The sequence below is a fragment of the Lepus europaeus genome, chromosome 10 (genome assembly GCF_033115175.1).
Source record: "Lepus europaeus isolate LE1 chromosome 10, mLepTim1.pri, whole genome shotgun sequence".
Taxonomy (NCBI): Eukaryota; Metazoa; Chordata; class Mammalia; order Lagomorpha; family Leporidae; genus Lepus; species Lepus europaeus.
This window is the reverse complement of record NC_084836.1, coordinates 111,734,100-111,800,104: the sequence shown is the minus strand read 5'-3', so window position 1 is coordinate 111,800,104 and position 66,005 is coordinate 111,734,100. Positions and strand designations below refer to the sequence as shown.

The window sequence follows — 66,005 nt, the reverse complement described above, 5'->3', positions numbered from 1 at the left end:
CCGTGTGACCTCGGCATTCCAGATGAGCACCAGTTCGTGTCCCAGCTACTCTACTTCTGATCCAGCTCCCTAATGGTGGCCTGGGAAAGCAGTGGAAGATAGCTCCTGGCTCCTGGCTCCCGGCTCCTGGCTCCTGGCTCATGGCTCATGGCCCTGGCTGTTGTAGCTATCCGGGGAGTGAACCAGAGGATAGAAGCTCTCATTCTCTCCGTCTTTCCCTCTCTCTGACTTTTGAATAAATAAACAAATCTTTAAAAAAAATATACCTGGCAGCTATTGGTTACCAATCAGGGAGCTTCTTGGGAGCGAGGGCAGTGTCTCCTTCACTAGGGTTTATCACATACAAGATGTTCGCCAGCTGTTTGTTGGATAATTGGCCACACGAGTGCATTACTGTGCCTGAGCGTCTAAGAAAACACATCCAATGGCAGTCTTCCACTCATCCACACAACAAATATGTATCGAACACCAACCTGTGCCCAACCTCGGGCATGGTGCTAGGGATATATTCATGAACAAGAAAGTGTCTCCACCTTCATGAAACTTCACTTCTGGTGAGACTAGAAGATGATAAGCAAATAAAAAAAAAATGAATGCACGATGTCAGGTAAGGAAAATGTTAGAAGAAAAAATAAAGCAAAGCAAACAAAGAATCAATGGAGGGGCTATTTTTAGAAGTCTTCAAAATCCCTCCATGGAGGTTTGCTTGGTGCATGGCTCTCTGTCGCCTGTCTGACAATGGAGGTACTGTGGGACTGAATGGTCTAGAAGGATCCTTCTGGCCCTGCTGTTCTCCGTTTCTGTAGTTATGCAAGGCAGTGGCTGGACATTCCACAGCCTCTGGAAACTCCAGGCTGTCATTATCTGTACATGGAGAGAGATTTGCATGGAGTCAGGGAGACCAAAGAGGACTGGCACTTTTCCAGCAGAGAGAACCCCCTGTCCCCAGCCCTCTGTGTTCTGACAGTGGTGATATGACTACGGGTTATTTATTGTGTGCAGGGAGCTGCTAGGGAGAGAGTGACTCCACACCCAGACCTCTCCTAACTACAAAAGCTGATAACATTTATGTGCTAGAGATTGTGCTAAGCTTCTTCCTCGCCACATTCTTAGGCTGTTAAGAACTATAATGACCTTCAAGTTACAAACGAGGAAACTGAGGCACAGAGCGGGCACATGTCTTGCTCCAGACCACACAAGCCAGAATTGCAGCCTGTGCTCTCAACCTCTATCAAGAGGAGGATGCCTCCCTAGAGATGGGGACACAGAGCACTGCAAGTTCCAGGGGAGGTACCTGTAGCACCTTGCGCTTGGTGTCTACACATTCCAGGGTGCACATAGCCTGGGTTAACTTTGGCTTAGGAGGTCTGAGACAAGGCGACACCTTCACCCTGGTCTTAGGCTGGGTCTCAGCTCCTTTTTGAGCTTCCTGGGGTGTGTGTGTGGGGTGTGCCTGTTTATGACCTGAATCACTTTGATTGGCCTGAAAGGAAACCAGAGGAGGCTGTATCATGTTTGACTTATGAGGTTCCCCAAACTGACCCCATGTCAGGGGGTGAATAAGGACGGGGGCCCCAACATGGGGGGCTTTGCCATGTGCCTGCCTGCCGCGCCGCCTTACTCCACTCTCCTAATGCCCACGAGGGAAGTGTTCCCATTTCACAGAGGAGTAGAGTGATCTTCAAACTTTCCGCCAAGTGGTTAAGACCTAGAACTGGACTTTGACCCTAAACATTGTGTGCATTTTGTTTGGTTGGCTTTTATTATTATTATCATCGTATTTCAGCCCCATGCAGGAAACTGGGGACTTCAGTTCTACTACAAATCTGTGACTACTGCATTCTGTTTTCTAGAAGCCAAGGAAGAATCCAACAGAACTTCTCAAAGAACCTCACCTCTTGGTCAAATTGTTTTTAACTCTTTGGGGTCTGTGGATCTGAAATTTCTTGCTCCAGAATAATGCACATGGAGACACACACCCTACAGTACTGACCATTCATGTCAGTCCGGCCTCCAAGGAGTCCAGTTAACCCCATAACTCCACCCATAAGTACACTCAAACATGCCACAAGCACTCAGAGTCTCAGAACTTGGAGAAAGGAAAATGAATTCCTTAATTCCAGGGCATTGGACAGTTTTATAGAACAATTCCCACTGTCTAAATGAGCCACACCCCACCTTTCTCCTGGTGTACTTTCTCAATGATTATTTAAACACTATGTATTCCCTGGCACAGTTTCTTTAGTTGACAGCTAACATTTTTCATCAAAAGTTTCAATAGTTGCAAAGGTTCTAGTTTCCTGCACATTGTACACTTATGCACTTTAAACATAAAATGGTTCCATCATTCTTTTCAATGTGTCCAACCGAATCCAATGCCCAAGCAATGAGATACTTGTAACCATCCATTGAAACATACGCGAATGGGGGCAGTGTGGTGGAGCAGTGGGTAAGCTGCCAACACTGACATCCCATATGGGCACCCAGTTGAGCTTCAGCTGCTCCACCTCCAATCCAGCTCCCTGCTAATGCACCTGGGAAAGCAGTGGAAGATGGCTTAAGTCACTGCACCCACATGGGAGATGCAGATGGAATTCCAGACTCCTGGCTTCAACTTGGCCCAGCTCCAGCTGTTGTGGCCATTTGGGGAGTGTACCAGTAGGTAGAAGATTTCTCTGTCTCTGCCTCTTTTCTCTCTGTAACTCTGCCTTTCAAATAAATAAAATCTTAAAAAAAGTTGTCAAGCCAGTCTGTAGTGGTTCAGGAGGATCAATTTTTGGGAATTTTCCATGTTGATTGTTAAGGATAATTATTACTTAGGATGAAATTACATACATTTATAGTTAAATATATTATTTAATTTTTAAATTTCTTTTCATTTCATTTGAAAGGTAGAAATCTTCCATCTGTTGGCTCACTACCAAAATACCTGCAATAGTCAGCGCTAGGCCAGCCAAAGCCAGGAGTCAGGAACTCCAACTGGGTCTCCCATGCGGGTGGCAGAGCCATCACAGCTGCCTCCCAGGGCGCACATGACTGGGCAGCTGGAATGGAAGCAGAGGTGGGGCTCCTACCTGGGCACTCTGATACAGGAACATCCCCAGTGGTAGCTTAAGCCTTCATGCCAAAAGTCCGCTCTGATTCAATTATTTTGAAAACAATGGAAATCCATACTTAGAGCTCACCCCTTTATAATAATCTCACTACACTTTACTGCTAGCTATGCCCACATTCCTACCTGCATGACCTGTGACATCTCATTAGAAACCTGAAATCAGCCACGGGGGAAGTATTTACACTACAGACATTGGCAAATGTTACAAAGTTGTCCTCGCTGCTGTCCCCAGCTCATTGTCACTTAACGGCAGAACACTGGCTGCTGAGTAGCCAGAAACTTTCTGCACTCAAGAAGCTGGAGGGAACAGCAGGGGTTTTGTTCCAGCAATGTGATGACAGGCAGCTAAAATCCCATAGCGATCTACCACCAAAAATCATTTTTACTTTTTAACAGATTTTTTTAATTTATGTGAAAGGCAGAGTTACAAAACTATCTTCCACCCGCTGGTTCACTCTGCACATGAGGCCAAAGCCAGGAGCCTTGAACTTCATCCGGTCTCCTACGTGGGTGGCAGGGGCCCAAACACCTGGGCAGGGAGCTGTTTTCGGAAGTGGAACAGCCAGGACAACAACTGGCGCCCATACGGGGTGCCAGCATTGCAGGCGGTGGCTTTACTTGCTATGCCACAATGCCAGCCCCCCAAAATGATTTATTTGTTGACAACTAATTAGGCTCTCCTTCAAGCAAAATTGTCAACCATTTGACTTGCTCCACTTCTGATCCAGCTCTCTGCTATGGCTTGGGAAAATAGCAGAAGATGGCCCGAATCCTTGAGCCCCTGCACCTACATGGGAGACCTGGAAGAAGCTCCTGGCTCCTGGCTTCAGATAGGCACAGCTCCAGCCATTGTGGCCCTCTGGGGAGTGAACCAGCAGATGGAAGACCTTTCTCTCTCTGCCTCTCCTTCTCTCTGTGTGTAACTCTGACTTTGAAATAAATAAATAAATCTTTAAAAAAATACTTTAAAAAAAATAAAACCACATTCCAGCATAAGAAATGCAGTGGTCCTTTTCTATGGAGCACTGCTAGCCTCCAGGACCCTGCGGAAGACAAAACCCCCTCTGCTCACGCACTCGTATTTGCATATAAATTACGCACACCAACCAGCATACTTAAGTACCCCTAGATTGCTTAAAATACCCAGTGAAATGTAAATGTTATGTAAATAATCCTTACCTAGTATTGTTTAAGGATTCCGGACAAGAAAAAGATAAAACGACAAAAAAAAAAAAAAAAAAAAAAAAAAGAAAGAAAGAAAGAAAAAAGCCTACACAGCAGGTTAATCCTCTGCCTGCAGCCAGCGTCCCACAGGGGTTCCAGTCCTGGCCACTCCTCTTCTGATCCAGCTCTCTGTTATGGCCTGGGAAAGCAGTGGAAGATGGTCCAAGTGCCTGGGCCCTTGCACCAGTGTTGGGGATCTGGAGGAAGCTCCTGGCTCCGAATCTGCTCAGCTCCAGCCGTTGCGGCCACTTGGGGGGAGTGAACCAGCGGATGGAAGACCTCTCTGTCTGTCTCTCCCTCTCACTGTTTGTAACTCTACCTCTGAAATAAATAAAATCTTAAAAAAAAAAAAAAAGCCTACACATGTCAGTTCAAACAAAATCCCTCCCCCCAAATACAGGTGTTTTCCATCAAGTGTTGCATCCTTGGATGAAGAACCGCGATGAGGCGGGTGGGCGGGACGGGGCTATGCATCCTGGTACCCTGATTGATCATAAGATGCGCCCCCCAGCTCCAACAGCACCTGTGCTAGCACTCCCAAGATGCTTGGAGCAGCTCCAATCCTGGCTCTTCCCCGCGCACTGTGAGGAGATGAGGGCTTGCAGACCAGATCTCAGAGCCGGCAAACCTTCCGGAAAGTTCGAAATCTGGAAGACGAAGAAGCCCTTCAAACAGGTCAGGCACCCTGCGGCCCATCCGGGACTTCAGTACAGCCCCCAACTTGGAATGCTTTCTCCGTTTTTACACGGTTGGGGGGAAAAGTCAAAAGAACCATTTTTCACACCGTGCGAAGGCGATAGGAAATTCAGAGTTCAGGGTCCACAGAGAAGGTCTTATTAGAAGACCGCCAGGCTCACTCCTCCGAGCGCTGGCGCGGCGCGTGAGCCGGGACGCCGCGGTTTTCGGGTCCGCAGCAGACGGTCAGACCCGCGAGCCCTGGAAAAGGCCGCCCTAGGCAGGAGCCGGCGGAGCCCCGCTCGCGCCACCGGGGTCACACTCGGCACGGGAGGTCGTCCCCCACCCGGCGGCGCGCTGAAGGCTGGTCTACACGGACGAAGCGGGGCCAGTCCTCAGCCCCCGGGCCTCAGTGTCCCCAGCCGTGAAGTGGGGTGTGCCGCACGCATGTCCAGGGGCCCCGGGAGGGGAGGACTGGGGTTGACTGGGAGCTTGGCCGGCGCGCACGGGCGGGTCCCTCGGGGTTTCCAGCCCCACCGGGAGGCGCAGCGCCCCGCAGGCTCGGAGTTCGCGGGGGAATTCCGGGCGGGGTGCGGGGGGCGGGGGCGGGGGTGGGCCGGGCCGGGCCTGGCCGGGGCGGGGCCGGCCGCTATAAGTTGGGCCGCGCGCCCGCCCCGGGCCACTCGCCGCAGCCTGCGCGCCCGCCCTGTGCCGCGGTACCATGGCCCCCACTCGCCTGCTCGCGCTGCTGCTGCTGTTCCTCGTCGGCGCCGCCGCAGAGTCGGTAGGTGCTTGGGGACCCCCGGGCGGGGGGAGACGAGCCGGTGTCTCCTTTGTTCCTGCGAGCCTGGGGCGGGAGGCGGGGGGCCATGCGGGGGGCTGCGCCGCCGCCCCCTGGACGCCGAGGCCGGGCAAACTTGGCTGGAAACTTTGCTCCGGGACTGGCTCCTCCGCGCGCCGTGCGCTCGAAGCTCGTGGCTCTCGCCGCCTGCCCCGGCCGACGTGACTAAGCCGGTGTCAGCGCTCTGCCCCCGCCCCCTCGGGCCTGTCCCGGGACCCCCGGGCAGGCTCGGAGTCCGCGTGCCGGGAGAGGGCAGCTGTAGAATCCGGGTGGCCTGGGGATCGGGGAGGGGGTTTGCTGCGTGTGCTCCGAAGGGGGGAGGGGTTCCACATGCTGGGGAGCGGGGAGCTGAGCCCGCGCCTCGCTTCTGGACGCAGCCCCGCCGTCTCACTTTCGCCATCTGCACACAGGCTGGGCGCGAATGGGGGAGCCGCTCTGCTTCTTTAGGGTTCCATAGAAAGGTGGGAGTCTGACCTTCCAAGGGCACCCGGGGAGGGGCCGCTTGGTTAGAAGCTGAATCTCTGCAACGAGACGGTTCGTTTCTGCCCAGCTGGCGCCCCCCCCCCCGAGGTTGAAGCGCCCCCCTTGGCTGGGGTGAGGGCGGTGGGGGCAGAAGGCCCTAGAGAGCTCGGAGAAGCCTTTCCTTCTCACTTGGCTGGTCTCCCCCGTGCTTTCCTCCCTCACCCAGGGTTGCAGCCCAGCAGCCAGGAGGAGAGAGGCAGCCGGGGCTGGGGGCTGGGGGCTAGGGCGCGGAGGCCAGAGATGATCCGAGGGAGCCTTGCAGTTTAATCATTAAAGTTAATTGCTTTGAGAGACCTCGGACTACTTAGGGGCAAAGCTGGCTCTGCCTGGCAGGCTGAGGCCACAGCCAGCAGCCCAAATCCCGGGCCCTCGGGGACTTAATCCAGCGTTCAGCCCTCTTGGGGTGCCAGGCACTGTTCTAGTAGCTTTCTAATAGCTCCTTCCTCCAGCAGAATTCCAACAACACCCCACTGTTTACTGTTCTTCCTCTGGTCCTGAAGCTAGAAAGGTTAGTAACTAGCCGAAGGTCACACAGCTAATTAGGGGCCGAGTCAGAGTAAATGCAGGTGGCCGGGCTTCCACGTTCCTGCATTTATCTTAACTTCTAGGCTTCTGCTACTGGGTGTCTGCCGGTGGACCCTGGGCAGCTCAGCGCTGGTTTAGAACCTGTTAGGGTTTTAGGCTGGAAGGCCTCTGGGAATTCTGGGGTGTGACGCCTTCCCAGTCTGAGGGCAATTTTGCCCAAAGGTCAGTGGCTTAGCCAGGACTAGAACCCACGTCCTCGGCCTCCCTGGAGCCACGCACTACACTGGCCCCCAGGGGAAGTGGCTGGTGCCAAGCAGGTGGGAAGGCCTTAAAGGGGACTCTGCCTGGGTGGGGGGGCCCTGGAGGGCTGCTGAAGTTGTCAGAGGGACCCTCACACTCCCGTTTCTCCCCAGAGCTGCTGAGCCGGCAGGTGCTTGGGGTGAGGAGCAGACAGCTGTGTCCTGGGGGCAGTCGGAGGATGTGGTTTGGGGGAGGGTGCTGTGGCAGCCCTGCAAAGGGCCACCCATTGGTGGGGGAGAACTCAGCCAGGACAGCTGCTTCCTGAGACAGGTGTCAGTCTCTTATCCTGACCTTAGCACTCCCCTTCCTGGCTACCGTCATGACCTGCTGCTGCCTCTCGCTGGGCTTCCCGGTTTGTCCCCCACCCCCTCAGGCTGTGGCTGCAAAGGGCTTGGGAGAGGCGATCTCCTGTGCCTATTTTTTTTTCTTGTTGCAGGTAGAGAAAAGTGAAGCCAGGAAGAAGGGTTTCCCTAATAGCCATTAGGGTTGACTGAGTACTTTGCAAATGCCGGGTCTGGTGCATTTTATCCTAGCATGGTGGGGATTGTATTATGTCCACTGTCCAGATGAGGGAAAGTGGGACCAACATGGAGAAGCAGAGAGCACCTAGGCCATCTGAATCTCTGACCAGCAGTCCCCCTCCCCAAATGCTGTCTGGGCCCCTTCCCAGCGTTAGGATGAATGTCTTTTCCTTGGGTGGCCCCCTTCTCCCATACTGCCACAGGTTCTGGGGAGCAGAACCCAGACTGGGTACCCAGCACCCTCTCCTGTCCTGTTTGGCGGGGCTTACCATCGCTAAACCTGTTCTTCCTGTCCAGCCGGGAGCCTCCCCCCTGCTCTGCTTTCCTGCCACTCCCTCTCTGGCCAATTAAAGGCAGCCTTGTTTTGGGAGTCAGCCCCCCACCCCCCATCCCTCAGCAGCCAGAGAGGTGTTAGTGCTCAGGGACATGGCCCTCTGACTTGGCCACGAGGCCCGGAGGCCCGGGCAGTTCTGAGGAGGTGTCCCCTACCCACCAGATGTACTTGAACTTCAAGACATTTCTGGTCTGCCTGAGAGTCCGCTGCTTGATTGCCCCCAAGTGGAGCTGGGGGCGGAAGTCTTGAGTGGTCCCTGAGAGCCACTGGGACTTCAACTCCTGGGCCTCGAAAGTTATCAACCCCCCCAGGCAAATATTTGGAGGGCCCCGTGAGGCTGAGGAAGTGGGCTGGTGTTCCCTGTCTATAAAATGGGTGTTTGAGCTGGACGCCTTCCACAGCCCTCGCCAGCTCTGATATTTGATTAATAATTAAGTGCCAATTGCTCAAAAGGGACTGTGGAACCCATAAGAGCATCTAAGGCATTCCCCTACCTTGGAGAAACTTGTACTTCCCCGGGGAATGGATGCACACCACCTCATTCTGGCAGAGGGGGGGAAGTGCCCCCCCCACACACACACACCGAGGGCAGGAACTGTGCTCTGTTTGAGTGAAATACCCGTCCTGTAGCTGGTACTTAGGAAATGCTTGCATGAAGAACAATTCATGACCGTAACTTCACGTTTCTCCACGGCGCACTGAGCGTGTGCGTTCCTGGTAGGAATGCCTCCCGGGGATACGGAGGTGGGTGTGATGCCTCTCTTTCTGCGGGAAACTGATGCTCTGAGAAACGTGGTGGCTTGGCGAGGTCAGAACCAGGTCTGACGGTGCAAGGCGTCTGCCTGAATGTCCTCCGAGAACTCTCCAAACGAGAACGTTGCTGGGTTTGAAGGCAGAGCCACATTTCTGTCCTGCTGGGTGACCTTGGGCATACGGCCCCCGTGTCCCCAACTCTTAAATGAGGAGGCTGGATACTGCCTTCGAAGGGTTCTTGCTGCCCATGGAGGAGGGGAGAGGCGCTTTCTTGGCCTCCCTGATGAGGCGCTTAAACAAGTCCCAGTCTCTGAAGAGAAGTGGGGTGAACATTCAGCTCCTGCCTTTCTCCAGCTCCTAGGAACCGAGGGCTTTTCCAAGGACTTGGAGTGCTGAGCGTGTCTGAATGAGGAACTGGGGTAGCCAGGCTGAGCTGCCAGCCCCGGCTCCCTGTGGGGAGGAATTGGCCCCTCGTTGTCCTTCAGCTTCCTTCAGCCTCCCGGACTGGGGGTGTGTGTGGTTTCGAAATAAATATTTAAAATCAGGGGCAGGGGCTGGACAGGGCTTTGTGAGTCACTGCAGACTGGCACAGCCTCCCTGAGTCACCCACTTCCTTTCATCCTCTTGGCTAATAGGATGGCTGCGTGCTGGCCGTGCAGGACCTGGCTGCAGGACCTGGCTGCGAGTCTCACCTCCTCCTCTGGATTCCCCGCCCCACCCCCGGCCTTGAGGGAGGGGTCATATAGGAATTGCTCCAATGAGGCCCTCAGCCTTCACAGCCCCTTGCCTGTGGGTGGACCTTGACATTGCACGGAGTTCAGCCAGTCCTCAAAATCCATCTTTAGCCCTCTTGCAGAGCAGGTGGCATTGTCCACCCACCTCCCCCCAGAGCCGACCTGAGGCTGCACCAGGTCTGGGTTCCCAGAGCAAAGCAGGCACAGCTGGGGTTCTATCTGACTCCAGGAGCCTCTGTCGCCCCCTCCTTGCTTCCTGGGGCTGGCAGGAGGGCACTGAAACAGTGGTTTGGAGTCGGGCAGATCTAACTCCAGCTCTTACTTACTGGCTCCGTGGCTTTGGACTTGCTGCTCAAGCTCTCTGAGCCCCCTAGCCTCAGGCCTGAGAGGGGGGAGGTGTCCCTTGGTGACAAGACCCTTCCTTGCCCAGGCCTCCTGGACGCCAGGTGCTCTTTTGAGGATTCCACCTGCCCCAGCTCCTGGAAAGCCTTCTCAACTCCCCCATAACCATATCCAGCTCCATAACCGCAAGGTGGGAAGGGAGGGGTCCAGGGTGGTGCTTCAGAGCCCAAATCTCCTATTTGTTTATCTTAGAAGTGGGCTGTTTGCTAATTATCAGATGAGTTTATATTTAAACAAGAACCAGTTCCCAGCAACCCCACCTCTCCCACCAGGATCTGCAGGGGCCCCATGCTAAGCTGCTTGCAGCATGGAGGGGCGGGGGGGGGGGGCGCGGGGTGCAGGGGAGAAGGGGCAAGGGCTTCGCCAAGGGTACCTGGGACCCCTCCTCCCGATGCTGCTGCCTGGGGCTCGGAGTCTCCCTCCTGTGTTGAAGGGGCACGGAGGGAGGCGCCTGAGTGCTTTGGGGGGCAGGGAGCTGGGGACGGAGAAGGTGCAGTGCTGGGAGGGGGCAGCTTTCCCTGCCTGTGCCCTGGAGAGGGAGGAGTGCCCGGGAGGGTTTAACCCCAGAGACCAGAAGCCTGACTTCTTGGCTGGTTTGCCTTTAACTCCCGGTGACCTTTGGACACATTCTTGCAGCTCCAGGGCCTTTCTGGTCTGGGCTGCAGGAAGCCCCGGGGGGCTTAGAAAGCGGGCACATTTCACAGCCACCAGACCCGAGTCCCCTACCCAGCTCTGTGGCGTGCCCAGGGATACACAGCTGGTTAATCAGTCACTGTTGATTCGAGAGTCCCAGTGTCCTGTAAAACACCTGTGTCACTCGAGAGTCATAACTGGTGTTTGGCAAACTTGTAAAAGCTGGCCTAAGTTTAGTTTATTATTAGTGGCTAGACAAGGGTTCTCAGCCGGGCCAGAGGTCGGCTTCCGGGAGGCGGTGTCTACACACTTGAATGTGTGTAAACAGATGGTCCTCGGGGTTCAGGCCTTCTCCGAGGACTCTTGGACTCCCCCAGAGATCACCCTGATCTTATCCAGCTCTGGCTTTGACCTTCCACTCTCCCCTCCCCATTTCCCACCTCCTCCTCGCCCCCACCTTCGGGCCGGACTCCCCCCTTCCTTGCCCCCTCTTGTACCCTTCATGCCCAGGGAGCTGGGCTGCCCCAGTTTTCTCTGGCACAGTAGAAGAGGCTGCCAGTCAGGTGACACCTGGGGTGATGGAAAGGGGAGGCCGGGAGAGGCTGGTATGTGTGGAAACAGTGACTGGGCCCGCAGGGGCGAATGGCTGGGCTGGGCTGGTCACGCGGAGTGGGGACGTTCCTGGCCTCAGGGAAGCCAGGAGACGTCTGTGGGACACGCTGACCGGCTCTGGAGCCGTGGCTTCCCCGGTGGCAGGGGAGGCTGGGAAGGGGCAGGAAGCCAGCGCCCAGGGTCGATGCGATCAGCTGCCCAGAAGGCCCTGGACTCTGTTCTGAGAACAGGAGGTTTATTTACGTCCTGGGAGCCTGCCGCCTGCTCGCCGATCCAGCAGGGACTTGGGATCCAGCGCCTTGGTTTCAAGCTTCAGCTTCAATGCTCCTCTGTCTCCAAGGCCCAGGGGGAGCCAGCCCCTCCCTCCCTCCTGTCTCCACGGGTAATCGGAGCAGGATCCAGTTAGTTGGGTTACCAGGCTCACCACAGAGGGAGGCTTGTCTCTCTGACCCTGGCCTTTTACAGGTGGGGAAACCGAGGCCCAGAGGGAGTTGCCCAAGATAAGCCAGTGGGGTAGTGACAAGGGATGACCAGCTGCTGGCAGAGGGATTCCCAGAGGCTCCAGATCCCTGCCCCCGCCCCCTCCCCCGCCCCCCGGTTCCCAGCTGGCACCCCGGGATCCTGGAGTCCTTGCTGTGGGAATGGGCTGTCCTGGGGCTTGGTGAAAAGCTGGCTGCTGGCAATGCCAGGCCTGGCTCTCTCCAGACCGATTGTGTTCAGAGTAACCTGACCTTGCAGTGGGAGAGCAGACATTTGAACCCCTCTCCAGCCAGCCCCCACCCCCAGATCTGGCTTAACCCTTCAGGTGCCAGGGACCAGACAATGGATTGGTATGATGTGGTATTTTTGGCCTTCTAGGCTTTTTTTTTTTAAAGAGATTTATTTATTTACTTATTTGAAAGTCAGAATTACAGAGAAAGGGGGAGAGAGAGAGATCTTTCATCTGCTGGTTCACTCCTCAAGTGGCTGCGATGTCCCAAGTCTGAAGCCAAGAGCCAGGAGCTTCTTCCAAGTCTCCCATGTGGGTGCAGGGGTCCAAGGACTAAGGCCGTCCTCTACTGCTTTCCCAGCGCATTAGCAGGGAGCTGGATGGGAAGTGGAGCAGCCACGACTCCATAGGGCACCCATATGGGATGCTAGTGCCGCAGACAGCTTTAACCTCTCGCACCACAACACTGTTCCCTGGACTTTTTTTTTTTTTCTTTTTTGTCCCCAAGCCAAGCCCTTTGCTCCTTCGAGGAAGATGGAAATGGTCTTTCCGTTGTCTCTCTCTGCTTCCGGCAGGTGCTTGACGCTGTGTGACCTTGGGCAGGCCTCTGCCCACCTCAGGCTCCTTTTCTCTGGGACACTTTGGAGGGATCTTATTGGTTGTTGAAAAGTCTCTGCTCTCAGATGCAGAACAAGGCATGGCGGGTACGTGCTCGGCGGGGCACACCCGCGTCTCTCTCCAGCTTCTCTCCAGCACAGAACTGCTTCTACAGCAGTAATCCCCTTAGTCAGGCACGTGAGGGTTAATAATAGCCACTACTCCTTGAGCACCTGCTGTGCACCAGGCTGGATCCCTCCTGCATTTCACTTAATCCTCATCCTCCTGAGGTGTTACAAAAGGGGAAATTGAGGATTTAAGAACTGAAGGAAATTCCCAGGCTCCTAAGGTTAGGAGACTGCAACTTGCTTGTGGAGCTGCCTTATTTGCACCTGTCGGTGATGGAGACTCTATTGTTGTTCCTCAGGTTGTGCCCATCTGGGGAGAGGGTCAGGGAGGTGACTGTCATGGAGCCTGCTGGGGGTCTCCTACCAGAATCGCTCCGAGTCCAGCAGTTGGAGCCCAGGGTACTCGGCATTCCTCCTCCTGCATGAGTTTGGTTTGCCCGGTAGCTACCTCCTGAAGGTTGGAGTGCAAGTCCCTGACCCTTCGACCCTTGGGGGCTGAGGGAGGTGGCAGGCTGGAGGCTGGGGGAGGCGGCAGGCTGAGAGAGCCTCTCGTTAGTTTACAGTTAACCAAGCCCTGACGGTGAACTCCTCCCTGCTGCCCCAGCCAAGTTTCTGTTTCTTTGTTTAAGCAGTATCACTTTCACCTTTGTTTATTCCTGAGGGGGTCGGGGAGAGGCCAGAGCTCTGGCCTGGACTGTGTGTGGTGGACTGTCCAGGTAGGGTGGAGAGGTGAAGGGTGGGATTCGGTGCGAAGCCTGGCTGTGGTTAAGGCATGGTCTTGAAAGGTCTGTGAACCCCAGCTCTGTTGCCTTCTACTGTATGACCCTGGAAGAATGAGTCAACCGAACCTCAGTGTTCTCATCTGCGAAATGGGTAGAGCACCATACAGGGGTTTAGTGCCGATTCTATGAGCAGAGACAGAAAGAACCCATCAGGGTGACCAGCACAGGTGGGTAGTCCTGGTCGTCAACTGTGCTTTTCCTGAGGTGACAGAAGCTGGGGGACCCATGGGACAGGGTAGGTGACGTTTTCCCACTTTCCTGACTGTGGCTTAAGCACTAGGTATAGGAGCTGTAAGTGGAGTGCCCGCCGCTGCCTGCGGATTCGCTGAGACCCTCGGGGCAGCTAAGACCCTTGAAGCAGCATCGGCCGGGAGCCAGGAGCCCCAGGTCCAAGTCCAGCTCCACCGCCAGCTGCTTGGGCGCCCTTGGCGGAGTCTGTTGTTTTCTAACCTGTTTGGTGATAAAAGGAGAGGGCTGGGCTTGGTGGCCTCAGGTGCCTTCTGGTGGCAGGTGTTTGATCCTATAGAACAAAAGAGCACCTTGCCCAACCCCACCTCTTTTCCCAGATAGGCTGGGGAAGAACCCCCACATCTCCTAGCTGCAGGCACCCACCAGCCGCAGGGCTGGGGTCTCTGCGGCTCAGCTCCACTGCCTGGCTCAGCTGGGGATGTTGGTGGGAGTCTGTGAAAGGGACAGAGAGGCAGGGAGACCCGAGGGCCCTGGGAGAGTGCCTGTGCGTGCGTGCACACGTGAACGCGTGCCTGGGCAGGGAGGGCTGGGCTGAGCTGAGAGCCGGCCACAGCCTTAGCCAGGAGCAGGGTGGGGCTCCTCCCTGGTCAGGGCTGGGCCTGGCTGCTGGGTGGCCTGGCTATTCACAGCCACCCAGACTGAATAGGCCTTGTCTGGAAAGGGCGTGCGGGGAGGGAAGCATGCTGGTGCCTTCCCAGACCCTGCCTTGCCCAGCGGAGAGCTTCCTCTGCGAGTGGCCCCGGGCAGAGAAGGGGCACTCCTGGAGAGCCAGCACACTTGAATTCCCTGTGTCCGCCCCCAGCACCGCCTCCCAAGGCCCCCACTTGGAGGGAGACGGAGGCTCCCGCAGCGTAGCGTTGGAAGATGGTAAACCTGCAACCTTCGATGATTCGCTTGCCCTTCTGGGAACCTGATAAAAAAACAGGGATGACTGGGCGTCCCGAAGGAGGCAGAGCTATGAATAAGCCGGGGCCTGGGCTGCAGAATCCTTGCTCCTCACCTCCTCTCTTGTTTTCATTTCTCTGATGGGAAACAGAGGTTGCTCACAGCCGATGTGCGCCCTTAATCCCACGGCTGTTTGGAAACACCCCTCACCATCGTTACACATTACCAGGAAGGCTGGGAGGGGGGACAGGACCAGCGCTCCACGGCAGAGGAGGGGTGTGGAGGAGTCCCTGTGCCCGGGAGAGGAGCCCCAGTCCCTGCCTTGAGGACTTGGAGCTCCCACACCCCACAGCCTGCCAGGTCAACAAATGGCCAGTCTCCTGGCTGGGCAGCCTGGAGTCGGCTGGTGGCCCTGTGTGCACGTGTGTGCGTGCACGTGTTTATGTGTATGTGGCGAAAAGCCAGCTGACTCATGCCCAGGTTCTGGTCCACTCTGGCCACGTTCTGCCTGTGTGGCATCAGACCAGGGCCTTTCCCATCTGAGCCACCGCGGCAAGAGGGGGTCCAGTGTGAAGACCTGCTTCCCACTAAGTGCTTCGGTAAGTCCTGTCACTTGGGAAGCCAGAGAGGTCCTGACCCCCAGGGGGATTTGTGGCCGGAGATGAGGGTGGGAGCACAGTGTTGTCGTCCCCCCCCCCCCCCCCCCCAGGTATAGGCACTCGCACATGGAACCTTCCCCGCTGCTGCCAAACCAAAGCCACAGGCTGGGGCTGTGTGCGGGGGCTGGAATTCCAGCGCCAGCAGCTCAGCAACTCCTGATTCCCGAGTCATGAAGTCATCGCCAACCAGTGCTTAACCCCTTCTGGCTCCCTGCTCCGAGTGTGCCAGGCCTTCAGCAGAGGTTCCCCACCCCCCGGGGGCAGAGAGGGATGCCTGCCCACTGCCTTCCTCCCAGCTTGGCCCTGCTCCCCTCCTGGAATCCAGCATCCTGCCCTCCATGGGGGTGGGGATGGGGTGGGGGTGGAGGAGGGCCAGGGAAGAGGCTCCGCCCACCTCTGCCCGCCTCTCCCAGGAAGCCAGTGGGGAGTGCTGGAGGAACCTGGCCCACCCAGCTTTCCCGGGTCTCTCCTTTGAGACCGGACAGATATTCCTGATCAGACTCCCTGCTGTGTCCCTGGCAGTGTCCACTGGACGGGCAGTCAGGGGCAGTCAGAATCAGACCTGGCCTTTCAGTGTAGTTAGCTGGCCGTGTGACCTTGGGGATGTCGCTGTCCAATTCTGCGGAAGCTGGAGGCAGGGACTCCCAGAGTCTCCAGCTGGTGTTTTGTGTTTCTAGACCTGCCCCTGCCTCCTGCAGTTCCGGAACCTGGAGAAGAGAGTCTTGCTGGGATTGTGTGTGTGTGTGTGTGTAACAAAAACCCTAATTATTCTGGCAAATAGTAAGCACTTCATGTTCATTTTACTGAGATAATGAACCTTGCTCAGGGCTGCTGTCCAAGTCTAGAAGCTAGTGGACAGGGTGGGCATACAAATGTTCCTCTGCTCTTTTTTTTCAAGATTTTTATCTGATTTATTTGAAAGGCAGAGTGGCAGAGGAAGGGAGAGAGAGGTCTTCCAGCCACTGGTTCACTCTTCCCAGTGGCTGCAATGTCTGGGGCTGGGCCCGGTCAAAGTCAGGAGCCAGGAGCTTCATCCAGCTCTCCCATGTGGGTGCAGGGGCCCAAGCACTTGGGCCATCTTCTGCTGCTTTCCCAGGTGCGTTAGCAGGGAGCTGGATCGGAAGCAGTGCAGCCAGGACTCAAAATGGCACTCTGATGTGGGATGCCAGCGTTGCAGGCAGCGGCTTAACCTGCTGTGCCACAGTGCCAACCCCTGTCACTTGTCTTTGGGAAGCTGCTTGGTCAGGGTGGACCTAGGCTGTCTTGACCAGCTGGGTCCTCGGGGGGTGTGGGCCAAGTGACACTAACAGGTGTGGAGTAGATGGACGGTGGAGGCAGGGGCTGTGTCCCCCTGTGCCCTGCGTGAAGCTGGCGGCACAGCTGGTCTGTGGCAGATGTTGGGAAGACGAGACTCTCCAATACACAAGTGTGCTCTTGAGTCACCAGCTCCGGGCAGCGCCCCATCTCGGGCTGGGCCGGGGTGTGGGTGAGCCAGCCCTGTCTGTCCCAGCCCAGTCTGACTCATCTGGGAAAGGTGCTCCAGACTGGGTCAGACCAGAGGCCGCAGCCCACTCCCTGCCCCGTGTGAATCAGCTCCCGCTCTATCACAGGACCCAGGAGCATCGCATCCTAGGGCGCGGCTCTGAAGCCAGGCAGCCCCCCCCCCCCCATACAGTCCTTGCTCCTGCACCTGCCACTTGTGTTCCCAAAGGAAAATGATGTAAAGTCTCTTTGGTTGTAAGATGAGTTAATGAGATGTTGTCAGAGTTGAGAAGAATGGGGCCTGGCACGTAGCATGTGCTCAGTAAAGTGGTGCCTGGTTATAGTATTAATGATTGATTGTTACCACCTTTATTGTTTGTCTTAGCCCAGAACAGGAAAGAGACTTGCCTATGGTGATGCGGCAAGTCAGAGGCAAAGAGGGGTCTAGGCCCCAGCTCTGCAGACCCTGGCCTGGTCCCGTCTGGGGGCTGGGGCTGCTGTAGGGACTGGGCGGGGCTGTTGGCCAACGCTGTCTCCTTTCTCCATCCCAGATCCGGGAGACGGAGGTCATTGACCCTCAGGACCTCCTGGAAGGCCGGTACTTCTCTGGGGCACTACCAGATGATGAGGACGCTGGGGCACCCGGGCAGGAGCCTGGTGACTTTGAGCTGTCTGGCTCCGGAGATCTGGGTAAGGAGGACATGGGGGGCAGGCCTGGGGCGTGGGGCTGGAGGGAACAAGGTGGGTGACCTTGGGCTTGGCTTTTAGTGGGAATTTTCCGACAGTGTCCCTCCTCCCCCTCAGACCCTCTCAGGCGAGTTGTTTGTGCTGGGAGTTTGGATTTGTGGTTCCTGAAAACCAGCCTGACCCATCCTCATGGGCTCAGGCCTTTGGTGGAGAGCAAGGTCAAGGTTAAGGTCAAGGCGGGGGAGGACCCATAGAGTGCTTTTCCCTGGAAACGAAAAGTGCCAGCTCAGAAGTGTGGGCAGAGGAGCAGGTGGGGAACAGAAACCCTGCTTCAGTGGGGGGTGAGAGGGGATGAAGGGGCGGAGACCTCTTGGGGCTGGTGCTGCTCATGGTTGTCTTTGATTTCCTAGCCTTGGCTTCTGGTCCAGACAGCTACTGAGACACATGTGAGCAAGGGTTGACAGCCAAGGTCTGACCTTTGGTCACATAGTCCACTCTGTGCCTTGGTTCCCTGATCGGTAAAATGGAAGTCCCGATGCGAGTACTTCAGTGTTGTGGGCACCGAACTGACTTCAGGTTCTTGGCACACGTGATGTGTGTGTGTTTAAGTAATCTTATTGTATGCAGTGCGATACGGGATGCCTATAGATAGTGAAATTAATCACCTTATGTCGTTACCCAGTAAATGTTTTAATATTGCAATATGTGGTCTAGTACTGCAGTTAGAATCTTCCTTATCCAGCAGTCCCGTGAGGATCTTGTTAAGATGCAGATTCGGCCTCAGTGAGCCCTGACATGCTACATTTCTGCCCTGCTCCTGGGTGGTTTCCGGATCACAACTTCACAGGCAAGGGTTTGGATGCGACAAAGCAGCTGCCCGAGCTACCAGCTCACGGGTTCGGGTCTTAGCCCCATTTACAGATGTGATGACTGAGGTTCAGGCAGGAACCCTCACTTGCCGCATTTAGGGGTCTGGTTGTAAGGCAGGACTCCCAGCAGCCACGGCTTAGGAGGTCACCGTCTGGGGGTAACGGCCCTCATGCTCACTCAGCCACTCTGGCCTTGCAGATGACGTGGAGGGGCCCAAGATCGTCCCTGAAGTGGTCCAGTCCTCGGTAAGCAGCTCTCCACACCTTGTTCCTCTGGAACACATCTGTCGATGGGCCAAAGGCACAGCCCTGCGGCAGGGGGTCTGACACCGCTCTGCGACCAGGGTGTGTATCTGTGGCCCTGGGCTATCTGAAGACGGGCACAACGGTGGGTCCCAGGCAGGCTGGCAACACCAGCCCCTTTTCTTGGCATTTATAGCTCTTTCTCCACCCTGATATCCAATTATAAGTACAGTTCTGCATATCACATTTTCACTCAATGTCATAATTAAAGCATTCTTTACTCCCCTCCCTTTTTTTAAAGATCCATTTGTCTATTTTGTAAATCAGAGCCACAGAGAGAGGGAGGGAGAAGGACCTTCCATCTGATGGTTCAGCTCCCTAGATGGCCATCTTGCGCTGCTTTTCCCAGGCCACCAACAGGGAGCTGGACTGGAAGTTGAGCAGCTGGGACATGAGCTGGAGCCCACAAAAGATGCTAGTGTCTCTGGCGGTGGCTGCACCTGCCACACCACAACGCCAGCCCCCATTCTTGTCACTTTTATAGACTATGTGAAAGTTCATCTGATTCTCCTTACTAATGGAAAAGTTGCTTATAATTTTTTGAAGAAATTTTTTAAAGATTTATTTATGTTAAAAGCAGAGTGTGTATATATGTGTGTGTATATGTATATATACATATGTATGCATATATATGTATATGTATGTGTATATGTGTGTGTGTGTGTGTATAGTTGATGACTTTCTTTGTATGGCCCACAAATGATGCTGTAAATACCCAAATGGCCCTGGGCAGACACCAGATTGCGCACATCCGTCCAGTAAGAGTGTGCCCTTGGTCATACCTATCTCCCACTTGGGAGAGATACACAGCCATCTCTTAGTGTCCGTGGAGGGTTGGCTCCAGGACCCCCTGCCCATGGCAAAATCCATGGATGCTCAGGTCCCAAGCGGTGGTGTAGTATCTGTATACAATCTACACATCTCCTATATACTTTCAGTCATCCCTAGATTCCTTACATATATATATATAGTGCAATATAAATGCTATATAGTTATTACATATACATACTGTTACAAAAGTGCACAGGTTGAGAAGAGATGCAAATATTTTTTCTTTCTTTTTCTTTTTCTTTTTCTTTTTTTATTTTTAAGATTTATTTGAAAGGCAGAGTTACAAATGGTGTGACAGCCAGGGCTCGGCCAGGTCCCTGCAGCAGCCTGCTCTCCCACTTGGAAAGCGTCTTAGGCTTTCTTTCCCAGGCACTAATAGGGAGCTGGATTGGAAGTGGAACAGCCAGGATTCGCACTGGTGCTCATGTGGGATGCCAGCATCGCAGGCAGTGGCTTAACCCACTATGCAATGACGCCAGTCTCACAAATATTTTTGATCTGTGGATGGTTGGATCCTACGGGTGCAGAGAGCTGACTGTCCTAGGAAAACAGAGGATAAGGATTTTGGTGGCATCATGGAAGTGTTTGTGGATTCTTGCCCCAGGGCCACATGGTTCAGCCAGAGAGAACCAGACTCTCCACCTGACTGCCCCTGTCCCCTGCCCCCTGCCCCAGATGCTGCCCTCACCACGCTCAATGGTTGTCCCTGCTTTGCCCCTCAGGTGCCTCTAGATAACCACATCCCTGAGGATGCTGGGCCTGGGAGCCAGCTTCCCACCAAGCCCAAGAAACTGGAGGAGAACGAGGTTGTCCCCAAGAAGATCTCCCCCTTTGAGGAGGACGACGACATGTCCAACAGGGTGTCCATGTCCAGCACTGCCCAGAGCAGCAGCGTCTTTGAGCGGACCGAGGTCCTGGCGGGTAAGATCCCTGCTCCTCCAAGAGGCATGGCTGCCTTTGACCCCTCGGGCTTCCCGGGAATGGAGGCCCTGGCTGTGTGTCTGGGTGGAGGGGGAGGAAGGCTTGCTTATCCAGAGCAGGCATGGAGTCATTCCCTTGCCTTAGGCTCTTGTCCCTTGGTTTTCAAAGCACTTATGCTGGGGTTTGGCATTTGGAAGTTAATGATTAAAAGTTAATTTCCCTTGAAAGCTAGAGGCTCCTAGGCTTTCTACTCCCTGTTGTATCACTTGGCCATCTACTGACCTTGGCTGGGAAGCTTTTGAATAAGATGAGCCTCAGTCTCTTTGTCTGTCAAATGGACACAGTGACCCCTCCCTGAGTTGGTAAAGTGAAAACTGAAATATGGAAGACTTTGGCAAATGCTACAGGGCTGTCCAGGTTTGTTTGGGTTGTCTGTCTTTGAATCTTCACTGACCCTCCAGTACGTGGGACACAGATTATCTTCATGGGGTGGAATAGGGGGCTGAGGCCTGGAGGGTTAAGTGTCTGGCATCAGGTGAGAGCCCTTGGCTGTTGGGGCTGCCAGCTGCAGTGTTGGCTGCCTCCCTGTTCTGCCGCTGGGTATAGATGGGGTCTCCAAAGCTGGGGACCGGAAGACATTGTCAGAGAAACAATCCAACTTCCCTGTTTTTGTGTTTTTTTAATGTTTATTTATTTGTCTTCATCTCCTTGAAAGGCAGAGTGACAGACAGGAAGAGAGCTTCAATTTCCGGGTTCATTCCCCTCAAATGCCTGCAAAAGCCAGAGCTGGACCAGGCCAGAGACAGGAGCCCAGAACTTCATCCAGGTCTCCCACGTGGGTGGCAGGGACCCAAGGACTTGCCATCAGTGCCTCCCAGGGTGCTCATTAGCAGGAAGCTTGATTGGAAGCAGAGTGGGCGCTAGAGACTCTGCTACGGGAGGCAGGTGTCCCGAGCGGCGGCTTACCGTGCTGTGCCACAAAGCCTGCCCCACGTCCCGTAGGTTTCCAGGCCTTGGCTGAGACGCAGTGTGGATGAGCTGGCCTGGTGAGCGGGCACCCAGGGCCCATGCTGGGTAACTCCTGTCTCCTGGGAACCAGTTGGGCCAGCAGCTCCACGGAGGCTAGAGGTGTAGGGAAAGAGCCCTGGGCAGAAGCCGACATCCTGCCTCTCTCCAGGACAGATGAAGCATCGGTTCCCTTGGCCTGTAGCCCCGGGTGACTCTGGGCCTGGTTTAGCCCTGGCCCTGGCCTCCTGGTACCGAGCCAATGTTCTTTTCACTTTTCTTCCCCATCCCAGGTGTCCCAGGTGTGGGAGGGGCCCTGGAGGTCCAGACTATGCCTCAGAGGTGAAGCCTCCTCCGTCTGTCACCAACCAGAGTTTCGTGTTTAGGTGGCAGATTTTCAGTTTGCCACCTTTTTTCACACTTGTAGATTTTAGATGTCAGTCAGGCTTGGTGTTGATCAACAAAAGCTTCTTTGCTTCTCAAGAAAAATTCAAGGCCGGCGCCGTGGCTTAACAGGCTAATCCTCCGCCTTGCGGCGCCGGCACACCGGGTTCTAGTCCTGGTTGGGGCGCCGGATTCTGTTCCCGTTGCCCCTCTTCCAGGCCAGCTCTCTGCTATGGCCTGGGAAGGCAGTGGAGGATGGCCCAAGTGCTTGGGCCTTGCACCCCATGGGAGACCAGGAGAAACACCTGGCTCCTGGCTTCGGATCAGCACGATGCACTGGCCACAGCGGCCATTGGAGGGTGAACCAACGGCAAAAAGGAAGACCTTTCTCTGTCTCTCTCTCACTATCCACTCTGCCTGTCAAAAAAAAAAAAAAAAAATCAGAAATAATTGATTTAGTCCAAGCAGCTGTTTTTTTTCTTTTTTGTTTTTTGAAAGATTATTTATTTGAAAGTCAGAGTTACACAGAGAGGAGGAGAGGCAGAGAGAGAGAGAGGTCCTCTATCCACTGGTTCATTCCCCAGTTGGCTATGATGGCCAGAGCTGTGCCGATCTGAAGCCAGAAGCCAGGAGCTTCTTCCAGGTCTCCCACATGGGTGCAGGGGTCCAAGGACTTGGGCCATCTTCTAGTGCTTTCCCAGGCCATAGCAGAGAGCTGGATCAGAAGTGAAGCAGCCGGGACTTGAACTGGCATCCATATGGGATCTTGGTACTGCAGGCAGCAGCTTTACCTGCTACGTCACAGCACTGTTCCCAAGCGGCTGTGTTTCTTACACTTGGGGAAACCGTGGCCCAGGCTTTGGATCACGTGGCCAGAGAAGAACTGAAGCCAGACTGTCTCTCTCTTGCATTTGAGACTCATACAGGGATGAGATCCTTAGTGAGAAGTTACTTGTTCAGCCCAGTGAGGTGGGACCCTCCATCCATTCCAGTAGCTTCTACACAGCACCAGAGGGGCAAGGGATCCAGGGTGCTTATTACTTCGCTTTAAGATTCCTGTGCGCCTCGTTGAGTCCCCACAACAACTTGAAACTGAGGCCAGGAAGTGGGGGCCTGAGCTTCGGCTTGGCTGTGGCTCTGTGGGGAGTCCCAGCGCCGAGCAGGGCCCGAGGGGGGAGCCGAGTTGCTGGAGGGAAGGGTCAGGACTGGGGTTGGTGCCCGAGAGTCCGGTGCTTTGCCTGGCACCTTCCGGGGGCCTCTGAGTTGCCTTTTTATAGGATTTCTGTCTGGGCCCCTCTGGGCCACTCCGCCTCCACTGTGTGCATGGATTTGTGATGTGTGCAGGGATGGACGGTTAATCTCCTTAGCCTGAGTCAGACTGAGTTAGAGGAGTCAGTCGGCCATAACGAGGATTCCGTGAGCCGTCCCTGGCCCCCAACAAGCAGGAATGGGTCGTTCAGGCCACCTGCACGGTGGGCTGAGCAGCCCTCACCCAGGGTTAGAAGCCCGCACCTGCCCGACTCCAGCCCGGTGCTGCTCTCTGAGCTGAACGCCAGTGTCACTTGTGAACTGTTTACTGCTGTGCCGGCGCCAGTCCATGTGTCCGGGACATGGAGGAAAATGACACGGGCTTGCATGAATGAGTCCCGGGCATGGGCTGTGTTCTGCACACTTGAAGTAGATACATTCACTTAATTCTCGGGATGAAATGTATGAGAAACTTGCTATGGTTTCCACTTTTTTTTTAAGATTTATTTAATTTTTTATTTGAAAGGCAGAGTTACAGAGAGAGAGAGAGATCTTGCATCCTGGTTCATTCCTCAAATGGCCGCAATAGCCAGAGCTGGGCTGGTCCATAGCCAGGAGCCAGGAGCTTCTTCTGGGTCTCCCACGTGGATGCAGGGGCCCAAGCACTTGGGCCATCTCTGCTTTCCAAGGTGCATCAGGGCGCTGGCTCAGGAATGGAGCAGTCAGGACCTGAACCAGTGCCCGTACGGATGCCCGGGTTGCAGGCGGGGGCTTCAGCTGCACCACAGCGCCAGGTCCCAGAAATGGATTAGCAGGTTTATTTTGGAGCAAAAAATGGTGAGACCGATGCCTACAAGACGTCTTCAGAAAGTTTGTGGAAATGGGTATTACGAAAACACCAGGTGTGGATTTCACCATTTTTTTGCACCTCATCAGCTGATCTCTCCATTTCGTTTCCCTGCAAACTTCGTGAAGGGCCCCCCCCCCCCCCCCCCCCCGTCTGAGGGTCCCCACAGCCTGCTGTTTGCCTTGTGGCCCGCTCGGTGATCAGCCTGTGTTTGGGACACAGGCACAGGTGAAGAGCGCCTTGGCCGCTTTAGCCCCGCGGTTGCCGGTGGCCCGGCATGCGGCTCTCCTCCCTGGGGTGGGACCTGAGGGTCAAGTCCATGAGGGGCGTGGCTCCACCAGGGGCCCCGCAGCACTCAGCCTCGCCTCCCGCTCTCGCCCTGCAGCTCTGATCGTGGGCGGCGTCGTGGGCATCCTCTTTGCCGTCTTCCTGATCCTGCTGCTGCTGTACCGCGTGAAGAAGAAGGACGAGGGCACCTACGACCTGGGCAAGAAGCCCATCTACAAAAAAGCCCCCACCACCGAGTTCTACGCCTGAAGCGGCCTCCCGGCCCCGGCTTGGCTTTCAGCGGGGGAGGGAAGCCGAAGGATTTTGAGCGTTAGGGTTGAGGGCGGCCAGGTGAACACTGACGCCCCAGTAGCTCCGGCTCCGATGACCTTAATGGCAGAAGAGGCAAAGTCTTCCTACTGTCCTGCCTAGTTCTTGATTCTCCGAGACTCGGTTGCCCCGGCAGAAAAATGGGTTTCAGCGTGGCCTTTCTGAAGACAAGCCTGGGACTGGATCGGTTTGTAAGTTCCAGATCAGGATCTGGACCAGGCTTCTCAGCACAGGTGTCTTCCAGAGCCCCTCTGAAGCCAGGCGGTAGGGGGCGCTGTGAGAGTCCTGGCTGGAGGAGCAGCCCCGGCAGCCGCCTCCTCCCGCCCTTTCACATCTCTCCAGGACTTGCGAGAAGGCACGAAAACCACCCGCACCTTGCGCTGTGTCCATCAGTGGGTACCCACGATCCCACAGCGGGATCGCTGTGCTGTGTCTTGGGCCGTTCTAAGCAATTTCAAGTGACTTTTGGAAATCAACCTTTTGTATTCAGGGAGGGAGGGAGGGGAGAAGAGCTGAAAGTTCATGCCGAAATGGGTTTGTAGAATATTTGTAAATCTATTTTTAATACGCGTGTGTGTTTTTAATGGTTCATTCCTCTGTGCGGAGTCCCCCTGCCCGGGCCAGAGCGTGGGGGCGCCTACATGGTCTTCACTCCTGCACATTTCCCCAGCACCTGCTAAGTTTGTATTTAATGGCTTGTTGTTCTTGGTTCTTGAAAATGAGAAAAGAGATGGAGATATGATTTTATTATTTTTTTTTACTTTATTTATAGCTTCAGATAGGGCCTCTCCTCCTGTCTTCTCTCCTGGTTTTAAACCTCCTTCCTCAGTATTTCACCCTCTCCTGTTCAAGACTTAGGCCCTTTCTGGAGCTGCTTCCTCTAAGAAGTAGCTTTGGCTGAGACGTCATTTTTTTTTTTTTTTTTTTTTTTAGCAAATCCCAAGATATAACCCAGGGGATGGTGGAGTATTTGTCCCTGTGTTCTTGTAATATATTCTTCTTCCTTGGTTCTAGAAAAATAGAAATATATATTTTTTCAGGAGATAGTGTGGTATTTCCGGTTTGTGTTGGCTGGGTGGTTGAGTGAGTGGAGTTTTTGTGGCCGGTTAGCTTTTCTTTACCTCTTTCTCTTGTCCCATTCTTGGTGCCTTCTCCTGATTGCGCTGGGTGAGTTGAGGGTGCGGATTCTGCTCCCTTTTTGCCTTCTGCTGGGGGCCCAGCTGGGCTCCTTTGGTTTGCTCCCTCCAAGCTCTAGGGCTGTCCACTACAGGACGCACATGTGGCTGTTGAGATTCAGGTCACTTCCAACCACAGTTGCACTGACCACATCCTGTCTGTCACCACGTGTGGCTGCGGCTGTGAGCGTTTCCACCTATTGGAAGGAAATAAACTGGCTTAACCAGTTATGGCCTCGGCTCTTCTGGGATGACCCTTGTCCCCCCTGGGCAAGGGGAGGCCGGGGGGGAAGGGCTGATCAGGCTCTTATCTCCTGAGAGGAGAGGCTTGGTGGGTTAGCCTGGGCCACTGTGTCTTCTGACCCCACTGGCTGGGGTGGAGGTAGTCCCCTCCCTCGCTGCACTCAGCAGTCCTCGGCTCCCCCCAACACCCCAACCTGGGGTCCCAGCTGGCTGGGTCCTCTCTACCCCCACGTCCGCTTCCTCGTGCCATGTTGGAGCGAGCCCCTCTGTGTAGCCATTTCTCATACTGTTGTCTGTTACTGATTTTTTTTTTTTGATAAAAAGATAATAAACCCTGATACTTTCTAGATTGCCTGCCTCTGTCATTTTGAAGTTTGTAACAAGTCATCCATCCTTTTTCTGGGCTCTGCTTGGTCTTAGTGACGCATGGGGCAGTTACCTTGATCAAACATTCTCTGGGGAACCAGTGTGGGGCAGAGGTAAGGAGGCAAGGAAGAGCCGGAGACGTGGTAAGACGTCGGACCATGTGCCCTGGTGGCCTCTGGGTGGCATCACATCTTAAAACACAAACACAAACACAAATCCCTGGAGTTTTGCCATGTACAGAAATCAGCACATTTCTCATTAAAGTCCTGACTCCACTTCCCTGGGGAACTGTCCACCTGGGTGGCACCACGTGGGAGCTGCTGGGAAGCTGACGCCTCTGCCCGGCCACCGCCTCCGCCAGCTTCACTCAGGTCACCTGTGTGGCCTCTGGGGACCCTCCCAGGGCAGCTCTGAGATGGGGAACGTTTGGTCAGTGCTCAGTAAGCGCTGATAGCATCAGTGTCCTTTTGGAAGTGTGGTATTAGCTCCAGAAGGCCCTCAAACCAGTTATCTATGGCTGGGTAAAGTTGCCCCCAAACTCAAGGCTATGTAAATATCTCACAGCGTTTCGGAGGCCAGGATTTAGCTGGGTGGTGCTTCTGGGTCTTGTGAGAACGCAGTCACAATGTGGGTCAAGGCTGCAGGATCCGCTTGCGAGAGGCCTCGGTCACGTGTCTGGCCTCGTGGTGCTGGCTGTGGGCAGGAGGCCGCGTGGGGCTGATCCTCATGAGGTGGCAGCTGGCTGCTCTGAGGGCGAGTGATCGAGAGAGCCAGGCGAGGGCTCCAGCACCCTTTAGGAGGGCCCGGAAGTCGGACCTCACAGCTCTGGCCTGTTCACGGCAGAGCAGCCCGCAGGGTGGGAATAGCAGGAGGCAAGACTCGTTGGAAGTCCTGAGGGCAGCTGACGAGGCCTCATTACTGGCCAGCCCGGCTCAGGGGCTAGTTTATCTGGAGAACAGATGGGAGGGGCACAAGCTTATTCCAGAGAACCGGGCAGGGGCTCAGAGTGGATTCTGGATGAAATCAGGCCATTTCTGTTCGTGACCCAGCCAGTTTCCCGAGGCAGCAGAAGCGCTCACTCCCTATGTTATGGCTTGGACATGACTCTGGTCCCTAAACTCCTGCTGATGTTCCAACCCCAAGGCCCTAGGTGAAAGGCGAATGGATTACTGTTAGGTGGGGCTTCTGGGAGGTGGGCCTCCGGGAAGGCCTTTAGGCCTCAGCGGGCCCTGCCCTAGGGAGCAGAGGGTTGGTTTTACAAGCAGGTGCTTCCTGTGGCCTGCTTTCCGGTCACCGTGTGATTCTTCCTCCGACCCTATTCTGCCATTGCCAACTTTTTTTTTTTTTAAGATTTATTTTATTGAAAGTTACAGAGGCAGAGAGAGAGGTCTTCCATCCGCTGGTTCACTCCCCAAATGGCCCCAATGGAGTTGGGCTGATCTGAGGCCAGGGGTTTTTCCAGGTCTCCCACACAGGTGCAGGGACCCAAGGACTTGGGCCATCTTCTGCTTCCCCAGGTCATAGAGTGGGTTGGAAGTAGAGCAGCCAGGACCTGAACCCAGTGCCCATATGGGATGTTGGCACTGCAGGTGGTGGCTTTACCCGCTATGCCACAGTGCCAGCCCCCATTGCCAGCTTCTACCAGACACCAGACTGCTGGTTCTCAGACTCTAAGCTGAAAGAAGCCTTCTTGCCTCCTGTGTTACCCCTCTCAGTAACAAGAAGCTGAGACCCTGCGTGAGACGCTTCCTGCAGTCATCTCCCTACCAATAATTGCTTATGTGATTTTGGAGAGTAGGAAGAATTTTAAGATAACCCCCAAGATTTCGGCCCTTGAGTGTATACAGCCTGTATAATTCCCTCTATTTGCATGTGGGCGGGTCATGTAACTATGAGATGCCACTAGGTTTATGATTAGGTTCCTTTCAACAGCAAAGAAGGGGAGGGCACTTGACAGATGTCATTGGTGTCCTGGGCCAGTCGATGGGAACCTGACTGGGTTGGCCTGAAAGATGCAAGGTGCCATGGATCCTATGGCTGCAAGGAAATGATTTTGCCAACCATCAGGGAGAGTGCAGGCCTGGCTGACACCCTGACGCCAGCCTGGAGACCCTGAGCAGAAGGCCGGCTGAGCTGTGCCTGGACCTCTGGCCCACAGAAACTTGGGGACAGTAAGCGTGTGTGGCTGTAACCTGCTCCTGTGGTCACACGGGTGCCCAGCATGCAGGAAGGACTTCGCCATCTGTAACCGGAGGGAGGGTTCACCATCTGAAGTGCCTCCGTAGCAGCACTGACAGCAAACAGCCCGTATCCCTGCTGAAGCCGCGTCACACGTTCTATCCCCACGACACCTTATGAAGTCAGTGCTGTTATCTCTGTCTTCACAAGCAGAAGCAGACAGTGCGGCTAACTGGCTGCAATTGGTCAGACTCACCCCATTGGTACCTAGAATTTTGATTCTAAGATGCCTGTTGGGTGAAAAGCCACAGTACAGTGGCATTCTTTCATGTTAGCATGATTCCTTTGGGGCCACCTGTGACGCTGGCATCCCATACAGACGCCGGTTCATGTCCCGGCTGCTCCACTTCTGAACCAGATCCCTGCTGATATGCCCAGGAAAGCAGTGGAGGACGGTCCAAGTGCTTAGGCCCCTGCACATGTGGGAGACCTGGAAGAAGCTCCTGGCTCCTGGCTTCCGCTGGCCTAGCCATGGCCGTTGCAGCCATTTGGGGAGTGAACCAGCGGATGGAAGACCTTCTCTCTCTCTTTCTCTACCTTTCAAATAAATGAATCTTTATGAAAAAAGGATTCCTTTGAAAATGAGAGGAGACTTCCAAAAGCTCCTGGGAAAAAAGAATTAGCAAATTAGTTTTGTGCAAAAATTTTTGAAAAAAATATTTGAAAGGCAGAGAGAGAGAGAGAAATCTTCCATTTGCTGGTTCACCTTTCAAAGACCTGCAGCAGCCAAGGCTGGGCCAGGCTGCAGCCAGGAGACTGAATGTAATCCAGGTCTCCTGCATGGGTGGCAGGGTCCAAGTACGTGAGCCACCGTCTGACTGCCTCCAAGGTGTGCATTAGCAGGAGGCTGGAGCCCAGGCCCTCTGATGGAGGAGGTGGGTGTCCCAAATGGCGTATTAACCATTGTGTGCCCAACACCCACCTCTGGTGCGAAAGATGCTTGAAGTCCTCATACAGTTCATGGAAAACACATGCTTGGGTTGGGTTTCACATTTTCTCTGCAGCAAAATAAACTTCTGTTTTAACTTCATTTCCTACAAATGTTTCGATGTACCTCCTAGGGCTGGGTAAGGAGGGGAACAGCCCTGCACACAAAGGGGTGCTAAAGGTGAACTTCCGACATCAGCCAGCTTGGGGAGCTGGGTGTTTGGAACCAGACAGGAGAGCCTGGTGGGCTGGGGCCCACTCCAACACTGTCACCAAGGTGAGCCTGGTAAACCTGGTCACAAGGCCCTCCCTGCCTTCCCTAGACCTTGCCCTTCCGTGCCCATGTGAACACACACACCCCCTCCTTGGCTCCAGCCGGCTGTAGCAGGTGTTCCCCTCTGCCCACTGAAGTCATGACCACTGCCCTGCCTGCCTTTGTCCCTTGGGGTCTGGAGCAGCGCGAAGCCTGACCAGGGGGCCCTTTATGTGAGTATTGCCAAAACCTGAGAGAGGCCCTCCGGGTTTCCCTTTCCTCTCAGCCACTTCCTCCCCATCTTCACAGTTCATGCCCTCGGCAGCCCACATCCTCCCCGGGGAGGGAGATGTCTCAGACTCTTACCCCCACACGAGGTAGGCTCGGTTTCCTTTTGTGGAAGACCCAAATCAACAGAAACCAAAGAGAGAGAGCAACTCTAAGGTCAGAGCTTCAATCCAGAGAGTAGCTTGCTAAAGGGACCGCAGGCGCCGTGACGGCTGGGGGACTCTGAAACAGATTCTGGCCTCATCCTCACTACACGTGTCCCCTCCCCTCTTACAACACATACACCCGGCCTATACCCAGCAGTGTGGTCCCATGAGAATTCAGAGACTCAGTGCTCCAACTGAGCGTCAGGAGTACAGGATTCCAATGAATGACAGGCGCTGCCATCCACCTGCTATGACCTTGGCCTCTTGAAGCTTCCGTTTCTCCATCTATAACATGAGCAAATATGGATGGAGCAACCCTGCTCACTGAAGTCATGTGGGAGAGTGGGCAAGTAACACAGACTCCCAGGTACCGCCCTCGTGTCTAACCCAAGGGTCTGTGCTGCAGCCTGGCTGTCTAATTTTATAGCTTGGTAGATGATCCTAATGTGAAGATTAAATTAATTGATACTAGGATTGTAGAGTGGAAGAATTGTGTGAATTAACCTACAGAGGATCCCGAGAGCACGGAAGGACTTAGGATGATCTTTGTTTTGTTTTTTAAGATTATCTTTTTAAGGAACGTAACAGCTTTCAACTGCTATGAGTGAATGAATGAATGAATGGTGAAAATTCACCCCTCGACAAGGAAACATTGCCACCTGCTGGTTTCACGTTGCAATTTCCAGATATCTGCCAGCACAATGCACTGTTTATTGAGCACCAACTCAAGCGCAGGGCACAGCGAATGCCCCCTCTAGGACACACGGAGATGAGAACCGCTTTCCCCATGCAACGCAGTCTAGCGGGACATAGAGCCCTTTGGTCCAAGCTGGGTGGCCACACGGTCCCCGGGAGCCAGAATGCGAGACGGCAGCTGGCTTCTTAGGTGTGGCACTGTGCTCACAAGGGCCTTGCACTTGACTCCGTCATCTCCTGTCCTTGTGTGGAAGTTGCTCCTCGTTCCTGAATGGACCGTGAATCAGACTCTGCGGAGGCGGGCACTCATTTCGGGGCATTTCCCACCCGACTTGCTCCCTGCGTTTCTCAGCCGGGCTCCGCCCTTCTCCTCCAGCAATCACACGAGGCTTTGGCCGTGTGGGTTTCAGCCTGCTGATGGCCGATGACGGAACTTAGACTTTGGGGAGTCTAAAGCGCAAACCCCATTTCCTCCTTTCTGGAAATGTCAGCTGCTTCTTTCTCAGGGGACTTCCCGTGCTCTGGGGCAGATGTTCTACAGGAAATGAGCTGTCTCTCAGAGGTCAAGGGAGGCCCAGGGGGCTAGACCCCGCACTTCAGACCACTGGGCACCCCTGGAGGCTGGGCACCCACAATGCCTCTGTCCTTGGTTCCCGTGGCCCCAAGCCAGGACCCTGCTGGCTTTCCCTGCTCTCTTCCGCGTCAAGCACAGGTGGGGCAGAGTGGTCAAGGCAGGGTTGTGATTTGGCCCCTAGGCCCATGGAGAGAAGCCCCCTCTCTCGGCCGTGTTACCGCCCAGGTGTCCCGGGACTTCTGCCCAGCGTTGTCCCGGGCAAGCTGGTTCTGTGCCGCATGCCTCTGGGCCCCGGGTGCTCCCTTGCTAGGGGTGAGGGCAGCAGGGTAGCACGGCACGGCAGATGGAGAGGCGGCACAGGCGGGCCTAGGAGCCAAAGCTCCAAGGGGCAAAGCCAGCGGGGCTGCACCTTGCAAAGAGAGCAGGCAGGCTGTGTCTCCCTGGAGGGCTGAGCGCGCGGGTGAGGCGGGAGGCCGGGTGTCTGCCGCGGGCCTCGTCCCGCCCTCCCGCACGGAAGCCGACGCGGGGCGCCCTAGGTCTGGATGAAGAGGTGGAAGTTGGTGCGCGTGAACTCGTGGTGGATGCTCTCCAGCAGCGCGTCGGCGTCGGCGGCGGGCTCGGGGGCGCGGGGCGAATCGGGCCTCCCGCTGTATTCCGGGGTGTAGGTGAAGGAGAAGGCGCTGGGGTAGAAGAGCCCGTCGGTGCGCACCAGGCTCACGGGCACCGTGATGGGCGTGCGCAGCCAGCGCCAGTCGCTGCCGAAGGCCGCCACGTCCGGCACTACGCACACCAGGGACCGCGGGCTCCTGGGGGTGCGGCGCCGGGCTTAGCGCTGCGGGGACCCCGACACCCTACACCCAGCGGCCCGAGGGAGGCTGCCCGCCCCAGCCCGTACCTGTACATGGTCTCCGCCTCCACGTCCCCGAACCACACCTTGAGCCCCGCGTGGAAGTTCTCTCCGTGGAGCTCCAGCGTGGCCACGTCGCCCCCGCCGCTGAGCTGGGGGAGGGGGGACCCAGCGGTGGGAGGAGGAGGGGCAGGAGCCCGCGGCGCCCCCTCGCCCGCGCCCCCGCCCCGCCCTCCGCGCCCCGCGCGCCCGGCCTCACCTCCAGGGTGCTGACGAGGGGCACGGGGGTGACGGGCTCCCGCGTGCACGCCAGGCTGCTGTTGAAAGAGAACTGCACCGACTCGGTGCCGATGATGGTCCAGCACGAGCTGTCGTTCAGCAGCGTCTTGTTGGCCTCCTTGGGGCAGGCGGAGGCCTGGGAAGACACGGACGGGACCGGCCAGAGGCGTTGGCCGCGGCTGCCAGCGTGGGCTTCGAGGTCCACCTGCCCCCTGAGCTTGGACACGGCCCCCGCGTGCTCTCCCATTAAGTAAGCTCCTTGAAGTCTGCTGCTTTCGAATGTTCTCATTTTCCAAGGATTCTAGAATGCTACTTTGCACCTCTGTGCCATTCTATGACCTAACATTTCACAGTCTTAATATTCTTTGGGAAAATATTCCTTTGGGAAGCAGTCATAAGGCTTAAGAATAATAATTATTTGCTACATTCTGTAATTCTGTCTTATTCAATTATTCTAATAGTCTTGGCTCAATAATATTCAGTAGCTATTGTACTTTTTTATTTACATCTGACAATTTTGTATCCCAAACTTCCATGACCCTAGAATTCTTGGGGGAGGAGAGTTGCTCAAGAATATGAGTGATTACTGCTTGTCCTACATTTTGCATGTCTGCCCCCAGGGGCTGTGGCTCTAACATCCCGGGGAAGGCAGTACTGCTCAGTAGGTGTGACCACGTCGGGGGCCCTGATGCTCTGGTCAGGTTCCCAGCAGGCAGTCTCCCCGCGAGGGTGGCTGGTGCTGCCATCCTCCGGGTCTCACCTGGAACTGCACCACTTTCTCTGTGGCCAGGCACAGGTAGGTGCCGCCCCCGCCTGGGGGACCCCCGGGAAACTGGAAGGCACACTTGTGCAGCTGCGAGATGGGCTCATCCACGTCCAGGAGTGCACACTGCTTGGCTACTTTGCGAATGATCTGTGGCAGAGGGGTGGTGGGAAGGTGCAGGGGGTGTCTCCAGCCCCCCTCCCAGCCAGCTGTGCTGCTCTGACTCCCTCTGCCCCCTGCCCTCCCTTGTAGCCCCACAAAGCACTAAGAATCAGCATCTTGAGGCCAGCGCTGTAGCATAGCCGGTACAGCTGCTGCCTGCAGTGCCAGCATCCCACATGGGCACCAGTTCGAGACCCAGCTCCTCCACTTCTGATCCAGCTCTCTGTTATGGCCTGGGAAAGCAGTGGAAGATGGCCCAAGTGCTTGGGCCCCTGCACCCATGTGGGAAACCGGGAAGGCGCTCCTGGCTCCTGGCTTTGGATTGGCTCAGTTCCAGCCTTTGCAGCCATTTGGGGAGCGACCCAGCAGATGGAAGACCTCTCTCTCTCTCTCTTTCTCTCTGCCTCTCTGTAATTCTTTAAAATAAATAAATATTAAAAAAAAAAGAATCAGCATCTCTATGTCTCAGGACTCACCCTCCAGCCCCACCCACAGGTGCCGCCCCCTTTGCATGGACCTGCGAGAGCCCTCCTTTGTCATACCATGGGCGGCAGCGTGATGCCCGTGAACGTGCAGACGAGCTGCACCAGGGAGCCGTAGCGCACGTAGCCCTCTCGGGGAGGGAAGTCTCCTTGGGAGCAGTGCTCATCAGCTGGGGGCAAAGCAAGCAAGAAAGGAACAGGGCTTCAGGGGCCCCAAGCTAGCACTCGGGGAAGCAGCCGATGCTGAAGTTTCTAAGCCTGGAGCCAGCACTTGGGGCCACTCCAGAAAATGTCTGCATTTGAGGGCAGGGTTCGGGGGTGGCAGCTTCGTGTTGGCTGGGCTTGGGCACCAGTTCCTGGGGCTGTGGGCGTCCTTTGGCGTCTCTGAGCCTCAGGTGCATGGGGCGAAGTGTCCCTGCCTCGCCGAGCAGCGGCTGAGGCTGGAGGAGTGCCGGGGTCTGCGGAAGGCATTACCCAGGTGCAGCGTGAAGGCAGCCCACTGTCTCGCACTGGCCACAAAGGCCCCGTTCTCCACGGAGAGGTAGCGCGTGGACACCGTCTGGGAGCGCAGGCGGTTGAAGAGGGAGACCCTGGAGCCCGAGGAGATGCACACTGCGGGGGTGGGGGAGAGAAGGCGGGATCAGGGCGCTGGGGGGCCTGGCCCCTGGGGACTTCCCAGACAACTTCCAGTGCTCTCTGCCAGCCTGGACACACGGCTCTCCCACGGTCCACAGCGGCTTGTCTGGTGCCTGCTGTCGCCCTGTTTCTGTGCCCTCCCTCACTCCTTGAGCCCAACACAGAGTCAGCCAGTACTCACTCAGTACCTACCCTGTGCTGGGTACTGGGCACCAAAGGCTTTGCTCTGGGAGCTCACAGTTTGGGAGGGAAGGAAGGCAGGGATATAAAGTATCAATGTGAAGAAGGAAGCCTTCCAGAGGAGGCAATGCTCTCAGCCGGGGTGAAGTAGGGACAATACCAGGTGGTGTGAAACGGTAGTGGGGTGCCTCTAGGGGCCGCCAGCGTGCTTCTAGGAACTTCCAGGGTCTCTTCTCTATGCACTGCCTTGGGTCCAGCACTGTTTTCTCATTGGGTCTCTACCAGCCAGAAAGCCCAGGCTAAGTCATTCCCAGCTCGTCTTTCACAGCGCTGGACACACTGCAGGTGCTCAATTTCTGCTTCATCCAAGTTCCCTAGTTCCCTTCCATTGGACAATAGCTGGCACTCACTGTATGCCTGGTAATTTTCTAAATGCCTTCAGTGTATTGGATTTTCTCTACAAACAACCTACAGAGGCAAGCGGTACAAGAGCACCTCAAAAAGTGCATGGAAAAGCCGAAGGAAAAGATACATTCATTTTGATGCAAAGGATTTTTGAAGTCCATGCACGGTTTTTCCCTTGTAGGTGCTGAAGATCCCACATATGCTTGGATTTCAGATTTTTGGCACCCAAATAAAGTCTTATTTTTGCCTGCGTTTCCCACCACCTTTCTGAAGACAGCAATGTTCTCATTCACAAAGCTAACAAGTGGCAGAGCCAGGACCCAGACCCAAGGTTCCGGGCTCCAGAATCTGCACCCTAACCACCCCCCCTGAGGCCCTCCCTGGCCCTGTCTGCATGCCCAGGGCCAGCCAGAACGCGGCCTGTTCCTGAGACCCTCAGGGGGCTTCCACAGGAAGTGATGTGGCCTAGGAGGAGGAGCGGCTCCACAGTCACGTGGACCCCAGGCCACTTCCCGGCTGGGCCACACCCCAGCCAGGGCAGCCTGAGGCCACGTAGGCCCAGGAGTTCTTAAGGGAAGGGATGGATGCTGCAGCCTCACCATCCTTACCTACAACCTGGGCCGAGGACAGCGCCTTTCTCAGAGACGTGGGGAGCACCACACAGGACAACACATATTGCCTTTGCCAATGCAGTGCCCGGGGCAGAGCCGGGCTCGCGGTAGGAACCCCACAATGTTTTTAATTGGAAATTCTCCACCCCTATATCATCCTCACTTTGTCCCTGGCTCAGCACCTGCTGATCTCTTTGTGCTGCATTTCGTCCCTGGCCCCCACCTGCAAGTCTAGTGTCCCACCCCTCTCCTCTGCTTCTGCACGCCTGAGCCACGCCCACTCCTCCCCAGACCCGCCCCTTTCTCGGCTCAGGTCCCGCCCCCTGACTCTGTGACCCCACCCTGACGCCCAGGTCCCACCCCTCTGATGCTGACCCCATCCAGCCGGGGCCCTCTCGTGCTGACCCCACCCTCCACCCAGGCTCCGCCCTCTCACTGACTCCACCCTCCACCAGGCCCCGCCCCTCTCCCTCTGGCTCCGTCCCCGCCACCCACCCAGGCCCCGTCCCGCCCCGCTCACGGTCCGTATTTTTCAGCGACTGCTTCTTCTGCGAGGGCTTGGAGATGACCTTGATGAGGCGGCTGTGGAAGGTGCCCAGCTCCCGGCCCCCTGGCAGCACCAGCCGCAGCACCAGCCGGAAGTGCTTCCTCTTGTCCGCGTCCGAGATGTACAGGGTCTTGGCGCAGCCGAACTCCTGGGGGACTCGCGGGCACGCGGCCGTCTCATCCCCGGCCCCGCCTCCGCGGGGCCCAGCCGCCCCCGGGGAGCTGCCGTCCGCGCCCGGGGGCTTAGCGACGAGGCAGGGCCCGGCCTCCCTGCCCCACGACTGGGTTCCGGGGGGCCTGCCTGAGCCCTCCCCCCAAGGACAGGCCGGAGTGGGAGCAGGAATGGGACCCCATCCTGTGCGCCCTCACCCTGGAGTCCGGCTGCTCCTCGAAGCTCATCCTCTGCGTCTCGGCCGCGCCGTCCAGCCCCATGTAGCCGCAGACCGTGGTCCCGGGCTCCGTGGCCTGGTGGGCTGCAAGGGCACGGGTCCGGCTCTGGGGGGCTCGCGTGCCCGGCGGGCTTCGTCCTGGCCGCCAGAGGGCGCCAGCAGACTGCATGAGCGGGGCTCCCCGCAGAGCTGGCCCGCCAGCCGCCCGGAGCCCGCCCTCACCTTGGCCAGGGCCGGGCTTCACCCTCCAGCCGGGGCCGGCGAGGTAGACGCAGGGCGGGGGGCAGAAGAACCTGCGGAGACAGCGACTGCCGGAGTCTCCATCCACCTGCACCTGTCTTGCCAGCATCGCGAGGGGGCATCCACCCGAGAGAACCCTCCATTCCTCCTCCTCTCCCAGGCTTCTCCCTGGCTGTACCTCATCCAAATCCTATTATTATTTCTGGACACCATTCATCCGAGCCACCGATGAGTCCTGTGTGTGCCATCCAACCGTCTGAACAGCCTTTTGGCCTGGGTCACCGCGGGGGCCTTGCAGCCCCTGTCCCTGTGGCCACTCCCCACTCCCCCGGCTTGTTTGTCCCGGCCGCAACCAGAGGGCTTTGAACACCGTGGTTCAGATCCTGTTTCTCCTCTTAAAGTCCTCCAAGGGACTTAAAACTCCAAGTCCTCCTGTGATCTGGTCCCCAACTCCTCCTCCCTTCATTCCCTCACTACCCCCTCCCTTTCTGACTCCCCCACTCTGGGGCCTTGTCAGTTTCGCCTCCCCCCCCAGGTCTCTGCTTTCTCCGCTTCTTCCAATCAGAGCCTGTGTCCCCCCAGATTTCCTTCTGTCTGGCTCCGATTTTTTTTTTTTTTTTCAGATGCAGCCTCCTAAGGGACTTTTTGACCTTGATCTTTGAGGCTGAAGCAGGTTCCCCTTGCCCGCCCTTGGTTCCTGTGGATGACCCCGTCTGTTTGCCTTCTAGCTCTCAGCCTCATCTCCAGGTATCTGGGTGCCTGAATTGTGGGCAGTTTACAGGTGTCTGTCCCCCGAGGGAGGCAGAGTGTCGCGAGAGCTCTGCTCAGCCGTGTGCCCAGCGTGCAGCCGTGCCCACAGACCCTGGCACATCCTAAACAGTAAGTCGCTGTTGAGTGAGTGGGTGAATGTGGACGGGCGAGCCACAGGGAGGTGTTGCCAGAGACCAAAGTGGCTGAGGGCCCCTGCTGACAGCTGAGGTCTCAGCTGAGGTTTTCCCAGGGCCGGGGGGAGTTCCTCCAGGTTACAGCTCTCCTAGGAGAGGGGGCTGCTGCTGTGGCACCTACCGCTTCTCATTTCCGTAGGACTTCTGCGCCACCTTGGCGTGCAGGATCCGCACCGTCTGCTCGCACTGACGCTGTAGGCACCTGCGCACGCCTTCCTGCAGCATGGTGGCCTGCTCGGGGGGTGACCTGGGAGGGCAGGGGGTGACCTGGGAGGGCAGGGGGCCGGCCGGCCCTCGGCAGGGGGTACTGAAGGGACGAGGTGCTGTGGAGCCCGCTGCTTGGGTTGGGGGGGACCAGGGGAGGATGGGGCTCGTGCTGTACCCCCAGGGTCAGGAAGAGAAGGTATTTGGTAAAGTGCGGGTGGGCTGGGGTGGGTTAAATGCTCGGGGCTGCCAGGTGCCCAGTGAGAGCTCCGTGCTGCTTGCAGCCTTAGAAAGATGAGGGGGAAACACTAAGGGCACGGCCGTGCTGCTCCCGGGTGCAGACGGGTACAGGAGGGCTGCCAGCATCCATAAAGGTTGAGCGTCCCCACCCCAGGCGGCTCGCCGCCCCTGGCCGGGAGTGCCCTCTCACCTCGGGTGGGCAGGCAGGAACCTGCAACAGCAAAAGGCCCTGGAACCACACTCCCAGGGCGCAGTGGGGGTGGGGGTGGGGTGTGGCTCTGAGTCCTGCTGCTGGGTCCCCCCTCCTTCCCCTGACCCCAGGGAATCCAGGCCGACCCCACTGGCCCAGCCCTGGGGACTCTGATGGGTGCCGGCGCAGGCCCAAGGCCTGTGGGCAGGGCCTGGGCAGGACCACGACCCCCGAGGCTGGCCCCTGTGCCCTGTGTGCCTCTGGGCAGGGGCGGAGGCCTGGCTCGCCCCGCTCCGGGAAGGGACGGCGAGGACAGAGCGGCGCGCCCTCGGAGGCCGTCCAGGCAGCCGGCGGCCAGAGGCCCGACCGCTCCGCCTCTTGGGTCTCTCCTCTGGGAAGCGTCTCGGGCTTGCAGCGCATTCCGGCCGCAGAGAGCGTCGCCGCCCGGCTCCCGCGGCTGCTGCGAGGGTGGCGGGCGCAGGGGGCGCCGCGCTCGCTCCGCCCCAGCCCTCCGAGGCAGCGGGGCTCGCTCCCTGCCAGTGGGAGGGGTCGCAGCCCGCGCTCCCCCTCCCCACCCGCCAGCCCGGGTTAAATGCGGCCGCCGCCTGCGCGGGCCCCAGCTGCCTGGCAGTCCCCACCTAGGGCTGGCTGCCCGCGCCGTTACCTGCTCCAGCTGCCCGCCAGGCCCTGCCCGTCTGCCCCTCTCTGCAGCCGCGCCTCCGAGCTGTCTCGCAGGCTCAGGTGAGTCAAAGGGCCCGGGGTCGCTGCAGGATGCGCAGGGGAGCAGGCGTCAGGCCAACCCAGGCGCAAGTGTTTATCGCGGGGGTGGGGGTGGGAGTACCGCCTGCCCACGGTGACCGCAGCTGGCCCTCGTCCCCTCGAGTCACTTCCAGGTGGAGCCCGGGCCAGGAAGCCCCTCCTTTGGTGACCTGGCCCCTGCAGGGCCCCCAGGTGTTCAGTCCTCAGCTGGTCCTTGAGGTCTTGCTCACCAGCCTCCCTCCCTTGCTCCCCCTGCGCTGAGGGGGTCTCCGAGGAGGAGCCGGGGTTCTGGGGGCCGCCGGGGCCACCATGTCGCTGTGTGGCCGGGGTGAAGACTCCCGCCACCCTCCCGGGCCGGTTCCTTCCTCTGTGGAAGTGTATGTATGTGTGTGTGTGTGTGTGGGGGGTGCTGGAAAGGTTATGACCCTGGACGTGGTGGCTCTCTTGACTTTTTGGGACCCCCGGAGTGCAAGCAGGGGGCGAGGTGGGATGTGGGCTCCGGCCAAGAGCAGGACAATGGGGCCCTTCATCAGCACGGGGGCCGGCAGCTTCAGCAGGTAGGTAAGGATGGGGAGCGGCAGGGGTGCCCAGGGGTGCCGGGCTCCGATGGCCCAGGCTGGAGAAAGTGTCCCCCCCCCACCCCGGGCTGCCAGCCGCTGGCCCGGCTGGCTTGGTCACCCTCCCACGAAGAGCCTGCCAGAGGGATTTTCTGTTCCGCCACCAGGCCTTGAAAGCGAGGGGGGAGAAGAATCCAGCCAGGAAGGCCGCCTGGAGTGAGCGGCTGGCAGGCTGTGGGCAGAATGGGCCCATTCAGGGAGGCGGGAGGGCGGGGCTGCGAGGGTCGGGGGCGCCGGCCCCTCTGCCGGGAAACCTGAGCGTGGGCGACCGAGGTGGGATGGGGGCTGGGAGCCAGGGAGGCTCGGTGATCCAGGGGCCCAGAGGGCCGGCAGCTGGGGGGCAAGGGGGCAGGGGCCGAGCCGGATCTAGTCCTGCCATTGCGGCTGGGTGGGCTGCCTTCCTGGGTCTCAGTTTTTCCATCGGCACAATGGGGATCCTTGGTGAGTCACAGGGGGTGTCGCCAGGGGGGGCTGCGGGGAAGTGAGCGCTCACCTGTTGTCCCCACGGGGTCCATGGTCGCTCCCTTGTGGCTCTCCAGGCGCGTCCGGTGCCGCGGTCCCTCGGTGCTCCGGCCAATATATCCTGCCCAGGCCTTATCTCCAAGGCCCCGGGTTCCCAGCCCCCTGTTTGCTCTGGGCAGGGACACCTGCTGGGCAGATGTGGGCTTCCCACGGCCCCGAGCTGTTGCGGGCAGGCCCAGTAGACGCCCCCTGGCGGCCTTTCCTGAGAGCGAGCGGTGGGCCCAGGCTCAGTCACTGGCCCACCGTCCCCACGCTGGCCAGAGCCAAAGGCTGCAGCCTCTCCCACTGCCTGCTGTGGGGGACAGGGCAGAGGGCAGGGGGCCCACGTGGCAGCGCCTCCCGCGTGAAGCCCCTCCCCCGGGGAGAAGCGGGCGCCGGATACCCTCGCAGGCGCACAGAGCCCGGTAGGATGGGCTCAGGATTCCAGCCTGGTACAGGCACTTCCTTGCAAAATGACTTTGGGGGATCAGAGCTTAGCTTCTCCAAGCCTCAATTTCCTCATCTGTATAATGGGGACAATGACAACCTTAGTCCCTTAGTCTCAAAACTGGTCAGAATCAAGAGCCGCAGCCCGTGAAAAGCATTTGACACTGCCTGGCATTTAGGAAAGCCTGTTTTCTTTTTATATCTGTATATTTTAATTTACTTTCTATTTACCATTCCACAGTTCCACAACGTATAACTTTCTCCAGCTCTACAAAGGATCTTGTGTTTCGCAGCATTCCCACTGCAATGAATTTTACTGTGAAACATGTCAAACGTGCACAAAAATAGATCAGTAAAATAAACCCACGGCCCTGTCGCTGCCCCAAGCGCCGCACCGGATTCAGAGCTCCGTGACGCCTGATTTACGGTTTCCCTTCCTCCCTCCAGTCCCTGACACCCTGGTTCTGTCTGGCGGGCGCCATGAGGGGCCTTCTGTGCTGGTCAGCGCTGGTGTTGCTGCTCCTTGCCCAGCCCTGGGAAGCCCAGCCCCAGTTCACAGGTGAGCTGGGGCCCAGCCCCCACAGCCAGGAGGAGGAAGCTCCACCTGGGGGCCGGAGAGGGAGGGTTTGAGAGCTGCAGTTCCAGCGCAATGTCTTCATTTGTCGCATGTGGTTTAGTCTGGGGTTCATGCACAATTGCCCATTTGATGTTTAAATTTGCTAAGTTAGTTGAAAAAATGAAACATCAGGAGATTTCACATAAAAATTCTGATTTGGGACTTCTCTTGGGAAAAAAACAACGAAGGCTCTGCTGACATCCGGTCCATGTGGACACGTCTGCCCACTTAGAAGGTGTGTGGGTTCTTGGCTGTCCACAGCCCTACCCCAGGCAGTTCCCTCGTCCGTGCTGCCCGCCCAGCCTGTGTAGGCCCTGGAGTTGGCACATCTCCCCCTGCCTCCTTCCCAATGGATGGCATCTCCCAGAGTAGCCCTAGGACCTTTAGGAGGGGGGATTTGTGAAATCTAGCCCAGGGCCACAGGAAGTGCCAGCGGTGTGAGTGGTCTCACCTGGTTAATGCTGCACTGAGCAGGTGCACCACCATAGCAGCGCTTGCTCTGGGTTTGCCTGGCGGTCTTCTTGGAGGTGAGGACTTGCTGACCCAGCAAAGACCTCCCTGACCGCCCCGCAGGTCCCAAGTGCCACACTGGGCCGCTGGATTTGGTGTTCGTGATCGACAGCTCCCGCAGCGTGCGCCCCTTGGAGTTCGAGACCATGCGGCGCTTCCTGGTGGGCCTCGTCCGCAGCCTGGATGTGGGGCCCAACGCCACGCGCGTCGGCGTGATCCAGTACTCCAGTCAGGTGCAGAGCGTCTTCCCCCTCGGCGCCTTCTCGCGCCGCGAGGACATGGAACGCGCCCTGCGCACCCTGGTGCCGCTGGCGCAGGGCACCATGACCGGGCTGGCGATCCAGTACGCCATGAACGTGGCCTTCAGCGTGGCCGAAGGCGCGCGCCCCCCGGAGGAGCGCGTGCCGCGCGTGGCCGTCATCGTGACCGACGGGAGGCCCCAGGACCGCGTGGCCGAGGTGGCGGCCCAGGCACGCGCGCGCGGCATCGAGATTTACGCTGTGGGGGTGCAGCGCGCCGACGTGGGCTCCCTGCGCGCCATGGCGTCCCCGCCGCTGGATGAGCACGTCTTCCTGGTGGAGTCCTTCGACCTCATCCAGGAGTTTGGCCGGCAGTTCCGGGGCCGCCTGTGTGGTGAGTTATGGGCGTGCGGAGGTTGAGGCTCGAACCCTCTCCGCACAGGAAATCCCATCCCGCTGGGGCAGCCGGTGCTCTCCAGCTTCCCTCTGTGCTGCCGCCCACCGGATGGTGTCAGATTTTAGCTCTGGCCAACTTTGCCTGGGCGCGGACCCCGGGGAGCCACCTGCAGCCGGTCCCGCCCACCGGGATGAGCGGTTTACCCTGGGCTGAAGGTCAAACTCCACCGCTGACCCCCTGCACGCAAGAAGCAATCACCTGTTCCAGAGTCTTGCCCCACCCACTTCAGTATGGCTCCGCCCATTCTATTAGCCCCTCCCACAAACGCTGCACCATCTGCTCTAGGCACCTTTGGAGCGCATGGGCACCTCGCCGCTCCACTCCACCCCTAGCCCGTGGGCGCATCTAGTCCCGTGTCACCTGTTCTGAACCTGTCCACAGGGGCTGCTCAAGCCCTGTTGTTTCCCTAAGACCTTCCACCTGGATGGAGCCCCTCTAGAAGGAGACCCACCTCGGACCCCACCCCAGGCAGCTGCTTCCGGTCCCAGAGGAGCCCGACAGGCTGTGCCCGGCTGATTCTAGCCCTGTGTGTCCTCAGGGAAAGCCCCGTGTGCCGAGGGGAGACACGGCTGCCAGCACCAGTGTGTCAACACCCAGGGCGCCGTGGGCTGCGCCTGCAACCCCGGGTACAAGCTAGCGGCAGACAACAAGAGCTGTCTGGGTGAGCGCTACCCCTGCCCCGAGGGACCACCGCTGCCATACCCGCTTTGGTTCCCTGTCGCCCCAGCATCAGAGCAATGAGTCCGGAAAGGTCTTTGGAAGTAGAAGTCCCTCCTTTGCTTTCAGGCCTAGGAAATGGGAGGGATTAGCCTGGGTCACGCAAGTGCTCAGTGGGACCAGGGCTGGGAGCCTTGACTTTGTGTGCTTACCACAGCCCTGTGCCCCCTTTCTCAGACCAGGCTCCTCCCTGGCCCCAGTCCACCTCCCAGACTTGCTGCTGCTGCTGCTTCTTGTTCTTCTTTTAAATATTTATTTATTTACTCGAAAGTCAGAGTTACACAGAGAGGGGAGAGGCAGAAAGAGAAAGATCTTCCATCTGCTGGTTCACTCCCCAACTGGCCGCAACCACTGGAGCTGTGCCCATCTGAAGCCAGGAGCCAGGAGCTTCTTCTGGGTCTTCCACATGGGTGCAGGGGCCCAAGGGCTTAGGCCATCTTCCACTGCTTTCCCAGGCCATAGCAGAGAGCTGGATTGGAAGTGGAGCAGCCAGGACTCAAACCAGCACCCATATGGGATGCAGGTGGCAGCTTTACCCACTACACCACAGCCCTGGCCCCCAAACTTGCTTCTGTCTCCTCCCAGGCACATGCTTCGGTTTCTGTTACTTGGACACTGTGGAGGGTTCTGCAGGCAGATGAGCCTGGCCCCTCCCCACCTGCAGCTCAGCTCTGCCTCCACACCCCAGTCCTTTCTGCACTGGTCCCCTCTGCCCTAGCAGGTCTTTTGAGATCTGATCCTACCTTTTTGCCTGCTGCAAAGCTAAAGCACAGGGCGCCTAGCTCCCCCAGTTGCTTTTCGCTTGGTGGTGTGTGCGCGTGTGGGCTCCTGGGCTCGCAATCACAGCTGCCGGTTACTGAGTGACAACTCAGTGGCAGGCATTGCGCCAGGAGCTGCACAGACCTCCTCGCTCGGCCTCACCTGGAAAAAGAGGTCATGTGTCTCCTGGGCTCGTCTTGTTTCTAGACATTTCAGAAGGTTGTCTGGGACCCCTGTGTGGTGACCACGAGCCTTTGGATCCCTCCACAGGGTCTCCCGTGGTTCCCCCAGGGGTTTCCCTCTGGCCATCACCCCTGCCGGGTCCTTTTCCGGGCTCTCAACACCACTGTGCTGTTTTTGTTCCATGCGTGCAAATTCGTCTCTTTGGGTCGCACCTCTGTGCACACAAGGGCATGCGTGTGTGCGTACTTGTGCATACGCCCATTTTACTCACCGTGGCAGGAGACAGAGGTGCGAGTTACAGTGAAGTGACGTGACGCGCACACAAAGGAAAGCCCCCGCTCGTCATTAAGAGCACCCTTGTTCCTGAAGTCGGCTCACCACGGGGGATTGGTCACTGGTGTTCCCAGCCCACAGGGCTACTCAGCTCCCCCCCCACACACCTCTCATGCTCTCTCTCTCTCCCTCTCTCCGCCCCCTCTCTTTTCCTGGATCCCCAAATTCTCACATTTTCACACAAGACAAGTCTCCTCTCTCTAGTTCCCTCTCCCCAGCTTAGCTCAGGGCCACGTTTGTGCTTCTAACCCATTCAGATGCGCAACTTCCTCAGAAAGAAACAATACTCACTTCCGTTATATCCCCATTTTGCAAATGGGGAAGTGGAGGCTCAGGTAGGTCGAGTGGCTGAGTTTGGTCTTCCCCTGGACATCAGTGAGCATCTTGAGGACCCGGGCTCTGTCTTCTAGAACTGTGGATCCTCATTCCAACACATGGCTTGGTAACGGGCACGCTGGCTCTGGATCTCGGCTTTAAGTCGGGAGATCGCCTGGCCCTGTAAGAAGGCAGACTCGCGCTTAGGAGACAACGCAGATGCCTAGGTACCACCCCAGACGACTGAAGCCAGCATCTTTGGGCATGGGGCCCAGGCATGGGTGTTTTTAAGTAGCGCCCAGCTTCTGAGGGTGTTGTTAGGCGTGAGAGCTGCCTTCAGCACAGCTGACTTGTGCTCTCCCCCAGCCATTGACCCGTGTGCCGAAGGGACCCACGGCTGTGACCACCACTGCGTCAGTTCCCCGGGCTCCTATTTCTGTCGCTGCCAGGCTGGCTTCGTGCTCCTGCAGGACCAGAGGAGCTGCAGGGGTGAGCGCGCCCTCGCACCTGCACCCTGGGCGGCGGCTTTGGAGCACACCACTCAGAGGTGACATCTCGCCATCTCCTCCTCCCCACCAGCTGTGGACCCCTGCAGCCTTAGCAACCACAGCTGTCAGCACGAGTGTGTCAGCACTCTCGACGGGCCCCACTGCCGCTGCCCAGACGGTCACGACCTGCAGCCAGACGGGAGGAGCTGTCGCAGTGAGGAGGGGCCTCCTGCATGATGGGGAGCGAGGGCGAGGGGGCCTTAGCGCGCAGGGCCACTCTGACTCATCCCGACCTGTCTCTCCATTAAGTCCGAGACCTTTGCAACAGCGTGGACCATGGCTGCGAGTTCCAGTGCGTGAGTGAGGGCCTCTCCTACCGCTGTCTGTGCCCCGAGGGGCAGCCACTTGAGGCAGATGGCAAGAGCTGTAGCCGTGAGTTCCGGGGGGAGGTTGTTCTGGCCACAAGCTGAGCACCTTTGACCTTGTCCATGCCCTGGGCGGAGGATGTGGCGTGGGTGTGGGGGTGGGTGGGAGGGGGAGGCTGGGGAGTGTGCTGTGCGCTGCCTCTATCTCTTCCCCGCAATCCTCTGCCACACTGCCATGGCTGATTTTTAAAAACCCTCGTTCAATCACACGCCTCCTTTGCTCAAAATCATTGTGGCTCCCTGGTGCCCAAGGAAGAGATCAAATGCCTTAGCCCTGAGCTTTTCAAGTGGCCGGCCCGACCACAGTCGTGGATAACAAAATCACATTTGTGGGTTGCAATGAGTGGTTTTCTAAAAATAGAGTTTGTCACGTGTAGCAAGTAAGTACTGTTTTGTGGAAGTTAAATTTCATTTTATGTGGTCACATGAAGTGCATCCTCATGGAGAATTATTATTTGTGTTTGTGAGCTGTGGTCAAATTTTTTTTTTTTTTTTTTGACAGGCAGAGTTAGACAGTGAGAGAGAGAGACAGAGAGAAAGGTCTTCCTTTGCCGTTGGTTCACCCCCCAAATGGCTGCTACGGCCGGCGTGCTGCACCAATCCAAAGCCAGGAGCCAGGTGCTTCCTCCTGGTCTCCCATGCGGGTGCAGGGCCCAAGGACTTGGGCCATCCTCCACTGCACTCCCGGGCCACAGCAGAGAGCTGGACTGGAAGAGGAGCAGCCAGGACAGAATCCGGCGCCCCAACTGGGACTAGAACCAAGGGTGCCAGCGCCGCAGGGGGAGGATTAGCCAAGTGAGCTGCGGCACTGGCCACCACCTTAGCCCCTCAGCGAAGCCACCAGCCTGTCGCCTGCCACACTTGAACGTTGTGGGCATAAGGCCTCCTCCTACCTGATTGTGTCACGAGCTCCCTGCCCCATGGCTCTGCACATCCTGCTCCCTGCAGGAATATTTCTAGAATATTCCTCTCTGCCTTGGCAAGCACCTATTCATCCTTCAAGACCATCTCAGTCCACTCAGGCTGCCGTGGCAAAGGACCGTAGTCCGAGTGGCTGCCACCACACCTGTGTCTCGTGGTTCTCGGGGCTGGGCACTCCAAGCCTCAGGTCCTGGCAGCAAGGTGCCGGGAGAGGCTGCTGTCTGGCTGCTGCCCTGCACCTTCCTGCTCTGTCTTCACTTGGTGAAGACAGGAAGTGGTTTCCTTCAGACTCATAAGGATTCCAATCCATTCACCAATGCTGCACTCTCATAATCTCATCATGTCCCAAGACATCACCTGCTAACCCTTACAGCAAGGAGTAGCATCTTTCAAAGACTGATTTATGTATTTAGTTGAAAGGCAGAGAGGCACAGAGAGAGCCAGAAAGAGATGGAGAGATGGTCTAGCCACTGCTTCATTCCATAAATACCACAGCTGGGGCTGGGCCAGGAGCTTGGAGTGAAATCCAGGTCTCCCATATGCGTGGCTGGGACCCAAATCCTGGCGCCATCACCTGCTCGAAGCTGGAATAGGACGCAGGGCTGGGACGTGAGCCTGGGTGCTCCAGTAAGGGGTGCGGGCATTCCAACGTGGCAGCTGAACCCCCACCCGATGCCCACCCCAGGGGACTTGGGGAGACACAGTCACTCGGTCGCTAACAGAGACCAGATGCATACCAGCGTCTGCATGCAGCACTCTTCAAGAGCCCCAGAGAGAAGGAGCTACCCTGCCCTGGGCTCCCTGCCTCCCCCCTCTCTGGCACTTTCCTGGACTGTAGCATACGGCACGCCCGACCTGCTCGGCTCTGCGCTGACTTCCTCAGGGCATTGGGATTGTGCCTTATTTATCGAACCCTCTTCATGGCCTAGCAGAGTTCCTGGCTCAGAAGAAGGGGGATGAGTTTGTAGGTGATTAGGACATGAGTTTTGGGGTCAGATAGATCTGGCTTTAAGTCCCGGCTCAGTCACAACTGGCTATGGAATCTGGGAAGACCACTTTCTCCTTTGCGGCTTCGAATCATGGAACATGGAGAGAACACTCAAGGTTAAGGGGAGGGCTGAGAACATGAGTGTCTTAGAGCACCTAGGTCGGTGCCCTGTGCATGGCCAGCTGTCAGTAATAGTATTTGTTATTATTAATTTACTGGTACAGTGCTTAGAGTGTGCCAGATCATAGTAGGTGATGAGTAAAAGGTAGCTACTCTGATGATTATTGTTATTATTATCTAAAAAGATGCTTTGAGCAGACTGCCTGGTTTGTGCTAAGCACTTGATACATGTCAAGGGCTATGGTGATGATGATGGTGGTCGTGATGGTGATGGTGATGGTGGCAGTGATGGTGATGATGGTGATGGTGGTGGTGGTGGTGGTGGTGATGATGGTGATGGTGATGGTGGTGGTGGTGGTGGTGATGCTGATGGTAATGGTGGTGATGATGGTGACGATGGTGACGGTGGTGGTGGTGATGATGATGGTGATGGTGACGATGGTGGTGGTGATGATGATGGTGATGGTGACGATGGTGATGGTGGTGGTGGTGATGATGATGGGATGGTGGTGGTGGTGGTGGTGGTGGTGATGGTGATGGTGGTGGTGATGATGGTGATGGTGGTGGTGACGGTGGTGGTGGTGATGATGACGGTGATGGTGGTGGTGGTGGTGATGATGGTGATGGTGGTGGTGGTGGTGGTTGTGGTGGTGATGGTGATGGTGATGGTGGCAGTGATGGTGATGATGGTGATGGTGGTGGTGGTGGTGATGATGGTGATGGTGGTGGTGATAGTGATGAGGATGGTGATGGTGGGGTTGGTGGTGATGATGGTGATGGTGGTGGTGGTGATGGTACTGGTGGTGATGGTGGTGATGGTGGTGGTGATGATGGTGATGGTGGCGGTGATGGTGATGATGGTGATGGTAATGGTGGTGATGATGGTGACGATGGTGACGGTGGTGGTGGTGATGATGATGGTGATGGTGGTGGTGGTGGTGATGATGGTGATGGTGGTGGTGACGGTGGTGGTGGTGATGACGGTGATGGTGGTGGTGGTGGTGATGATGGTGATGGTGGTGGTGGTGGTGATGCTGATGGTAATGGTGGTGATGGTGGTGGTGATGGTGGTGGTGGTGGTGGTGATGCTGATGGTAATGGTGGTGATGATGGTGACGATGGTGACGGTGGTGGTGGTGATGATGGTGATGGTGGTGGTGGTGGTGATGATGGTGATGGTGGTGGTGGTGCTGATGATGATGGTGGTGGTGGTAATGGTGGTGGTGGTGGTGGTGATGGTGATGGTGGTGGTGGTGGTGATGATGGTGATGGTGGTTTGTGGTGGTGGTGATGCTGATGGTAATGGTGGTGATGATGGTGACGATGGTGACGGTGGTGGTGGTGATGATGGTGATGGTGGTGGTGGTGGTGATGATGGTGACAATGGTGACGGTGGTGGTGGTGATGATGGTGATGGTGGTGGTGATGATGGTGATGGTGGTGGTGACGGTGGTGGTGGTGATGACGGTGATGGTGGTGGTGGTGGTGATGATGGTGATGGTGGTGGTGATGCTGATGGTAATGGTGGTGATGGTGGTGGTGATGGCAATGATGATGATGATGGTGATTTAGCACACTGCCCAGTAAGCACGGATTCAGTGAACAATATCCCTTATGTGACACATGGGGATGAATGACTAGATGGCTTAGAAGGCTGCACCCAAGGATCTCCGCCCTCCATCCAGGCACCTCTCTCCCTCCATCCAGGCGCCTCTCGCGCTGCAGGGTGCCGGGAAGGTCACGTGGACCTGGTTTTGCTGGTGGATGGCTCCAAGAGCGTTCGCCCCCAGAACTTCGAGCTGGTCAAGCGCTTCGTGACGCAGATCGTGGACTTCCTGGACGTGTCCCCCGAGGGCACGCGCGTCGGGCTGGTGCAGTTCTCCAGCCGCGTGCGCACCGAGTTCCCGCTGGGCCGCTACGGCACCGCGGCCGAGCTGAAGCAGGCGGTGCTGGCCGTGGAGTACATGGAGCGTGGCACCATGACCGGGCTGGCGCTCAGGCACATGGTGGAGCACAGCTTCTCCGAGGCCCAGGGCGCGCGGCCCCGCGCTCTCAACGTGCCTCGCGTGGGCCTGGTCTTCACCGACGGCCGCTCCCAGGACGACATCTCAGTGTGGGCGGCGCGTGCCAAGGAGGAAGGTGGGTTTGGCATTTGGCACGGGGCATCCCGGACTGGATTTGGGTTGGGCGCGGGGAGGCATCTTTCCTCTGAGCGCCCTGGCCCCGCAGGCATCGTCATGTACGCGGTGGGCGTGGGCAAGGCGGTGGAGGAGGAGCTTCGCGAGATCGCCTCGGAGCCCGCGGAGCTGCACGTGTCCTACTCGCCAGACTTCAGCACCATGACGCACCTGCTGGAGACTCTCAAAGGCAGCATCTGCCCGGGTGAGCCCATGGCTTGCAACGCCGCCCGCCTCCGGCTGCCCTCCCTTCGATTTCTTCTCTCCACATTCACTGCCTCAGGTCCCCTCCCAGAGTTACAGACAGGGGCTGAACAGCGAACGGAGTGGCACTCAAGGTAGCCTCCAGCCTCGTTACTCAGTGCGCCTCCGCGGACAGGTGGGGACACAACTCCTGGCAGAGCCGCGGCATCCAGGGCTCTCCTGGCTGATGCGTTGAGCGGGCACTTTAACAGTACATCTGGTGACTCATGGGCGTATTCAAGTTTCCGAAGCACCAAACCAGAGCAGTGGGTGTTCCAAATAATCTGGAGAGAGTTTTTCTTTTCTTTTCTTTTTTTAAAAAGATTTATTTTATTTATTTGAAAGTCAGAGTTACACAGAGGGAGGAGAGGCAGAGAGACAGAGAGAGAGAGAGAGAGAGAGAGATCTTCCATCCGCTATTTCACTCCCCAATTGGCTGCAATGTCCAGAGCTGTGCCAATCCGAAGCCAGGAGCCAGAGGCTGCTTCTGGGTCTCCGGTTTGGGTGCAGGGGCCCAAGGACTTAGGCCATCTTCTACTGCTTTCCCAGGCCATAGCAGAGAGCCGGATCGGAAGTGGAGTAGCCAGGTCTCAAACCAGCGCCCACATGGGATGCTGGCACTTCAGGCCAGGGTGTTAACCCACTGTGCCACAGGGCTGGCCCCTGCAGAGAGTTTTTCAAAGGCACGCCAAAGTCAGCATCGGGGAGTGTAGTCCCAGCAGGCATCCCTCGAGTTGTTGAAATTCACTGCCTCTGAGGTGGCGAAGTGGCAGGATCGAGTGTGTATCAAGCACACAAAGACATGTAGTTTTCTGGATAATGCATCCCATAAACACACTCCATCGACTGCATCTGGAGCTCAGCCGGGAAAAGGGGACCGAGGAGTTGTGTGCACCACGCTTCCTAGGTGATGGGGGGAGGAGCCGTGTGCACCAGGATTCCTAGGTGATGGGGGAGGAGCCGTGTGCACCACCCTTCCTAGGTGATGGGGGAGGAGCCATGTGCACCACGCTTCCTAGGTGATGGGGGGAGGAGCCGTGTGCACCACACTTCCTAGGTGATGGGGGGAGGAACCGTGTACACCAGCTTCCTAGGTGATGGGGGGAGGAGCCGTGTGCACCACGCTTCCTAGGTGATGGGGGGAGGAGCCGTGTGCACCACGCTTCCTAGGTGATGGGGGGAGGAGCCGTGTGCACCAGCTTCCTAGGTGATGGGGGGAGGAGCTGTGTGCACTAGCTTCCTAGGTGATGGGGGGAGGAGCCGTGTGCACCACGCTTCCTAGGTGATGGGGGGAGGAGCCGTGTGCACCACGCTTCCTAGGTGATGGGGGGAGGAGCCGTGTGCACCACGCTTCCTAGGCGATGGGGGGAGGAGCCGTGTGCACCAGCTTCCTAGGTGATGGGGGGAGGAGCCGTGTGCACCACGCTTCCTAGGTGATGGGGGGAGGAGCCGTGTGCACCATGCTTCCTAGGTGATGGGGGGAGGAGCCGTGTGCACCAGCTTCCTAGGTGATGGGGGGAGGAGCCGTGTGCACCAGCTTCCTAGGTGATGGGGGGAGGAGCCGTGTGCACCATGCTTCCTAGGTGATGGGGGGAGGAGCGGTGTGCGCCAGCTTCCTAGGTGATGGGGGGAGGAGCCGTGTGCGCCAGCTTCCTAGGTGATGGGGGGAGGAGCCGTGTGCACCAGCTTCCTAGGTGATGGGGGGAGGAGCCGTGTGCACTAGCTTCCTAGGTGATGGGGGGAGGAGCCGTGTGCGCCAGCTTCCTAGGCGATGGGGAACTGCTTGGGGACATTCCTAGCCCTGATGCCCCGGCTCTCTCCCAGGTTTAAGATCTGACTCTCCTTTGGATGACTGCGACTGCAATTCTCTGTAGAATCTCTCTCTCTCTCTCTCTCCCTCCCTCCCTCCAAGCTAATTCTGGTACTCAGCCAGGACACTGTGGAGCCCTTTCTGCTCTGTGATACCCCCATGGTATGACTTTGGACAGGCCACTGAGCCTTCACCTTTACCTTAACTTTCCTCTTTGGGAACAGGGAACCATGCTGGCGCCCAAGGCAGCCTCCAGCCCTAGAATTCTAAAGCAGTCTGAGCTCTGTGGCTGGGGGTCCTTGCCCATGCTGTGTATGGCCCTGAGCAGACCCTCCCTCCTCACTGACCTTTGGTTTCCCCACCTGTGAAGTTAGGAGTCTCCGTGGGACTGTTAGCAACCGCACATCCCAAACCCGCACAGAGCAGTGTGCTACCGGTGCGTGCGAGACTAAGGCTGAGGCAACTTCGACTGTCACAATACCTCGTTACTGCAGGCTCACCACTTCACCACCTAGAATATGAAAGATGGCACCATTCACAGAACGCAGGGAACACAGAAGACGGCCTGTTGTCACAGCCACCACTGATTTATGCACTGCTCAGAGAAAACCGGTGCCAAGCTGAACTCAGGCTCCCCCTCACCCTGCGATGTTGAAACACGTGGGGCTCTCGGCTTGACAGCACGGTTTAAGTATCAGCATGCATCAGAGGCACCTCGAGGGTTTAGAATTTTTAAACATTTTATTAGAGAGAGAGAGAGAGAGAGAGAGGGGAGAGCGAGCTCCTTTCCAGGATCCGCACTAGTAGGAAGCTGGATTCAGGGCCTGGAGCCAGACGCTGAGCCCAGGCACTCCCACATGGCAATTTCTCATCCCAATTAGCAGCTCAAGCACCAGGCCAAATGCCACCTCTGGAGGGCTTAAGTTAAAATACAGATCGCTAAGCTCCAACCCCATCTTCTCTGAGCCAGTAGGTCTGGGGAGGGTCCGAAATTTGCATTTCTGATAAATGCCTCCTTGAGCTACTGGTAAGCCAAGGACCACACCTGGAGGACCACTGATCTCCTTGGAATACACTCGTGCCAGGCAGTATTCTAGGTCTGTGCCGGCCAGGAAGGTAGCCAGCGGCCACGTGAACCACTTTATTAAAATAACATAGAAAAAAATTAATTTTTCCGATGAACCAGCCATTTTTTTTTTTTTTGACAGGCAGAGTGGATAGTGAGAGAGAGAGAGAGAGAGACAGAGAGAAAGGTCTTCCTTTTTGCCGTTGGTTCACCCTCCAATGGCCACTGCAGCCGGCGCGTCTCGCTGATCCGAAGCCAGGAGCCAGGTGCCTCTCCTGGTCTCCCATGCGGGTGCAGGGCCCAAGGACTTGGGCCATCCTCCACTGCCTTCCTGGGCCATACCAGAGAGCTGGCCTGGAAGAGGGGCAACCGGGATAGAATCCGGGGCCCCGACCGGGACTAGAACCCAGTGTGCTGGCGCTGCAAGGCGGAGGATTAGCCTGTTAAGCTACGGCGCCGGCCTGAACCAGCCATTTTAAGTGGTAAACAGCCACACGGGGCTTGCGACCCCAGCATCCGACATGACAGAGCCCGGCACTTCCTCCACTCTGGGAAGTTTCACTGGGTGAGCGCTGCCCTGGTCACCTGCTGCCCATCGTGAGCTTCTTGGAGCAGCCGCAGCAGCCTTTGGGAGCGCATTAGAAACGTCCTCGGTTCCTCTCCCAGCCACACACACACACACACACACACACGGGGATCCTTGGCAACACCAAGGAGGAGATGCTCTCATTCTGCCCATTCTACAGATGGGAAAACAGGCTCAGAAGGCGTTGTGAGTTTGCCATACCGGGCACCTGCTTGGCTGGGACTGGGCCTCCCGCAGGGTTCGGTCCCGCTGACCTTGTGCCTGGTTTGCAGAGGAGGGCGTCGGCGCCGGGACGGAGCTCCGGAGTCCCTGCGACTGCGACAGCCTCGTGGAGTTCCAGGGCCGCGCGCTGGGGTCGCTCGAGAGCCTGACGCACAGGCATATCCTTTGCGGGAGGCGCGGGCCGCGGGGACGGGGAGGGAGGGGACCCCCGCACCCCGCCGCGGCTTCCTTAACCGCTCACTGGCCCAGCTGACGGCGCGCCTGGAGGACCTGGAGAGCCTGCTGGCCGGCCACAAGTGAGGCCGCGGGCGGGCCGCCCCCGGGCCGGCGGAACCGGGTCCCCGGGCACGGGCTGCCCGGCAGGAGGCGCGGGCGGGCTCCCCGCGCTGCGCTCGGGCCCGGCCTCGCGGGGACGCGAGCTGCGCCCCGTTCTTTCTTCGACTTCTTTTTTGTTTTCATTTTCTTAAAAAAACAAACAAACCCAAACTGGTTTCCACGGGGCTGGTCTGTGGGTTTAGCCGCGCCGCCGGGGGGAGGGGTGGCCAGACGGGGCGCGCGCCGGCGGCGCCCGGGTGGCGTCTCCGTGCAGACTGGCGCCGGGTGCGGGGGTCGGGCAGGCGCTGGGACCCCGCGCTGCCTCCCCCAGCTTGTGTATTCAGCCGCTAACAGAGGGCTCCTTATGCCGGCTGCGGAAAGGGAGGGGGCTCGGAGGGAACCCCTGGGGGCTGAGCGCGCCTGCGGGCCCCAGGACCCTGAACACTTGGCTTTCTGACTTCGCGCATCTCGGGGCGCCCCAAACCTGGCTCCGCTGGAACTGGGCGGCGAGGAGTTGGGAAGCAGGAACTGAGCCTCCAAGTGGAGGCAATGGTGGGGGGGGGGGGGGGGCGAAGAGGTGAATTTCGCTTTGATTTTCTTTCTTTTCTGCCCTCGGTGCCGCGGCTCACTAGGCTAATCCTCCGCCATGCGGCGCCGGCACACCGGGTTCTAGTCCCGGTCGGGGCACCGATCCTGTCCCGGTTGCCCCTCTTCCAGGCCAGCTCTCTGCTGTGGCCAGGGAGTGCAGTGGAGGATGGCCCAAGTACTTGGGCCCTGCACCCCATGGGAGACCAGGAGAAGCACCTGGCTCCTGCCATCGGATCAGCGCGGTGTGCCGGCCGCAGCGCGCTCTACCGCGGCGGCCATTGGAGGGTGAACCAACGGCAAAAGGAAGACCTTTCTCTCTGTCTCTCTCTCACTGTCCACTCTGCCTGTCAAAAAAAAAAAAAAAAAAAAGATTTATTTAAAAGAAGGGAATCCGCCACGATGCCCGGCCGCGCCAGGCCTCCGTCTGCCCAGCCTGTGGCCCTCGCTCTGCCCCCTAACCCCCCCCCCCCATGGCACCACCAGCAAACACCTCTGGCTGCGGAGAGCGCAGCGTACACTTCCCAGGTGCACGCCGGCCACTGCCAAGCTGAGAGTGCTTCCCGCGCTAGAGGGGCTTGGGCCGGTCACCCTGCCTTTGCTTCCTCACCTGCAGAATGGAGGGGGAAACTGTTACCACCCAAGGTGATGGGGAGAATTGAAATTTTTTAAAAATTTATTTTATTTGAAAGAGTTACAGACAGGAGGGGAGAGGGAGAACCTTCCATCCTGGTTCACTCCCCAAATGGCCACAAATGGCTGGGACAATCCAAAGCCAGGAGCCAGGAGCCAGGAGCTTCTTCCGGGTCTCCCACGCGGGTGCAGGAGCCCAGGGACTTGGGCCATCTTCCACTGCTTTCCCAGGCCACAGCAGAGAGCTGGATTGGAAGTGGAGCAGCCCAGTCTTGAACCAGTGCCCATATGGGATGTAGGCACTGCCGGTGCTTGCTTTACCCGCTATGCCAGTGCCCCCCCCCCCTCCGAAATTCTTCCAAGGCGTTTGAGACTTTGAGACTGCCTTGGACCTAATACAGCCCCCAGCTGGTTGTAGCTGTCAGTTATTCTTATAGTGATGGCGATAGCTAACATAGTTTTGGGGTTCCCCTACCTGATCCGTGGGCATTTTCATTTGATCCTCACAACAATCGCGGGAGGTGAGGATTAGCCACTTTATCATCTGCAGTTATTCAGGGAAACTGAGGCACAGAGAAGTTTGAGTAGGTTTCCCAAACTGGTGTGAGTGGTAAGACGCTGGGGCGGGTGTGTTGATCCCGTGGTTGCTGTCACGATGCACTACGACCCGCGTTTGTTACCACACGGTTCTGGAGTCCAGAGGTCTAGGATCCGGCGTGGCCCGTTCCTCCCGCGGGCTTCGGCTTCCAGCCCTTTCCCAGCCTCGCGGCGCTGCCTGAGTTCCTTGGCCACAGCCCTGAGCCACTTTTACCCTTCTCCGACTGTGACCCTCTCACCTCTGTCTCGTCGGCGTGCCCGTGGGTCTGCCTAGGGATAACCACATTGCCACGAAAGATCTCCCCACCTAAAGCTTCCTATCGCCACAGCACCCCAAAGGCGATAGGCTCACAGGTGCAGGGCTTAGGGCGTGGACCTCTCTGGGGGCCATCAGCCAGATTCAGAGCTGTTAAGCGTGGCTGTGCGCCTTGTGAGGCAGTGAAGAGGAAGAAATCCCTTGAGCGGAGGGAGCTCTGAGCTGGAGGGGCTGGAGCCCATGGACTGTAAATGAAGCAGAAAGAGGGGGCTTTGCCTGGGAAGGCAGAGCAAGGGGCAGGCTGGGAGGGAGAAGTGCTGGAGGAGGTGATGTGGGACGGGGGCTGGGATTTGCACAGGTGGAGTGGAGGAGTTTACAGGTGCATGTGTGTGACCCAGCCTTTCCCTGCACCTGAGAATCAGATACGCTAAAGTCCCACAAGCAGCACCTGGCACGTGACCTCACCTTGCCCAACTCCTTCCTTTTACATTTAGGGAAACTGAGGCCTGGAGGGTAGAGTTACCTGGCCAAGATCTCACATTGAGAAAACGCCAGCTGGATCAGGCAGAAACCTGGGGAGGCCGACACTGGAACAGGGTATTAATGGATGGGGCGCTGAGGGCAAGGGCCAGGCTCCTGCCCTCCTCTCCTGCCCTCTGGCACTGGCCAGCACTGCCTTCTCTAGGGTTCTGTCACCTCTCTTCTCCTGCAATCTCCCTGCTGGCCACTGGGTGGCGTCCAGAGCTCTGTTTTTGGATCTGGGTCCCAGAGCTCCTAGGACCAAGAAGCCTTCCCTTTCCCTAAGACCTGCGCCTCCCTTCGCGCGCACGCGCACACACACACACACATGCCCAGCCCACCACTTATCAGGTGTGTGTTGGTCCTGACAGTAATGGTTTCCTAGCTCAGCCTCTGGCCTCCTCTCTCTCGTTTCCAATCCCCTGTCTCCTGTTGGGTGAGCAGAATCCCTGATCACTGGTCCTGTCCCACACGAGGGAGCTGGCCCTCTTAGCCTCTTAGCCTGTCCTACTTGAAAGGCTAGAAGACTTCCGATAGGCTCACCAGGTCAATACCAGGAACCCGCATCAGCCCAAGAACAGGAAGTACGAGGGGGAGCCTGAGTCAAGAGGAGGCTCGGCCGATCACAGACGCTAGCCGGGGGCTCCTGGTGACCAGGCAGGCACCCAGGTCGCATGGCTTGCAGAGTCCGGTAAGACCAGGCACAGGGCACTTGCCTGGAGCCCAGGTCTCCCGAGGGGACGCAGTGTTTCAGCCCTCTTGGTGTCCCGGAGCCCGGATTAAAGGACGGCACCCTCGCAGTGGCTGGCAGGGGTGTCCCCTCCAGAGCTGTGCTTGTGCTTGGGGACATGCCCGAGTCGTGGCCTGCAGCGAGGGTGGGAACGAGGGCAGCAAGGGCTGCGGCCCCCAGCGGCAGCCCTGCCTCCCGTCACCCCGTCCAGGACAGTAGCCAACGTGCGCTCATTGATCAGTGGCGCCGTGGCGGCTGTGACCCAGGAGCTGGACCTTAATTTAATTTAATTTTTTTTTTGTTGACAGGCAGAGTGGACAGTGAGAGAGAGAGAGACAGAGAGAAAGGTCTTCCTTTGCCGTTGGTTCACCCTCCAATGGCCACCGTGGCCGGGGCACCGCACTGATCCGAAGGCAGGAGCCAGGTGCTTCTCCTGGTCTCCCATGGGGTGCAGGGCCCAAGCACTTGGGCCATCCTCCACTGCACTCCCGGGCCACAGCAGAGAGCTGGACAGGAAGAGGAGCAACTGGGACAGAATCCGGTGCCCCGACTGGGACTAGAACCCAGTGTGCCGGCGCCGCAGATGGAGGATTAGCCTAGTGAGCCGCGGCGCTGGCCAGGCTGGGGGGGGGGGGGCGCACTGGTGGGTTCACTGCCGTGCTGCTCAAGTTGTCCCCTCATTTCCCTTGGCGACCACGTGGGCACAGTGCCCCTCCCTTGCCTGTCCCTTCTCGCCCAGGGATGTGGGAGGGGATGGGATGAGACACGCACCGGTGTTCTGGAAACCGTTAAGGGCTGCGCGTGAGAGAAGGGTAGAGCTGTGTCCTGAGTGCAGCCCAGGGCCAGCAGCAGCCGCCTCACCTGGGGACTTGCTGGAAACGTACATTCCCGGCTCCCTCCTCCATCCACCACTTCAAAACTCTGCCGGGGCCCAGCCCTCGGCTTCCACGAGCCTTCCAGGTGCTGTGACGCTCGCCCAAGGCCGAGAGCGACTGTGGAAGGATGGAGGCAACCCGTCCTCCGTCCTCCTGGTTTCAGCCCAGCCCGGGCAGACCCTCCCCAAGCCCCTGGCCTGGGCAGAGTTCCTCCAGGGCAGGGCGGAAGCTGCCCAAGGCTCCTGAGCGCTCCGCCTTCCTCCCACTGGGGGCTGTCTCCACCTCTGGCTCCACACACAGAGGTTTTTCTTTTAAATCTTGTACATAAAGCCTTTATATTAAACATATTTTTAAATCGTAAAAGCCATCTAGCCTCATCGTTAAAATAAAACTTAAATAGCGCACAGGGTATCAAGTGAAAAAAGAAACCCTGGCTCCTGTAATGCCGTTCCCCAGAGGTAACCACGGAACAACGGTTCCCCGTGATTCCTTCCAGACGCTTCCTGCCCAGAGAGGCCGCCGGTGTGGGGCTGTGCAGTCAGCCTGCCGGCAGGTGTGCAGCTGCTTTGCCAAATAAGTTGGGCAAGTCGCCTGCTTCCTCGTCCAGGAAATGAGGTGAGTGAAGGGCGCCAGCCTCACAGGGCCGTGGGACTGAATTCATGGGAGGCTCTGTGTGCTGCAGGTGCAGCATGCATTTCTACGCTATTTAAAGACGGGGTCAAGCCTCAGACCTTAGGTACTTCTCCGAGCAGGACCCCACATCCGCCTGCAGAGGGCGCTGTGTTGTTTGATTCCTGCCCTGTGTCCACCCTCCTTCCTACTTCCTCCTTCCCGTTCTTCTGTGTCTTTTTGGGGGGCCACAGGGGCCAGTACCCTTTTCTCCACTCCTTGGAAGGTAGCCTGTAGCATGACAGCAGTGCAGCTGTTAAGAGCACAGATGGGGGAGCCAGGCTACCTGTTCAAACCACTGCGTTGGGATGAAATGAGGCAACCCATTCGACGTTCCGAGAGCAGAGCCTGGGACAAAGGACGAATGAACACGAGTGTTTATAAATGCATGGCTCGGCTGGCGCCGTGCCTCACTTGGCTGATCTTCCACCTGCAGCACCGGCACCCCGGGTTTTAGTCCTGGTTGGGGCGCTGGATTCTGTCCCAGTTGCTCCTCTTCCAGTCCAGCTCTCTGCTGTGGCCCAGGAAGGCAGTGGAGGATGGCCCAGGTCCTTGGGCTCTGCACCTGCATAGGAGACCAGGAGGAAGCACCTGGCTCCTGGCTTCGGATCGGTGCAGCATGCCGGCCGTAGCGGCCATTTGGGGGGTGAACCAACGGAAAAAGGAAAACCTCTCTCTCTCTCTCTCTCTCTCACTGTCTAACTCTGCCTGTCAAAAAAATGCATGGCTCATTCTGTGCTTCCCTCTTGGGGTTCTGAGTCTTGAGAGAACATGACTTATGATGGTGATGGTATTGGGAGTCCACAGGCAGAACCCTAGCCAGATGAATCCAGTTTATGACCTTTTTTTTTTTTTTTAAAGATTGATTTATTTATCTGAAAGTCAGAGTTACACAAAGAGGGAAGGAGAGGTAGAAAGAGAGAGAGAGAGAGAGAGAGAGAGAGAGAGAGAGAGAGAGAGAGAGGTGTCTTCCATTTGCTGGTTCACTCCCCAATCAGCCATAATGGCCAGAGCTGTGCTGATCTGAAGCCAGGAGCCAGGAGCCTCCTCTGGGTCTCCCATGTGGGTGCAGGGGCCCAAGGACTTAGGCAATCTTCTACTGTTTTCCCGGGCCACAGCAGAGAGCTGGATGGGAAGTGGAACAGTGGGGACTCGAACCGTTGCCTATATGGGATGCCAGCACTGCAGACGGTGGTTTAACCCGCTGCACCATGGCGCCTTGGCTGGCATTCTTGGTTTCTGATAGTTATTTCTAGGAACTGCCTGATATTCTTGAAAGGCTCTAGCCGTGCAGTTTTGTAAGGGGAGTGTGTGTGCAGGGCCGTGGGCATGGTGCCCCATGCAGTTGGGAAGGCCTCAGCGATAGCCTGCTACTACAGCCTCTCCGCCCAGCCAGGCTTGGCGTGAGGAGCTCTGGCCGTGCCCTGCTTTCCTCCTCGTAAGGGCTGCCTGGGATTCCCCTCGTCTGGGTGTCTGCTCCATTTCATCGTCTGTATGAATTCACAGCTACACTTCACGGGCAAGTTCACGGGCAAGTGCAATGGCAGGCCTCTCAGAGTCCACAGCCAGCAGGATTGGGTGGGCAGTGGCCTCAGCCATTCACGGAGTGCAGGTGTGCACCACTGCCCATGAGGCCTGGGCCAGACTGGCCAAGGGCCGCAGAACCACAGCAGGCCAGGGCCAAAGTCATTAGCAACTCTGGGTCGGGGCTGGGCGGCCAGGTGGGTTCCCGCTGCTCAGTATCTGCCCTCCCCCCAAACCAAATCTGACCTCGCAGTGTTGGTCTCTGTCCCACTTCAGAATGGCTCATGGGACCACTGACTTGAGTGTCTTCCTCCATGGTACTTGTACTTTTTTATTTTTAAGGTTATTTATTTGAGGTCAGCGCCGTGGCTTAACAGGCTAATCCTCTGCCTTGCGGCGCCAGCACACCAGGTTCTAGTCCCGGTTGGGGCGCCGGATTCTATCCCGGTTGCTCCTCTTCCAGGCCAGCTCTCTGCTATGGCCCGGGAAGGCAGTGGAGGATGGCCCAAGTCCTTGGGCCCTGCACCTGCAAGGGAGACCAGGAGAAGCACCTGGCTCCTGGCTTCGGATCAGCATGATGTGCTGGCCGCAGCGGCCATTGGAGGGTGAACCAACGGCAAAAAGGAAGACCTTTCTCTCTGTCTCTCTCTCTCACTACTCTCACTATCCACTCTACCTGTCAAAAAAAATTTAAAAAAAAGATTATTTATTTGAAAGGCAGAGTTACAGAGAGAGGGAAAAGGGGGAGACACACACACACACACACACAGAGAGAGAGAGAGAGAGAGAGAGAGAGAGAGAGAGAGATCTTCCAACTAATGGTTTACTTCTCCAGTGGACACAATGGCTGAGGCTGGAGCCAGGAGCTCCACCCAGTTCTCCCAGGTGGGTGGCAGGGGCTCATCTGCTGCTGCTTTCCCAGGTGCATTGGCAGGGAGTTGGATCAGAAGTGAGCAGCTGGGACTCAAATCAGCACCCATATGGGATGCTGGCATTGCAGCCGGCAGCGTATCCTTCTATGCCACAACACGGCGGCCCTGTACTTGTACTTTCAAAGAAGCCAAAGGAGGGGGACCAGGGGACAGGTTTGGCACAGCAGTGAAGTTGTTCCTTGGGATACCTGCATCCCATGTGGGAGCCTGGTTTGAGTCCTGGCTCCTCCTCTGCTGACCCAGTTTCCTACAGAAGTGCATGCTGGGAGGCAGCCGGTGATGACCTGCCACCCATGTGGGAGACTTGGATGGAGTCCCTGGCTCCTGGTTTCAGCCTTGACCCACCCTGGCTGTTGTGGACATCTGGAAAGTGAACCAGCAGATGGAAGATCTGTGTCACTCTGCCTTTCCAATAAAATGAATAAAAATTAAACAAAGAAGCCAGGAGGAGAGCCCAAGTGAGAGGACTGCCCAGGTGGAGTTCTGGGCCAAGGCCCCGTGGCTGGGCTGAGCCTGGCTTGTGATCCAGGGCCGTGATGGGCTCGGGAGCCTACCTGGCCCAGTGCAATTCAACTTCATGAGGCTGGCCCCACCCCTTTCATCTGACAGATGGGGCAGCTGAGGTGTGAGAGGGAAGGGCCGTGTCCCACACCCCACAGTGGGCACCTCTGTCTCCAGGGCTCTTGATGTTGCTGTGGGTTTGTTCTGAGAGGAGGAGCGTGGTGGGGGCAAGAGGCGTGGAGTCACCACACAGACCCCAGGAGTCGGGTGAAAGTGGGCCAGAGGCGAGCAGCCCGCAGACTCATTTATTTCAGTTGATACAGCAGCTTAAATAGCCAAGGCAGCCAATCCGGTCAAGGGGCGGTTTATGCCCTAACCAATCACAGCCTGTTGCCAGGCAGTATCCAAAGCCATCCAATCACAGCCTGTTCCCAGGCAGGCTCTGTTCCCGGGTGGATTTCAAAGCCATTCCTGAGTAACTGACGCTCGCTTGCCAGCGGCCATCTTGACATGGCCTTCTCATTCCACTACATTTCCCCCTTTTCGTTTATTTTTGAGCAACAGGAGGCATGATTCTTGGCCATATGATTGTTGACCCCATTTCCATGTGGTCTCCGTACACGGCTGTGCCTGTCTTAGGTTGCCCCCTAGGGGATCTTACCCGTTGTTGACTAACCAGCGCTCAAAATGGGAGACCACAGGAGTGCTTGCTCAGATAGGAGTAGGAATGAGGAACAATGGTAATCAGGAATGGCATGACCACACGTAGGCTGTGGACCATTCGAGTGGCTGACCAGAGCCAGTGGGGTATAAAACAGTAGTGGATATGGCTATGGGCAGTTTCTCAGGGTAGGATGATAGGGCAGGTGTATCCGCTAACCAGGCAGACTCTCAGTCTTGTTCAGCTGGTTCTGGCTGGCTGTCAATTGCAGGCTTGATGTTTCTGGCTGGTACCCAAATGGGCTGTCCCACATTCTCTGGAAAGACACAAGCATATCCTCAACCTTTCGTTAGCAGAGGGTGTGGTCCCTTCCATTCTCCTGTCAGGGGGTCTTTCCACCTAACCATAGGGACTGGGGTCTGGGATGGAAAGGATCCCCAGTGTTTATAAGCTGGGCTTATCCCTTGGGAATCGAAAGTAAGAAAATTAATAGTGAAAAGGACTTCAGTCAAAGCAAGCTGTGGGTCTGGAGGCATATGATTGTTTTTCTGTCTTTGTAAGAGATCTTTAATTGTCCTATGAGTTCTTTCCATGATTGCCTGTCCCTGTGGGTTGTATGGAATACCTGTGGCAGACTGTATGTTCCAAGATTTCAGGAAGGAATTAAATCCCTGTGATGTATACGCTGGCCCGTTATCAGTCTTTATGGTCCAGGGGACACCAAGGACCAGCATGGCTGACTTAACCGCCTTTATCACATTACTAGCCTTTTCTCCGGATTGGGCTGTTGCAAATACAGCCTTTGAATAAGTATCTACCACGAAATGGACAAACTTAAGTTTACCAAAGGAGTTAATGTGGGTGACGTCCACTTGCCAGAGCTTATTAGGAGCAAGACCTCGCGGGTTCACTCCTGCTTGTTGCAGTGGGCCTAACGAGGCAAGGGGTGCACAATTCTTGCAAGAGTGCACTAGGTGTTTGCATTGGCTCATTGTTAGCTCTGGGAAAAGCAATTTTATGTTGCTTGCTGACATATGACATTTTTGGTGTAGAATACGGGCTTGTTCTAGGTGTCCAATGGAAGCTGTGTTGCAGGAGATAAGACGATCCATTGCCAGGTGGGTTTCGAAGCCATTCCTGAGTAACTGACGCTTGCTTGCCAGTGGCCATCTTGGCTCGGCCTTCTCATTCCACCACATCTTCCCACTTCACTGCGGTGGTCAGAAATGGGGAGAATTTGGGTGAAAGTGGGGAGCCTTCCCTTGACCCCACATCAGGTGCTGAAAGGCTGAGTCTGGGAGCAGAGGGCGGGGTTGGGAGGAGAGGGCGGAGTCTGGGAGCAGAGGGCGCGGTTGGGAGGAGAGGGCAGCCTTTCCACTGCATTGCTGTCACCAGAGGAGCGGCAGGGGGAGGGGCCGGGGCCAGTGGTGTGTGAATTGGGGAGCAGTAATGACAATGGCGATACAGGTAATCATGGGGCTTGGGGGGTCCATGAAGCCATTTCCCATTGTCCATAGCACAGCAGAGCCACACACCACCCTGGAGAGAAGACAAGGAAAGGGGCTTATTCCCATTTTACAGAAGGGACAACTCGGGATCTGCAAGACCCAGGCTTCTGGGCCTGGCCCGGAATCTTGCTGCCTCCCCGGACCCAGCTGTGGCGGCCTTGGTGGGTGCTGAGGCTCAGCCGTGCCCGCCTCCGCCGTCACTCGGGTGCCAGGCAGGTGTGGAACGGGAGTAGGGATGGCAGGGGATGGAGGATCAGGAGGAAATCTGGGCTCAACTTCCCCCAGCAGCGCGTGGCCTCGGCGCTCCCTGACTCCTCCCTCACGCTGAGCCCACCCTATGATGCGTCTATGGCTTTGGCCTGGACTCTGCTGCCCCCCCCACCTGTGCGTGTGTGCGCGTGTGTGCATGTGTGCTGACACATGTGTGCACACGTGTGTATGCGTGTGTGATCAGCTCCCTGGGCAAGGGCCCCCGCTCATGCTGCCTCTTCTCCATGCGTCCTTCCCACTCTGGCTCAAATTTCACACCCCTCTGCTCAAAGCCCCCCTTCACGAGTGATGCCTACCTACTCTGTGCCAGGTCCCGTGCTGGGAACCTTCTCCTCTACGGTTTCCACTTGTGCTGTCTCTCTGCCCTTCCCCCTGGGTTTGATTTTCCCCATCACCTTCCCATCCCCATATCTAAAATGAATGGTGGGGCTGGCATTGTGCCTTAGGGCATCCCATAGGGGTGCCGGTTTGTGTCCGGCTGCTCCCCTTCTAATCCAGCTCCCTACTAATGGCCTGGGAAAAGCAGCAGAAGATGGCCCAAGTGTTTGGGTGCCTGCCACCCATGTGGGAGACCTGGATGACACTTCTGGTTTTGGCCTGGGCCAGCCCTGGCCACTGCAGCCATCTAGGCCGTGAACTAGCAGATGGAAGACCTCCCCCTACCCTGTAACTTTCAAATAAATAAACCAATCTTTTTTTTAAAAAAAAGTATCCTCCAGGCCAGAAAACGTTTCATATTAGTAACACAGAGCCACCCCAACCTGCTATTTTTGGTTCTAAATCCGGAAACCATGGTATGTTAACACTCGAGGGGGTCTTGAAGGTCACCTAGGCCAAACCAACCACTTCTCGGAGGAGTAAGACTGGGCTCTGAGAGGAAGGGCCCTGTCCAGTCACCTGTCAGGCAGCTACCCCGGGACACATTCCTGGAGCCCGTTCTGCAGAGCCACACCCTTCTCGACTTGATCTGGCTGCTGAAATCCAACCAAATGTCCCCAGCCAGCCTCCAACACTTCCGCCTGCCCTGCTTACTCAGTCCCTCAGAACGCCTGCTGTGAGCCCAGCACTGTGCTAGGCCCGGGGATGCAGCTAGACGCAAGAAGGCCCCGAAGAAGCTCCTGGCTCCTGGCTTTGAATCGGCACAGCTCTGGCTGTTGCAGCCAATTGGAGAGTGAACCAGTGGATGGAAGATCTCTCTCTCTCTCTCTGCCTCTCCTCTCTGTGTGTAACTTTGACTTTCAAATAAATCAATAAATCTTTAAAAACAACACAACACAACAACAACAAAAAGTCCCATTTACAGCTATTGCCATTGTTATTCCCTGACTGCCCCTGGGGCTCGCAGGGAGGCCAGGCTCTTCTGCTGCCCAGTCCCTCACCTCCGCGCTCTCGCCCAGGCCAGTGGCCCAGCAGCCTGGCCCTGTCCTCCGCTGGCCAAGTCGGCCGTTCTCTCTTTGCTTACTTGACATACGCAGCCTTCAACCCTGGGCGGAGCCCCCTCCGCTCTCTGCCTCGGCAGCCCAGGGACTTGCA

The 66,005-nt window shown here is 57.2% G+C and overlaps 3 protein-coding genes across 5 annotated transcripts; 2 read left to right on the top strand and 1 right to left on the bottom strand.

The window, feature by feature from the left end:
• The first annotated feature begins 5,708 nt into the window (after positions 1–5,708).
• SDC4 (syndecan 4) lies at positions 5,709–26,139 on the top strand. The gene is made up of 5 exons (XM_062204259.1): positions 5,709–5,798; positions 17,234–17,372; positions 18,438–18,484; positions 20,095–20,293; positions 24,163–26,139. The coding sequence occupies exons 1-5, from the start codon at positions 5,736–5,738 to the stop codon at positions 24,312–24,314; spliced, it is 600 nt and encodes a 199-aa protein (XP_062060243.1). The 5' UTR covers positions 5,709–5,735; the 3' UTR covers positions 24,315–26,139.
• Positions 26,140–31,812: 5,673 nt separating this feature from the next.
• RBPJL (recombination signal binding protein for immunoglobulin kappa J region like) lies at positions 31,813–40,289 on the bottom strand. The gene is made up of 13 exons (XM_062202563.1): positions 40,268–40,289; positions 39,798–39,946; positions 39,063–39,472; positions 37,886–38,011; positions 36,803–36,873; positions 36,561–36,664; positions 36,166–36,340; positions 34,288–34,425; positions 33,874–33,983; positions 33,167–33,319; positions 32,387–32,542; positions 32,176–32,279; positions 31,813–32,086 (listed from the first exon to the last, which is right to left on the bottom strand). Exons 1-13 carry the CDS (start codon positions 40,287–40,289, stop codon positions 31,813–31,815), a joined length of 1,992 nt encoding a protein of 663 aa, XP_062058547.1.
• Positions 40,290–41,202: 913 nt separating this feature from the next.
• MATN4 (matrilin 4) lies at positions 41,203–54,197 on the top strand. Of its 3 annotated transcripts, XM_062202372.1 has the most exons (9): positions 41,203–41,281; positions 41,912–42,481; positions 45,218–45,340; positions 45,431–45,553; positions 45,649–45,771; positions 49,519–49,932; positions 50,023–50,175; positions 53,948–54,055; positions 54,139–54,197. In XM_062202372.1, the coding sequence occupies exons 1-9, from the start codon at positions 41,203–41,205 to the stop codon at positions 54,195–54,197; spliced, it is 1,752 nt and encodes a 583-aa protein (XP_062058356.1). The 3 variants fall into 3 exon arrangements, with proteins under 3 accessions (XP_062058356.1, XP_062058357.1, XP_062058358.1); XM_062202373.1 differs by lacking the exon at positions 45,218–45,340; XM_062202374.1 differs by lacking the exons at positions 45,218–45,340; positions 45,431–45,553.
• Positions 54,198–66,005: the final 11,808 nt, after the last annotated feature.

What these genes read in the sequence shown, in the direction of transcription:
- SDC4 (XM_062204259.1), top strand. Translation starts at nt 5,736, where the DNA reads ATGGCCCCCACTCGCCTGCTCGCGCTGCTGCTGCTGTTCCTCGTCGGC. An exon ending in CTGAAGTGGTCCAGTCCTCG is followed by an intron (nt 18,485 to 20,094) that starts GTAAGCAGCTCT and finishes TTTGCCCCTCAG; the next exon opens with GTGCCTCTAGATAACCACAT. An exon ending in GCGGACCGAGGTCCTGGCGG is followed by an intron (nt 20,294 to 24,162) that starts GTAAGATCCCTG and finishes CTCGCCCTGCAG; the next exon opens with CTCTGATCGTGGGCGGCGTC.
- RBPJL (XM_062202563.1), bottom strand. Translation starts at nt 40,289, where the DNA reads ATGGACCCCGTGGGGACAACAG. An exon ending in CCAGCGGCTGGCAGCCCGGG is followed by an intron (nt 39,473 to 39,797) that starts GTGGGGGGGGGA and finishes CCGGCCACACAG; the next exon opens with CGACATGGTGGCCCCGGCGG. An exon ending in TCCTACGGAAATGAGAAGCG is followed by an intron (nt 36,874 to 37,885) that starts GTAGGTGCCACA and finishes CTGTCTCCGCAG; the next exon opens with GTTCTTCTGCCCCCCGCCCT.
- MATN4 (XM_062202372.1), top strand. Translation starts at nt 41,203, where the DNA reads ATGAGGGGCCTTCTGTGCTGGTCAGCGCTGGTGTTGCTGCTCCTTGCC. An exon ending in AGATGGCAAGAGCTGTAGCC is followed by an intron (nt 45,772 to 49,518) that starts GTGAGTTCCGGG and finishes CTCGCGCTGCAG; the next exon opens with GGTGCCGGGAAGGTCACGTG. An exon ending in GGCGCGTGCCAAGGAGGAAG is followed by an intron (nt 49,933 to 50,022) that starts GTGGGTTTGGCA and finishes CTGGCCCCGCAG; the next exon opens with GCATCGTCATGTACGCGGTG.